At 53.6% G+C, this 69,854-nt stretch overlaps 3 protein-coding genes and 1 long non-coding RNA gene across 4 annotated transcripts in view; 3 read left to right on the top strand and 1 right to left on the bottom strand.

Annotated features, from left to right (window-relative positions):
• The window catches only part of LOC120695604 (circumsporozoite protein-like), a 12,253-nt gene extending 9,603 nt beyond the window's left edge, over positions 1 to 2,650 (bottom strand). The window contains exons 1-2 of the mRNA XM_039978808.1: positions 1,914 to 2,650; positions 1,352 to 1,832 (exon numbers count right to left, since the gene is read on the bottom strand). Coding sequence (XP_039834742.1) covers positions 1,352 to 1,832; positions 1,914 to 2,440 — 1,008 coding nt within the window. The 5' untranslated portion in view covers positions 2,441 to 2,650. The remainder of the gene's footprint in view (positions 1 to 1,351; positions 1,833 to 1,913) is intronic.
• Positions 2,651 to 19,813: 17,163 nt separating this feature from the next.
• LOC120696251 lies at positions 19,814 to 20,525 on the top strand. The gene is made up of 2 exons (XR_005684046.1): positions 19,814 to 20,072; positions 20,180 to 20,525. It is a non-coding gene; the product is annotated as an uncharacterized LOC120696251 (long non-coding RNA).
• Positions 20,526 to 41,075: 20,550 nt separating this feature from the next.
• LOC120694712 (BTB/POZ and MATH domain-containing protein 1-like) lies at positions 41,076 to 45,403 on the top strand. Its single transcript, XM_039977921.1, has 4 exons — positions 41,076 to 41,775; positions 42,667 to 43,015; positions 43,665 to 43,941; positions 44,746 to 45,403. The coding sequence occupies exons 1-4, from the start codon at positions 41,300 to 41,302 to the stop codon at positions 44,919 to 44,921; spliced, it is 1,278 nt and encodes a 425-aa protein (XP_039833855.1). The 5' UTR covers positions 41,076 to 41,299; the 3' UTR covers positions 44,922 to 45,403.
• Positions 45,404 to 45,671: 268 nt separating this feature from the next.
• Positions 45,672 to 49,490, top strand: LOC120694711 (rhomboid-like protein 19). Its single transcript, XM_039977920.1, has 8 exons — positions 45,672 to 46,000; positions 46,302 to 46,426; positions 46,869 to 46,929; positions 47,630 to 47,796; positions 47,889 to 48,000; positions 48,088 to 48,290; positions 48,375 to 48,503; positions 49,216 to 49,490. The coding sequence occupies exons 1-8, from the start codon at positions 45,956 to 45,958 to the stop codon at positions 49,313 to 49,315; spliced, it is 942 nt and encodes a 313-aa protein (XP_039833854.1). The 5' UTR covers positions 45,672 to 45,955; the 3' UTR covers positions 49,316 to 49,490.
• Positions 49,491 to 69,854: the final 20,364 nt, after the last annotated feature.

The following is a 69,854-nucleotide window of genomic DNA, read 5'->3' as shown; positions in this document are numbered from 1 at the left end:
CATGAGGTAATGCGTCGAGGCCACGGCGAGAGCCCGCAGGACACCGAGGCGGAAGGTGCTCTTGGCATGTTCGGCAATCCGGCCGCCTAGCGCGCGCAGGCGGCTGATCACCGAACTGCCCGAGACGGCACCCTCCCCCTCGAGCTCTTGACACACGCTCACGGCGGTCTGCTCCAGCTCAGCAAACTCCATTTGTGCCGCCGTGAGCGCGGTATGGACCGCTTCCTTCGCCGTGGTCTCGTCCGCCACCTTCTGCCTCAGCTCTGAGCAAAGGAAATCAACGTCAGTTACGAAAAGTAACAAATCAACGGAAAATCAAAGGTACTCACCCGCTATGTTCTTCTGCGCCTCCTCCCTCTGGGTACGGGCGGCCTCTTCGAGCGAGGACAAGAAGGCTTCTTTTTCCTTAAGACTAGCCCCCATGTTCTGGAGGGCCACCTCCCTCTCTTCGAGGGCCACACCCTGTTCCTGGAGGGTCCCGGCGAGCGCAACCATGGCCACCTCTTTGTGGAGGAGCTCGGCCTTCTGTTGCTCGAGCGTGGCACTGAGGCGCTGCAGCTCAGCGCTCTGCCCCTCCGCCTCACGAGCCCTATCCTCAAGCGCCGTCCGAAGGCGCTGCAGCTCGGCAGCTTGTGCCTCGGCCTCTTGGGCCTTCTCCTCCACTGCCGCCCTCTGGACGTCCCGCTCACCAGCCACCCGAGCCAGCTCCTCCTCCAGCGCCCGCTGACGCGCTCCCAGATCGGCCATTTTTGTGTTGGCATCGATGTTTTTGAGCACCAGCTCGGCGTTGTGTTGCCCGAGCTGGCCTATCTGGGAGTACAGCCGGTTCATCTCGGCGCTCTTCTCGCGCGAGAATTCCCTCAGCTGCTGCAAAGGGGGACGGCGTGGGTGAAGACGCGCGAAAATTTAAAACCAATCCGAAGCAATTTCCGAGGGAAATACTTACCTGGCTGACCTGGTAATCTGCATTCTGATGAAGCTAATAGGCGCGGTCGAGGGCCTGCAAGATCTCGCGCCCGACGCCCATCTGCTTGTTCCAGGCCTCCTCCTCCTCCTGCTCCTTGCGAAGGAACTCTGAGGGGACACCGGACGGGACGATCACCCCGAGGTGGCTCCCCTCAGACGCCCCCGCTTCGAACACGCCCGCACTGGCCGACGCGAACTCGACGATGTGGGCGGCGGCGCTCGCCGCAGCAGCGGGGTCGATATCCATTGAATCCCTGTACTCCCCGCTGCTGTCCGGCAGCTCCACCACCGCCGTCGCGCCCTCCTGCGCCGTTGGCACGGGCACTATTGCGACGGTACCCTCGTCCCGGGCCTCGGTGGGCTCCGAGATGGGGGCTCCTTCTACCCCTGGTGCCTCTTGCGCCATGTCCTCCGTGAGGCCCTCGTCCTCGGCCCTCGAGGGCTCGAAGACGAGGGTCTCCTCGGCTGCTTGACCGGCAGGGCGCTCCTGCGCGCCCCCGCCAGTTTCTCCTTCTGTAGCCGGGCGGGCAGCGCTGTCCGCGTCGCCCTGACCGGCTTCAAGTCCAATAGCCGTTTGGGCGGCGCCACCGGCACCGCCCGGGCCTGTCTCCTTAGCGTCGGCCGCCGGAGCGGCCGCCCCAGCACCACGCTGGCCGGCGTCGCTCTGACCGGCGTTACCCTCCTCCTCCCGGGCTTGCAGAGCCGCCTGAGCCCCTCGGGCCACGGCCTCCCGTAGCCTAGCGGCCGCCGCCTCGAGATCCACGATGGGCGGGGGCTGCGGCGCCGTGTGTGGAGTACTGCGAGGCCCGGTCTTGAGTGCCTTGACCGGGGCAAGCCGCACTGCATCCTTGGGAACGGCCCCGGAGCTGGAAATCAAGAGACGCAAGTTAAGCAGGATCGAGAAGTCTACCAAATGCATAACAAAAAACGAAATCTAAAATGCTTACCCAGATCGAGCACTCATACTCCGCTTCCTCGTGGCGGTCTTCCGGACTCGGGGCATCGAGCTGTCCCTCGAAGGCTGCCCCGAAGCCGCCCCCCTCGTGTCAGCCCGGTCCCTCGAGGCTGCCAGCGCGGACGACTCCTCTCCCGCCGCAGCCTCGTGGCCATGGATTAGCACTTGGGGCGCAGGCGACTCCTCGCCGGCCGCCGGCAAGGATGACTCCCGCGCCACACCCTCAAGGGAGAGGTTCGCCAACGACCCCCCTGCGGCCCTCGGCTCCTCTGGCGCCACGGTCGCTTCCTCTTCTTTGTCCCACAGGTAGAACGGTGGGGGGCTCGCGCCCTCCCCGTCCCCCCTCGGAACGTGGTCCTCGGCGTCCGAGGCCTCCTCCTCATCCTCCTCCGAGGACTCGGGTGTGGCGGGCTGTGCCTTCCCCTCCGCGCGAGCAAGCTTGCACGCCTTGTCGTGCCCCGCCTTTCTCTTCCTTTTCCTTTCGACCTTCGCCTCCGCCGTGTCCTTCCGCTTCTTCATCTTCTCTGCGTGGAGGCGATTGATCAGGCGCTGCTCTGGGACCGGGGGCCTCGAGGCGCCGCACCTCAAACCCTGTAAAACACACCCGAAGAGGGGGTCAGGAAAAAGGGAACTACACGACGCACGACGAGTTCGAAGCCAAAACTTACCAAGGAAATATACCCCGGCTCGGGGCGCATCTTGATCCTCCAAAGATCCGCGGGATCTTGGGGAAACTCTGCCACCGCGTACTTAGCCCTCCGGGCGGCGTTGGTGTGGGAGAGAAGCTTGCTCGACGTCCTTGAGCCTTCGACCTTGCTCCCGGGGGTGAGCTCGTAAATCGGCAGGGCCCTCTCCACGAGGGGGATCACCCTCTGCCGGTGAAAATTCGCGATGACGGCCGCCGCTGTCAGCCCCTTCCTCGCCAAGCACGCCAGCGCGTCGGTAAGGACCTCGAGCCTGGCTTGTTGCGCTGGAGGCGACACCCCCCAGTCCCACTTCGGCGGTCGCTCCCGGAGAACTTTGTTGGTGAACTCCGGAAGCGCGCCCTTGTGGTTCCGGAGGTAGAACCACCCTCGGCTCCACCCGGAGTTGTTCGTCGTCATCTTGCTTGTGATATAAAAGTTCCTCCGGGTCGGGCGGATGTGGAACGTCAGGCCGCCGGCGCGCGCGTACCGCCTCGGCTGGTTCCGCGCGTTCTCGACGAAGTGCTCGCCGCGGAACAGATGAATCCAGAGGTCCCAGTGGACCTCGATGCTGAGGTACCCCTCGCAGACGGCGACGAAGACCGCCGCCTGCGAGATGGCATTCGGGCTGAAATTATGCAGCTCCACCTCGTAGTAGTCGCATAAGGCCCACATGAACCTGCTGGCGGGAACGCCGAAGCCTCGCTCGTGGAGGCGCACGAAGCTCACGACATAGCCTTGCAGGGGCTTCGGCTCGGTCTCGTCCGGGCGCGGGGAAATCCACGCCGGCGCCCCCAAGTCCGGGTTCCGTGGCAACAGCCTGTCGGCGACCAGCTGCTCCAACACGGCCACGGTGGCGGAGGACTTCCCCCATGGCAAGGGCTCCTGGATGTCCGACATCTCCGAAAGTCAAGGGGGATGGGAAAAGGAAGGCTCCGAAGTGGCTAAGTCTCTCTCTCTCTCTCTCTTTCTCCTTTCTCCTTCTCGCTCTTGGCTACGGGTTCAGGAAGCAACGGAGGCGGAAAAGGCGAAGGCGAAGGCGAAGCTGGATGGAGGCAAATGGACAGGTGAACCCAAAACGCCCCCTTTCTCTTCATATTTATTTACCACGGGGGGCGCACCCACCGCCACGGCCTAAATCTACCGCATTCAGTGCGGTAGATTTTGCTATCACTGACGGGTGGGCCCCACGGCCGCGGAGTCTCCCACGCGCGCACGCAGCAATAAATGCGGCACGGTAACCGGCGGGCGCGGCGTGACTGTTGCGCTATCCCATCCGTCAGCCGCCGCCTACGCCGCTTCGTCTGCCCGAGGCTGTCGCCTGAAAGGGCGCGCCCACACCGTGCCGCACAAATCGGGCCACGCCGCCCGCTACCGGCGGAAAACCCGCGCACACGCGTGGCTCAGGACTCTGCGACGTTTTCAGATCACGACGGAATATTCCTCCATGAGGTCTCTTTACCCTCGAAGGAATCGCATTTCGAGGCCTTACTGATCAGGGGGTCGAAGCCTGGCCCTTCAGGGGGTTCGACAGGCGCCCCAGATCACCAGAGTCAGGGACTGCTGGGATGTGCCGTACAAGCTACCCTCAAACACGGAGTTCGAGACATCCTACACAGTGTTCAAGGCCAGTCGAGGGTGCCTAGAAGGGGGATCTCATTGAGGGAGAGCATCGAGCCCTCGAACCCTACCGAATGGGTTCGAGCCCCGCCTAGCGAACCCTCGCGAGCGCTTTATGAGACGTGTCTACGGACCACGAGCCGACCCCTATCGAACGGGGCACGGACGTCCGCTTGAACAACCCGCTAATAGCTCACTGAAGCAGCCATAGCTCGCGGCCCGGGCATGGGTAGCATGGTGCGCTTCACCCCTCCTCCCTGCGAAAGGGCGACGAGGGTCGTAATTAAAGTCGAGGGTTCCCCCGAACGCCTTCACACGGGCCCGGGCTCGGGGGCTCCTCGCACACCATGGTTCAAAACCACACCCTCGAATAAATCGACAACCATCACTTATGAAGCTCCACGCGTAAACCGAACCCACCGCTATTAGCGTACGTCCCCCTAACAGCTAAAGCTGAACGCCAAATCGCCGTACCAGCACTAAGAGTGCCGGGGCCGGCTGAAAAAGTGCCGATGACGGCTGAAAAAGACGCTGGACGGCCATCCCAGTAGAGCTACCCAGCGGGACAACATTTATAGCCCTTGGACGAGCACAAACTCTCCTCCAAGGCCTCGGGGGCTACACCCGCGGGTGCGCTGACGCGCCCCCGCGAAGGTGACTTCACACATATTCGAGGGTCAGTGACTCTCTATACACCCCTATACCCTCGGTAATCCTCCCCGCAGAGGAGAAAGGGAACTTTATTGTTCAAATGCAAGTAAAGATTACAAAGGGTCACCGGCGCGAAGCCATCGAAAGATACAAACACCTTGCCACCTATGTGGCAATTTTCCCTGTCTTGGGGAGGAGCGAGCGACGAAGAAAGGCACCAAGCCCCTAGTTGACGCAGCGGCGAGGCTGCTAGGGATGCGAGAAACGGCCCCCAGACCTCACGGGTCCAGCGGGACGCTCTCCTCGCAAGCCTTCTTCTAGCGTCTCCTCCACCGAAGACCACGCGGGGGGTCAAGCCGGCGAACAGCGCCCTCCGCACCGTCTCCCCGAGAGCAACCTTGTCACCGGGGGGGACGATGCGAAAAACAGCCGCCGGACCTGGCGCCAGCGCCCCGGTCAGGCGTCTCCATCCCCCTTCAGGCTAGGGGACATTGCAGGAGCAGGACCCCACGGGCCCAATGCTCTTCCGCTGATCCCACTGAAGCTGAGGGATGGTGCGCACGCCCACTCCGGTCTTCCCCAACCGCTCGCAAGCATTCTTCTAGCACCAAAAGCCTAAAAAAGCCAGGCCACCCCATCTGGGGGGCGGTCACAAAAAGGCAAAGGAAACATTACAAGAATTGGGCAATGCTGGAAGAAAGGGCTGGGAGGTTGGAGAGGAAAGGGAACCCCACGATCCCTATTTATAGCTGCGCCGGGCGTAAAGCTTCAAGCCTGTCGAAGAGCGGTGGCTTGTATCGCCCGTGACGACACAACGCACCACGAGCAAAAGATATCCTCGGTCCCTGCACCGAGACACGACCGAACGAAATAAAGTGGAGCTGAGCCCCCGGATGCTAAGCGGTGCAGCATCGGCCTTGGCCGGATGCCCTCGAACGGCGCGCCGTAAAGCAACCAGGAACGCTGGGGCCAAGGCCCTACGTACGGGACAGCACGACGGAAGCACCAGCTGCCAAGCAGCGGGTGCCACCGTCGCCCTGGCCCCCTCAGTGCGTGGACACGTTTCGTCCTTCAAACAAACAAACAAAAGGGCACGCGCCTCGAGCACCCTGCCCGCAGGCGCACTACCCAGTCTGACGAGTTGTCACATCCGCGGGGCCGGCGCCCAGGCGCGCCTGGCGGGGGCACGGCAGTCTCTGATCACATCGAAGGAGAAATCGCCGAAATACCCTTTGGCCGAATCCCTTGACTCGACCAAAGCCTCGGGGGCTACTGTTGGGTGCCACAATTAGGGACACCCTAATTGAGGTACTAAAACCACTTTCAAAAACACAAACATATGTTAAGGCAACTGGGCCCACGAAGGCCCACGGCCTATTTCTCCCTCAGAGGAAAGGAAAGGACTCAAAGAAGTCCAGCATGTGGCCCAGCCACATCCCCCTCGGGCAGGTGGCCAATCTCCGCCTCGCTCGAGGGCCCCTCTCAGGCCCACCAAACAAACTCCGCCCCGCTCGAGGGTAGCAGATCTACCCTCAGGCGGGTCACTCATCTCCGCCTCGCTCGAGGGCTCCCCTCGGGACCCTCGACCGCGCAATCGCATTTCCGCCTCGCTCGAGGGCAGCGGACCTGCCCTCGAGCGGGTGGCCAATCTCCGCCTCGCTCGAGGACAGCGGACCTGCCCTCGAGCGGGTGGCCAATCTCCGCCTCGCTCGAGGACAGCGGACCTGCCCTCGAGCGGGTGGCCAATCTCCGCCTCGCTCGAGGACAGCGGACCTGCCCTCGAGCGGGTGGCCAATCTCCGCCTCGCTCGGGGCCATCTCTCGGCACAAGAGACAAATGGCCCCGCCGCCCAACCGACCGCCGTACGAAGGCATTAAAAGCCAGCCACTCCACCACGGCTCAAAGGGCAGGCGGCGTCAGACTGCCACTCCCGCAGTGGATGTGACCGGCGTCCCGTCCACCGACCCCGGTCACCGCTCTGCCACCCCAGTCGCTGTAGCAGTACTGTGGGCATTCAATGCGGCACGAGGCAAGTTGGCGCCGCCCCCGTTACTGTTCCGCCGACATCCATCGCCGGACCCATCTCCCGCTGGGGAAGGGGTCCGACGATGTCACGTGTCCTACCAAGAGGGGCACTCAGCACGCACGGGCGCGACCCCGGACCTCCCCCTCGTGGGGTCCGGGACTTCTACGCGCTCCCGGACCTTCTAATGTGCACACCCGCACTCCGGCCAGGGGGTCCGGGACCGTCCCACGCCATTACTACCACTGGTACACTACAGGACGGCCGCCGCCATCTCCACGGGACCAAGGACGAAAATCCAGGACGACAGCGACACGCGCCGCCTTCCCACAGTACACTTTCTACAGTGTTCGACCACTGTACCCCGCGATTCAAGGGAGAACGACGACTTCCGCGCCCCTACACTCATGTACACCACCTCTCCTTACAACTATAAAAGGAGAGGATGGGCTTCCTTTTGTAAGGGGGGGGGAGGGATCTCTCCAATCGAAGGGTGGAAGCAGGCTCCCTGAACTTCCCCTTTCAGAACTTTCAGGACGATTGAGTACTCATCTCAACTAACTCCACTTCTAGCAGAGACTAGGGAGCTTTCCTCCCACTCTCGCCCCGCTTGTATCCCCTACTGCAAGCACCCCGGGTGCAAGATAATACAGTGCCCTCGCACACCCCCTCTGCTGGACGTACGGCCCCACGGCCGGAACCAGGATAAACTGTGCGTTATTGTGATTGCCTCTTGCACCATCATCTGGGACGAGGAAACACACAGCATTTACTAGTTGGGATCCAGGCCCCCGGGTCGGGACACTGACACTTGGGTAAGCAAAGATGAGGACTTCTCGCGTTTCTGGTTCACTTATGTTGGTTTATGTGGCTCTGCTTAGTTGTAAGATATATGCAGGATGCAAGATTGTGTGTTCTGAGATATATGGCATATGTCTAGTTGTGATCTGTTCTTAGAAATAAAAATTTTCTATAGTGTTGCTAGATTATTTTGTTAGTTCTGTTGATGTATATGTTGATTGGTCGAATTTGCTCAATTATAAATAAATACTTGTCATGTTAGTTTTGATCTGTTGCAACTTGCAAGATTGTGTGTTTAGATAAAAATTATTTTAGTGCTGCTAGCTTATTTTGTCATTCATAAATTAATATTCAGATTTGGTCTAGTTTTGATCTGCTAGCTTATTTTTGATTTAGCTAATTTCTTAATGTGCTTCTACAGACTGAACAAGATGTCTACAGCTAGTGGTAGTGATGGGAGCAGCAACCCGCAATGCGGCTCAGAAGCATCATAAGTGCAATCAGATTCCGTTCCAATCTCCAGATCACCTCAACTTGAATCGGCCAATGATTCATTGCCAATTGAGATAGATGATGATGAAGAAGAGGAAGAAATCAAGGCTGGTTCTAAGAGAAAGCTCAAATCACCGGTTTGGAATGAGTTCACGAAAGTGAAGGTTGGAAACAATGAATATGCAAAATGTAACTACTGCTCGAAGAAGCTTTCTGGGTTGTCAAAGAATGGTACTAACCATTTGAAGTGCCATTTGAAGACTTGGGTGCTGAAGAAGATCAAGCTTAATGGGCAGACAATGGTGCAATCTAGTTTGAGATTTAACAGGACAGATGCAGGCACAGTTTCAGTGGAGAACTACACCTTTGACCAAGATATAGCTAGGGCAGAACTTAGTGCCATGATAGTTCTTCATGAATACCCTTTAAGCATGGTTGATCATGTTGGCTTCCGAAGATTTGTCAGTGCACTTCAACCCTTATTCAAAATGGGAACAAGGAACACAATAAGGTATAAGATCTATGCGTCCATATCCTTTCTGCAATTTTGTATGAGCCAATAAATTTTGTAATAAATTTCTGTTTAATTTCAGATATGATATTATGGGACAATATGAGCTGGAGAAGAAAAAATCCATTGAATATATGGCTAGAATTCAGTCGAGAGTGGCCATCACTACTGATATGTGGACATCTGACAACCAAAAGAGAGGTTACATGGCCATCACTACACATTTTATTGATGAATCTTGGAATCTTAGAAATATTCTCATGACTCATGAGGTACTAACTTTTTTCTTAGATCTGGTTGCATATCATGTTGTTCAACTACAGTTGTATATCATGTCTCTTATTTTGTTTGTAACTATTGAATGACATATTTGCTTATGTCCCTGCTCCTCACACTGCTGAAATCATTAGTGACAAATTATATGACAGCTTGGTTCAGTGGAATCTAGATGAGAAGATATCAGCAATTACTCTTGACAACTACACTACCAATGATGCAGTAATCCCTTTGCTTGTGAGAAATATTGGACGACATAAGCTCTTGAATGATGGTAAGCTGTTGCATATGCGCTATTCTGCTCATATTCTCAATCTGATAGTTAAGGATGGGTTAGAGTTGTTGAAAGATGCAATAGAAAACATTCATGACAGTGTAGCATATTGGACGGCTACACCAAAAAGGGTTGAAAAGTTTGAGGAGATAGCTCAGTTTGTTAAAGTGGAAGCCACAACTAAGCTAATTCTTGACTGCAAGACTAGGTGGAACTCAACTTTTACCATGCTTAGTCATGCATTGCCATACAAGTCTGCTTTCATTAGGGCAAACCGTGTAGATATGCTGTACACTTGCTTGCCATCTGAGGATGAGTGGAAATTTGCTGAGGATGTTGTAGAGAGGCTTAAATTGTTCAATGACATCACTAAAATGTTTTCAGGGACAGATTATATAACAGCTAACATATATTTCACTAGAATTGCTAGGATTAGAAAGGAAATTAGGGAGTGGTCAACTTGTGGAAACCCTTTAGTGCAAACCATGTCAGCCAATATAATAGCCAAGTTTGACAAATATTGGCTTGATATTCAAGGGTTCATGGACATTGCAACTATTCTTGATCCTCGATTTAAAACCACAGTGCTGCTGATTTGTTTTGAGGATTTACTTGGTACAACTGGTAGAGAGTGTGAGGATAGGGTTCTTGAGGTGAAGAATTTGTTGGCTGATTTGATGCTTGAGTACCGTGGGGAAGAGGATGTGGGAAACAGTGTTCCAGCAGCATCTGCCACAGGACACAGTGATGATTTCTTATCTTCCATGTTGGCTCGTGTTGCTAGTAGAAGGCCAACAACAATGGGCTTCAAGACTGAGTTAGATCGCTATTTGGATGAAGAGCTATTGGACATGCATACTAAGAATTTCAAAGTTTTAGATTGGTGGAAGGTGGCTGGAACTCGGTTCCCAACTTTGAGAAAGATTGCTAGGGACATATTTACCATTCTTGTTACAACAGTTGCTTCAGAATCAGCATTTAGCACTGGTGGTAGGGTTTTAAGTGAGCATCGCAGCAGGCTCACTTGCAAGATGTTGGAGGCCCTAATGTGCTCTCAAGATTGGTTGAGAAACAAGTATAAAGGTATATTTATCACTGCTCCTTTGGATATTAGCTTGCTGTTAATTTCTGCAAATATTAATTGTTATTCATGCAAACCAACTCGTTAGCTCACTTATGTTTTGTTGTCGATGAGAAAATCAAACAGCCTGCAACCTTTTGGTCATGTCTTCAGGACATTCAAGAGGGGCTTCAGGTGATTTACCATTGTTCAAATGTGTTTATTTTCAGCTACTTTGTGAAGTATGATAATAGATAACTAATCTGAAATGTTTATCATAATGTAGGAACTTACAATCTGAGGACACATGAAGTGGTTGTCAGCTGGCCTCATGGCGCCCTTTTGGTCACAAGAACAAGTCAACTGATGCAAGAATTGGTGAAGTGCATGTGCATGTGCATGGCAGCATGGACTTCCTTTTGATGTCTTATCTGTTAATTGCATTTGTGAACTTGTAACCTGTGTGGTCTCTCTTTAATTCATGGTGGATCAGTGAAACCATGTGAACTTGTAAAATGGTGGATCAGTGAAACCATGTGAACTTGTAAAATGGTGGATCAGTGAAACCATGTGAACTTGTAAAATTTTATGGTGGTCTGTGAACTTGTAATGCTAATGGACAACGTACTTAGGAATTTAGGAGGTAACTATGCGGCAGCTCGAACTTGTCAATTGCTAATGCTTGTTGCAATGATGCTTGGATGAATTGCTAATGCTTGTTACAATTAAGCTTGGAATGATTTACTTTTCATGTGAATGTCTCATATTTATATGTCATTGTCGGATATACTTTCGGGTACGGGTTACCCGTCGGGTATAAATTACCAGTCGGGTACGGGTATGGAAATATTTTCTTACCCGCGTGCGGGTACGGGTAACCCGACGGGTAAAATTTAGGCTTGGCGGGTACGGGTATGGGTGGTTACTACCCATCGGGTACGTACCTGTTGCCATCTTGATCCATGAGGACGTCGCTGCTGGAGCGTCCCGCGGGCGGACCAAGTTCCCGGAGCCGCGGCACCCTGTGTTTAGAAGCATCCGGCACCTGGGCAATGCCTCCGGGCAGTGGGCACTGGGCGCGTGCAAGGTGCGTGTACCGGGAGGCGCTGTTGCAAGCTCTAGGTTGGACACCGCCGGGGCTACGCATGACGCCGACATCATTGCCATCGTCGGTGCAGGCGGATACCTCAACTTTTAAGACTCCTCGTTCGGCGTGGCTGCTTGCGTTCATCGATGGCAAATATCTTATCTTCTCTTCGAGATTTAAGGCCAAAATGCAGGTAGCTGCTAGTGGTGGCCATCGCCCGCTGGCACCGTAGCTCAGGATCCTCGCCACCCACGACCTCCCTCTTCAACACGACCCGTTGTTGCCTCCGGCATCGCGCACTTTGGGTGTTGCACGTCGCACCGGCTTAGGCAGCCGCCGCGCCGCGCGGCATCCTCCGATTTTTCGGCCGATTTTACTACACGTTAGAGGAGCTTTCAGAGTGCTCGGACTAGTGTGGCCATTCCATAGAGCTTGATTTTAGTCGCACGTGTTGCGACAAATCATCATCTACAGCGCAAACTCTGCATGTTGCAGTGCAGAAATCCAAAGTGCCTCTGTCTGCTGCACCCGAACACAGCAAATTTGAGAATTTGGAATGAAATAGACAGCCCAGCGAAAGAATAGATCCTAATTTGGGCCCAATTCAGGGATCGAAATCGGCCCTCACGGTTTTCTCCCCCCTCTCTCATCTTAACAAACTCCACCGCAGCCGTGCCTGGTGCCTAATCGCCGCGGACTTCACATCGGCGAAGCTGCTCCTCCTTGCACTGTTTTCCACAGAATCCTTCTTCCGTCTGGAGGCATTGGAGTTGAATTGCACAACCACCCATAGTTTACGATCAAGTTCTTTTTTTGTGCGGGGATAATAGACAATTGGGGAATCAATCCCTTCTTGTATGCGGCCCGAGAAGAATTCCTCTCTTTCGATGCTCGGGGGCGAATTATCAGATCTGCGTCTCCCAACAATCGTAAGTCTTGTAGGTGCCAGCCGCTTCGTGCTACTTGGACTCCACTATCAGGACGGGAGCACATCCCTCTGTTCCTCCGAGGCTCTAAAGAACACTGTTTAGACAAGACCGCCGCTCTTCGCATGGTCCAGTGTATTAGACTGGGAGATTGGATTGTTGGATTGGATTCTCTATTTCAGGGTGCAAAGTGAGCCGAGGCGACAGGTTGCGACTCAGACTGCTAACAAATCAGTTTGTGTTGTAGTGTATGATTTGATTTTGGGGTACTTGAGGGAAACGTTGGTTTATCTAGTTCGAATCGAGATAACTGATGGTCTGCTTTGTATTTGGAGGAATCTACTCCCGCCTATGTAAATAACACAAGCATGCACAATATTTCAGCGCAACACCATAGGCTTACAATCACACTAAAGATTGGTTCGATTTGTATTTGGAGGGAGCTACTTTAGCTCCACACCTACATACACAAGCGTTGAGAATTATTCCATTACCGGCAGCTTCACAGGCTTTCAAGCTTTGTTAGTCTTGATGGCGCCTGATATCGGACATACCCATGTAAGTTCTTCCTGCCGAAGCACATGTTTTATTTTGCCAAATTTATCTTCTTGTGCCTTTCGAAATAAAAAAATTATCTTGTCGTTCTTTTTGTGCTAATCTTATAATAATCTAAATCAAATTGTATGTTCAAGTATACAAGAAAATTTCTTTACAATGTTACTTATTACAATTGAACATGAATGTATCTTGTGGCATGTTGGATCCTATACCACAATTCTCCCTATAGCACAGAAAATGGAGGAAGCCTTTTACACATGAATTAAAATAAGTCTGAAAAACACCACTTTCACTACAGTTTGTGTTTAACAAAAAGTCCTTGTTAGTTGTGAAGATCTCAGGTATGCCAATATATCAAGAGCTCATGTTATTTTGCCTTCGTACAAGGAAGCCTCTAGAGGAAAGACAACTAGAAGAGTGAAGAAGAAAGAAAAGATGATTGGATGCATCAGTTTGGGGATGACCTCCAACTAAAGGCTAATATGAGCCAAAAGAAGATCGGATCATGTCGCCCGGACAAGGGAAGAAGAAGGCTTGGAATGGCAGAGAACAAAAGATGCAAGGGCGGGCAGTGGTCCGGTCACCCGAGACAAGTATGCATTGAGGGAGAGTGTTTGTGGCAGAACCGCCTAAATTATCCCGGCTCAAGTGCGCAGGCCATCACCATAAAGGCAACATTAGCTTAAACGCACTTCAAACGGAACAATTTTTGGTCTGTCGGGTAACGTCCCGATACAACCACCGATTCTCGGATCGAACAAGCATACCCCGCACGAAGGCGAGTCCAGAGATATTACAACCACAATTTTTACATCACAGGCATAGTAGTTATTACAAACGGGTTCTAAAACATTAATACAAGACCAAACGTAGCAAAGCAGTTATACAAGCCATAACTATAAGTTCAGAGTTTAAAACAGCGGAAGATAAAACACGACGGCTACAACACGTCGCAAAAGGATACCAGACTAGCCCAAGCCGGGTATCACTCGTCATAGTCATTGCCGGTCGCAGACGTATCCCACTCTACGGACCAGCCAGGAGGCAACGAGCAAGGGTAGGTCAAGCTAGCGATCTGATCCTCAAAACTCGAACCTGAAAAAGAGTTCAACAGCAAGGCTGAGTATTCTAATACTCAGCAAGACTTAACCGCCATCGGGTATAAGTAGCCCACCTTAGCTAGACTATGCAAGGCTTTGTGAGGCTCTGGTTTTCTTTTGCTGAAAAGCAATAAAGAGTATGTCCTTACTTTCAAGTTTTAGCTTTCAAGGTTCTAGTTGATTAACCGTTCTATGTAAGCAGCTACTATCCAAACATGGTAGAAAATTAAGCAAACATCAAGATTGATTAAAGTATTGTTGCTCTTCTTACTCTGTGTGGCAAAGAGATCAAGCAGTCTCATTTCATCGTGAGAGGCGGACGATTCTGAATCGAAATTCAACCTTGCAAGGATAAACCTAACACACACGTCTGGAACACCGTCGGGTCATTCCCAAACAACCGTTGACCTTTCTTTCCGGCTTGTGGATAGGGTCACTCTCCCCGACTACAGGGCTCCAAGGCCGAACCTTGTCCCTAGAAGTCGTAGTGTTGCGCAACATAAGAATAAAACCTATCCCTACTGAGAGAGTGAAAGGTATATCCACTCCCCGGTCCAATCGGCTACTAGGCTTGCCGCGTACCATATTGACGGCATGTGGCTAGTACTTTCAAAGACTTAACCAACGCTACCACACACCGCGACCTTAGCAAGTTCATTAACACAGACGGGGTCTCTCATGAAGCTATGATATCGATCACAACCCCGTCCGTCGTCCTTATATTGTTAACAGAAAGTAAACATGCAATTCCTATAAAGCTCGCGAGTGACAGGCAATCACTCGACTTTTACCAGTCCTAAAAGCTTAGCAAGTAGTCGAACTCAAATCTAGTATTCAGTACATGGGTTCCTAGGATCATGCATCTAGGATTTCAATTCAAAACCTAAGAACTGTAAATGCACAAGTAGGTAACAACAGTAAATGATAATAATTTGAAATATAGGTTATGTCCGGGGCTTGCCTTCTCGGTAGTTGCTAACTATTTCAGCCCTAGGCTCTTCCGAACTATGGTCCGGGGCTTCAGTTAGTTCCGCAGTGTTTACTTGAGCTTCGAGATCACCTCCGTCAGATTCCGGGATCAGCTCGTACGTCCCGTCCGATAAGGCAGTCGTGTCTATATGTAATGCAAGAACAACATTATAAGCACACATGGGCAATCGTTTATAGAGTAGTTAAATAACAAAACTAACTACACAAGGCATCATGATCAACAGCACAAAAGAAGTTGACTAACTTCATAAACAAGTGGGGGTGGTTTTCTTATAACAAACAAAACATAGTTTGCTAACCAATCAACTACTCATAGTACAAATAGTAATAAAATCTGCCAAAATTACACTAAACAGAACATGAACAAAGCAATCTACCCTGTAAAAATCATGCCAAGACTTGTAGTCAAATAAACACAACAAATCATTCATGCAGGCAGCACATAGAACAAACTTGAATTATACAGGTCAAACTAAAGCAAAACAGAAGCTCAAAATTTAACAGGAGCTTGATACAGATAAGAAATAACTACAGTGAATTTTTCATGATTTTATCTATACAGAAATAAATATGAGAAAATAAACAAAACAGACAATAGATTAGCAAGATTTATTTTTAGCCCTTGACCTAGCCATAAACTGCAGCTCAAACTTCCTGGACAAGCTAAGATACTCCAGATGTACACTCAGGAATAAATTGAGGATTTATCAAGAACAGAAACTATTTATCATAAATAAAGTCTATTAAACAAGGATTAAATCAAATAAATAGATACACAAGAGAACTGACCACGAAATTTTTATAGCAAAGCTAGTGTTACATGAGTAAACTACTACCAAAATTTCATAGCAATACCAGCTTTCAAGCATCAGATAAGAAAAAGATTAAATAACTAGTATTTATAAACCTAGTAACACAAATCAAAATCTACAGCAAAAACTTGCAACTAAAGCCTAACATATTATGGTTCTACTGCATAGAGCTCTTCAAGAGGATTCCAAAACATCAAGATTTGCTATTTTACGAATTTTCTATGAATTGATATTGAATTTCAAAGTTCACTGAAAAACATTGCAAACCAGTCCCTAAGGCACTATTGCAATGAGTCACTGACTACGCAGATAACCCCCTGGGGTTTTTCAAATTCAAACCCCGACGTCCCTGGCCGGGTCAGAGAGGGGAGGCGGGGTTTGACCGGCCGTTTCCCGGCGAGGGGGTCGCCGGCGGCGAGGGTAGAGAGGTGTGGGAGCTTCACGGGTTCAAGGCGCACCTCTGGGTGGTCGGAGATGGGGTGTCGACGGCGAGCGGCGGCTTGCGGGCTCGGAGCACGGCGGCGGGGTGACTCCGGTGGGGTTCGGGTGAGGGGAAGGGGCCTGGGAGTTGCGCGAGGGCGAGGTGTGGCTAACGGTGGGGGCTGTAGGGGTGGAGCGGGTCTGGGGTGGCGGCTCCGCGGCGGGGTGAGCTCGCCGGCGTTCCAGCGGGGCGGCGGCGGTGTTCTGCAGTGTGGGAGCGAGGAGAGAGCAAAGGAGCTAGTGAAATCGACTCCTGGGGTTCTTGTAGTGCTCAGGCGCGCGAAAGATCGAGAGCTGGGCCTCTGGTTCGGGCTCTCCACGGCGGCGTCGCGGTGGCGGCCGCCGGGGTGGTTCTGGAAGCGGCAGGGGTGTGTGGCACGGCCGAGGAGCTCCAGCGCGAGGCAACAGGAGGGGGAGGAGGTCGTCCGCGACGCGTGGGTGACAGCGCACGGCGAAGTAATGGCCGGGAAAGCCGGGAAGGCGCCGGCGGGCGGCGCTGTCGGTGGACGGCGGCGAGAAGCAGAGCAGGGAGGGGGAAGAAGGGGATAAGGGCGATTTTGCAATTTCCAAAAGTTCCAGGGACTAAACTGTAAACCAGCGATAACTTTTAAACCAAAGCTCAAAAGGAAAAGTGCCCAACATGAAAGTTGTTCAATTTTTCAAGATATACAACTTTGATGTTGTGCAAAAATTTATTTGACCAAAGATACAGGAGCTAAAAATAAAAACATAGAAAGGAATTTGAATCCTAGGAAATTTGTCTTTTTCAAAGCAATTTCACATCAAATGTAGACTTACAAGCAAAAATGGCTACCATGCATTAAATGCACTGAAATTTTACAAAAACACCCTCCACAAAAGCTATATTCATAAATAACTATATAAAGGACCTTGCATAAAATCATAATTACATGTATAACCTTTCATAATTACAAAAAGATCCTTTTTTAAGCATTTCAAGCACATGATGCATAGCAATCATACATAATTACTGTGCAGACACCTATTTAATTACTGTGCAGACACTCGGGGTGTTATAGTGTTGAAAATAGCAATGCATACTTATGAGAAGCTTCTAAAATATTAGAGAGTATGCATGAACCATGGTTGCCAAGCTTCATAGTAAAATGTGGAATACTCTAGAAACTAGATATTTGTATAGTTAGATAAGTATGAGGAAAATTCTACAGTTAGATATTTTTTAGGAAGTATGTAGAAGATGGACACATAACAAAACCATATAAACCATCGAGTCCTATACATAGAGGTTTTCTCGTCCCCCCTTGCCATACCATGGCATAAAGGGTCACAAGTAGAAGATGAAAATGTTGCCATGCAATATATAGGTGTCATAGTAGGATAGCCTCATAAAGAGTGTAAGTGGCCTCTCGTGCTGTGTCAAGTCGAGTAGTGAATAAATGTTTGAGTTTCCTTGTAGAAAGTTGGTCTCGCATATTAGTATTGGTGCGAAGGTATCTACAAATAAAGTAGTGTGGATAAGGGTCCATATAAAGAGTCGGTGTCAAGGTTAAGAGTGCCGATTTCTCAACAATGCCCAATATATCACTACAGAGACAAAGTAATCACACAGTAATGCTACTATCAAGTGTGTGAGATTTCATCATACATAGCACATATTTAATGATGTTACATTAGCTTCATGCAATGCAAGTCATAAGCACATCAGCGTAGGTCATCTCACCCAGTCACTTCATGCAAAAAGGGTTGAGCAATTAATAATCTATAATGGAATTGAAAAAATACATGCCATGTATTTTGAAAACAAAGAATCATAACCGAGTGGTTTAAGACTATATGCTAAGTAGAACACGATCAAGCAATGGTAGTAGAATAAATTTGGACAAAATAGGACAAAGATAAAATGATTTTGTAATGAGATCAACACTCTTTCTCCATAACTTGAGCATGACATAACGTCACTAGGTAAGAAATTCCAGGCAAATCGTGATATGATTCATCACTTCAGGCAAACAATTTAAGCCCTCCAAGTATTGCACTAGTACCACACAGTGATTCTATCCTTCCAGATAACAAAAGGAAAATGCTTATCAACCGAATAACGACATAAACTACCAAACAGTAGAAGCCACTGCTAGTGCGGATGCAAGAGAGAATAGGAAGCATGGAATGTAAGGTTCTGCTTGTTGAAGTCTGAGTGATAAGGGTCGCTTTACGATGTCACACTTCTAGTGGGACTCCTCTATACCCAGTGGAGTCGTCGCCGGACCCGCCCTTCTCTCCCACTGCGTCGGCAGTGGAGTCCTCGCCCACCTTGGTGGTGGTGGCGGCGGCGAAGGCCTTGTCAGTGGCTGCCTCTGCAGCATATTTGGCAAGCTCGGTGGCGAACTCTGCCTTCGCCGAGGCCCGTAGCAGCCTCCATCATGCACCGCTCTTCATCCTCGCGTAGGTAATTCAAGTACAAAAATATCACCACCTTCTCTGCATTCTTGGCTTCCGCGCACGGATCGACCCCTTTGACTATCATATTGTGCTTGGCGTGGAAGCTATCGCCCTTACGCCCTTGGCGGCCGATCTGAACGTAGGGCTCTTCCAGATGTCGCGGTGGGGTGCCCCATGGTACAAGGCGGTTGCGGGTTGCTTGAAAGGGACGACGCGGGGTGGGCATGGCCGCACGGGAGCATTGGTATATATTTGCAAGAAGTGTGGTGCGGATGCGGCAAAACTTGGTTTGAAATTCTAAAAATTTGGAATAAAATCATAAAAAGTAAATTGCGTTCACGTTACAATAATTTGTATGGTATCACTTTAGTCTAACAAGTAACAAACGTGCAAACAAATACATAAACTTGTCAAATGTGTGCATATACAGACACATATACTCTATGTAGATGTATTTTGACAACGTGGCAAGTGATGTGTGATGTGGATGTTTTTATGCGCACTACCCCGGCCCCTATCTTTTCTCTCTTTCCATCAAAATCTTAACTATGTGTGCAACCTTCTTATATTAAAAAAGTTCTCCACGTATAGACAGGACTACATGGAAGGGCCAGGGCAAAAAAGATATGGGAGGCCCCAATTAAGCACAAATTAAACTATTTATAAATTAGTTGCATTGCTAATTAGTTTGCTATAAAAGATTCTCACCACTATTAGTGTGAAGGGAATTGGATGTGAAATTTATAAAAAGAAGTTGCTAAAAACTAGTGCACACATACAAAACAATTGAAATATAAGTGGTTTTCATTATACACCGTACCTAAGCTTTGAAGCATCCATCTCCACCACGGCTATTTGCTTAACGTTGGTTTATGTCATTTATTTCATATTAGCACTTATATGCACTTGGATTTGATCCGTAGCAACCTAGCAAGACTTTCTATTTTCCTAGTATACTGAGTGTACGTACTTGTAGATGCATACTGATCACGAACCATCAGGATTTCGTTGGCCTAGATGCCATCACTATGGGCCTGTTTGGTTGGATGTATATCCCCTAGCTAGACTTCTCTAATACAAGATGAGCTTGTTTGGTTGCCTGGTCAGTCCGGTTAGCCAGGCTAGACTTATGCAAAGTACCGCCACTAGCCAGGCTTGCTGGAAACGCTCCGCCGAGCGTACTAGCTAAGTCAGGCTTGCACAAGCCATTGGCCTTAAATCTCCTCACCTCCCACTGCCTTACCTCCTGTTGGTGCTGCCGCCGCCGCCACCTTCTACACCACCTAAGTCTGCTGCTGTCGTCAAAATCGTCCGGTGAGGGAGGTCGGAGAGGCGCTGCTCCGGCGAGCTCGCCTCCTCGGAGGTGCAGAGTTCTTTAAGATGGAGGTGCGGAGTCAGCGCGCGTTCCAATCCTACGGTGTTCCCAATGAGATGGAGGTGCTTCTTCTTGATTCGCTCGCTCTGACATGTTGCTCATCGTCCTCGAATTGAAGGCGGACGCATCCGGTGCAGATGATAGCCAGCCCTGCTAGATCTGACACGGGACGCTGCTTCCCACGAATTGAAGGCGCGGTGTTGCTTGGATTTGGCGTGCCTGTGTAATTATTCTTCTTGTTCTTGTGTTGGATTTGAGTAGCACAGGGATTGAACAGCGTTTTGATTGGGCGTCGTCTGGCTGGAATGCAAAAAAAAAAAACATCACCACCAAGGAAGGAGTCCGCCAGTTGAACCTACCCAATTTGTTGGATGACGAGTAATTCGTCTTTTATTCTTGTTTGATTTGATTGGTGGGTCATTCGCCTCTTTTGGAATTTGGAGTTTGGATGATGCTGTTGGTAATTCTGTCTTTTACGCTTGTCTTGGTTTTTCTAGCTTCTATCCAGTATCCACTTTAGCAATTTGATCGAATAATTGCCCTTTTTTTTAATTGATGGGGGTTTAGATGTTTTCACCATTGATAGCGAACGAAGAGAGACAGAAGGGAGAGAGATAACTGAAGTGGTAACTTCACCTTCGACGCATTCAAGGTTATTCTACCGCATTATGCAGGTAGCCAAATAAAATATTACTCGAGCCAAGCTTATCCAATGAAGCCAACCAAGCATATCCTATTGCACAAGATTATCCTGGCTTGAGCTAGCCTAGCTTAGAATCCTAGCCAGGCTACACTTAGTCTAACAACCAAACACACGCCAAAGGATGTCGGATCAGTTGGTCACGGCAGTCCGGCGGCACCCCGCAGGTTGTGGGTTCGATCTCTGATCGGGACGAATTTCCGCCTGCGGGTAAAAAAAACCCCTCGCCTGCCTCATGTCCAAAGCACTGTGTAGCTCGGCCTAACTCACAAGGCGACGGGCCCCGTGTACGGGTGGGGCAGGGATTCGGGGATTTTCTTGGGCTGCTGTGAGAAGGTCATTCTACCTCTCAAACAATGCCGTGGGGGCGGTCTTACCCCCGCAGGTCAAGTTTTTTCTAACAACCAAAGGCACCCTGCAGGATCATGCCCTAGTCAAACCGAATATGTATTATTGCTGCTCATTTATATGCCATATTTTCTAATTCAACAAATAAAGGAAGTTCAACAATGTATCTCCACATTGAAATCATGCATTGAACCAACCTAACACATATACATGTCAAAACTTTTGGTAACAATTATTACTTAAGGAAAAATTAGGTCTATAGCACCTAAAGAACATGTTTTTGTAAAATACCATTGAAAAACCTCCGTTCTGTATAATAGTTACTCTGAACTACCATTCTGTCACGTCCTCCGATTACTTGTCTGTCACGAGATTATTCTTCCTCTGCTGCGCGAGAGGTCAGCTCCCACACCCACCCCACCACCGTGCGCCTCAACACGCGGTCGCACTCCCCAACCCCATCCCTGCGTGGGTGCCAGTGGGTGGCCTGTGGCCACGCCATTCGCCAATACCGCCGCTCACGGCACCATCGCACGCCGGCAGGCAATGGAGAAGTTGTTCGAGGAAATAGGCACATGCAACCCCCGCGCCACGGTGGGCTCCAATTCCTCCGGTGCCCCCGCAGCCACTTCGAAGCGGGCTGGCCGCGTCAACCGCCATGGGGGCGACGAGGATTTGCTAACCATAGGGACACCTACCCACCTTCACTGCCGTCGGGCCTGCCGTCGCCCACCGGCTGTCCCACCCTGCTCGGCCGGGGGCGCGATATCGCCCCCCTCCCCACGTGTCGGCGTTCCGACCCGTGGGGCCTGAATCCCGACTAGTAAATGCTGCGTGTTTCCTTGTCCCAGATGATGATGCAAGAGGCAATCACAGTAACGCACGGTTTTATCCTGGTTCCGGCCGCGGGGCCGTACGTCCAGCAAAGGGGGTGTGCGAGGGCACTGTATTATCTTGCACCCGAAGTGCTCGTAGTAGGGGATACAAGCGAGGCGAGAGAGGGAGAGAAGCTCCCAAGTCTCTGCTAGAGGTGGAGTTGGTTGAGATGAGTGCTCAGTCGTGCTGAGAGTCCTCTGAGGGGGAGTTCAGAGAACTTACTTCCAACCTTTGATTGGAGAGAGTCGATCAGCCTCTCCAAAAGGAAGCCCACCCTCTCCTTTTATAGTTGTAAGGAGGGGCGGCGTACATGAGTGTAGGGGCGCAGAAGTCGTCGTTTTCCCCTGAATCGCGGGTACAGTGGTCGAGCACTGTAGGAAGTGTACTGTGGGACGGCGACGCACGTCGCCGTCATCCTGGGCTCCGTCCTTGGTCTCGTGGAGATGGCGGCGGCCGTCCTGCAGAGTCCCAGCGGTAGTAATGGCGTGGGACGGTCCCGGACCCCCTGGTCGGGGTGCGAGCGTGCGCACTAGAAGGTCCGGGGGGCGCGTGGAAGTCCCGGACCCCACAAGAGGGAGGTCCGGGACCGTCCGCGCATGCGGAGTGCCCCTCCCGGAAGGGCACGTGACATCGCCAGACCCCTTCCCCAGGGGGAGGTGTGTTCGGATGGTTGATGTCGGCGTGACAGTAACGGGGGCGGCGCCAACTTGTCTTGTACCGCGTTGAATGCTCCACAGTGCTGCTATAGCGGCTGGGGTGGCAGAGCGGTGACCGGGGTCAGTGGACGGGACGCCGGTCACATCCACTGCGGGAGTGGCAGTATGACGCCGCCCGTCCTTTGAGCCGTGGCGGAGTAGCTGGCCTTTAATGCCTTTGTACGGCGGTCGGTTGGGCGGCGGGGCCAATTGTCCCTTGTGCCGAGAGATGGCCTCGAGCGAGGCGGAGATTAGCCACCCGCTCGAGGGCAGGTCCGCTGTCCTCGAGCGAGGCGGAGACTGGCCACCCGCTCGAGGGCAGGTCCGCTGTCCTTGAGCGAGGCGGAAATGCGATTGCGCGGTCAAGGGTCCGAGGGGAGCCCTCGAGCGAGGCGGAGATGAGTGACCCGCCCGAGGGTAGATTCGCTACCCTCGAGCGGGGCGGAGATTGTTCGGTGGGCCTGAGAGGGGTGCGAATGGGCCACATGCTGGGCTTCTTTGAGTCCTTTCCTCTCTTCCAGATTTGGAAGGAGGCCGGGGGCCTTTGTGGGCCCAGTTGCCTTAACATGTGTTTGTGTTTTCGAAAGTGGTTTTAGTACTCCAATTAGGGTGTCCCTAATTGTGGCACCCGACAGTAGCCCCCGAGGCTTTGGTCGAGTCATGGGATTCGTCCAAAGGGTAATTCGGCGGTTTCTCTCTCGACGTGTTTAGTCAAAGTCGCGCACCTGCTGGGCGCGCCTGAGCGCGGGCCCGGCGGGTGCGACAACACGCCGGTCGGGATAGTACACCCGTGGGGGTGTACTTCGAGGCGCGCGCCTCTTTGTTTGTTTGTTTGAAGGACAAGACGTGTCCGCGCACTGAGGGGGGCCAGGGCAACGGTGGCACCCGCCGCTTGGCAGCTGGTGCTCCCATCGTGCTGTCCCGTACGTAGGGCCTTGGCCCCAGCGTTCCTGGTTGCTTTACGGCGCGCCGTTCGAGGGCATCCGGCCAGGGCCGATGCTGCACCGCTTAGCATCCGGGGGCTCAGCTCCGCTTTATTTCGTTCGGTCGTGTCTCGGCGCAGGGACCGAGGACATCCTTTGCTCGTGGAGCGCCGCTTTGTCACGGGCGATACAAGCCTCCGCTCTTTGGAAAGCTCGAAGCTTTGTGCCCGGCACAGCTATAAATAGGGGTCGTGGGATTTCCCTTCTTCTCCAGCCTTCCGACTCTTTCTTCCAGCATTGCCTAAATCTTGTAATGTTTCCATTGCCTTTTTGCGACCGGCCCCCAGATGGGGTGGCCTGGCTTTTTTAAGCTTTTGGCGCTAGAAGAATGCTTGCGAGCGGTTGGGGAAGACCGGAGTGGGCGTGCGCACCATCCCTCAGCTTCAGTGGGATCAGCGGAAGAGCATTGGGCCCGTGGGGTCCTGCTCCTGCGATGTCCCATAGCCTGAAGGGGGATGGAGACGCCTGACCGGGGCGCTGGCGCCAGGTCCGGCGGCTGTTTTTCGCATCGTCCCCCCCGGCGACAAGGTTGCTCTCGGGGAGACGGTGCGGAGGGCGCTGTCCGCCAGCTTGACCCCCCACGCGGTCTTCGGTGGAGGAGATGCTAGAAGAAGGCTTGCGAGGAGAGCGTCCCGCTGGACCCGTGAGGTCTGGGGGCCGCTTCTCGCATCCCTAGCAGCCCCGCCGCTGCGTCAGCTAGGGGCTTGGTGCCTTTCTTCGTCGCTCGCTCCTCCCCAAGACAGGGAAAATTGCCACATAGGTGGCAATGTGTTTGTATCTTTCGATGGCTTCGCGCCGGTGATCCTTTGTAATCTTTACTTGCATTTGAGCAATAAAGTTCCCTTTCTCCTCTGCGGGGAGGATTACCGAGGGTATAGGGGTGTATAGAGAGTCACGACCCTCGAATATGTGTGAAGTCACCTTCGCGGGGGCGCGTCAGCGCACCCGCGGGTGTAGCCCCCGAGGCCTTGGAGGAGAGTTTGTGCTCGTCCAAGGGCTATAAACGTTGTCCCGCTGGGTAGCTCTACTGGGATGGCCGTCCAGCGTCTTTTTCAGCCGGCATCGGCACTTTTTCAGCCGGCCTCGGCACTCTTAGTGCTGGTACGGCGATCTGGCGTTCAGCTTTAGCCATTAGGGGGACGTACGCTAATAGCGGTGGTTTCGGTTTACGCATGGAGCTTCATAAGTGATGGTTGTCGATTTATTCGAGGGTGTGGTTTTGAATCGTGGTGTGCGAGGAGCCCCCGAGCCTAGGCCCGTGTGAAGGCGTTCAGGGGAAACCCTCGACTTTAATTACGACCCTCGTCGCCCTTCCGCAGGGAGGAGGGGTGAAGCGCACCATGCTACCCATGCCCGGGCCGCGAGCTATGGCTGCTTCAGTGAGCTATTAGCGGGTTGTTCAAGTGGACGTCCGTGCCCCGTTCGATAGGGGTCGGCTCATGGTCCATAGACACGTCTCATAAAGCGCTTGCGAGGGTTCACTAGGCGGGGCTCGGACCCATTCGATAGGGTCCGAGGGCTCGACGCTCTCCCTCGATGGGATCCCCCTTCTAGGCACCCTCGACTGGCCTTGAACACTGCGTAGGATGTCTCGAACTCCGCATTCGAGGGTAGCTTGTATGGCACATCCCTGCAGTCCCTGACTCCGGTGATCTGGGGCGCCTGTCGAACCCCCTGAAGGGCCAGGCTTCGATCCCTTGATCAGTAAGGCCTCGAAATGCGATTCCTTCGAGGGTAAAGAGACCCCTGAAGGAATATTCCGTCTTGGTTTGAAACGATGCAGACTCGCAAGTCGTGCGCGCGGGTCTTCCGCTGGTGGTGGGCGAACGTGGCCTGATTCGTGCGGTGCGGCGTGGGCGCGCCTTTTCAGGCGTCGGCCTCGGGCAGACGGAGCGGCGTGGGCGGCGGCTGACGGATGGGATAACACAACAGTTGCATCGCGCCCGCCGGTTACCGTGCCGCATTTATCGCCGCGTGCGCGCGTGGGGAACTCCGCGGTCGTGGGGCCCACCCGTCAGTGATAGCAAAATCTACCGCATTGAATGCGGTAGATTTGGGCCGTGGCTGTGGGTGCGCCCCCCGTGGTACATAAATATGGAGAAGAAGGGGATGTTTTGGGTTCACCTGGCCATTTGCCTTCATCCTGTTTCGCCTTCTCCGCCTCCGTCGCCTCCTGAACCCATAGCCTAGAGCGAGGAGAAAAGGAGAAAGAGAAAGAGAGAGGAAGAGACTTAGCCATTTCGGAGCCTTCCTTTTTCCATCCCCCCTCGACTCTCGGAGATGTCGGATATCCAGGAGCCCTTGCCATGGGGGAAGTCCTCCGCCACCGTCGCGGTGCTGGAGCAGCTGGTCGCCGATCGGCTGCTGCCGCGGAACCCCGACGCGGGGGCGCCGGCGTGGATTTCCCCGCGCCCGGACGAGTCTGAGCCGGAGCCCCCGCAGGGCTATGTTGTGAGCTTCGTGCGCCTCCACGAACGGGGCTTCGGCGTCCCCGCCAGCAAGTTTATGAGGGCGCTGTGCGAGTACTACGGAGTGGAGCTGCACAATTTCAGCCCCAACTCCATCTCGCAGGCGGCGGTCTTCGTCGCCGTCTGCGAGGGGTACCTCGGCATCGACGTCCACTGGGATCTCTGGATCCACCTGTTCCGCGGTGAGCTCTTCGTCGAGAACGCGCGGAACCAGCCAAGGCGGTTCGCGCGCGCCGGTGGCTTGACGCTCCACGTCCGCCCGAACCGGCGGAGCCTTTACATCACAAGCAAGATGACGACAAACAACTCCGGGTGGAGCCGAGGGTGGTTCTACCTTCGAAACTTCAGCGGCGCGCTCCCGGCGTTTACTAACAAGGTTCTTCGGGAGCGTCCGGCGAAGTGGGACTGGGGGGTGTCGCCCCCAGCCCAACAAGCCAGGCTCGAGGGCCTTACCGATGCGCTGGCGCGTTTGGCGAGGAAGGGATTGACAGCGGCGGACGTCATCGCGAACTTTCACCGGCAGAGGGTGATCCCTCTTGTGGAGAGGGCCCTGCCGATTTACCGGCTCATCCCCGGGAGCAAGGTCGAGGGCTCGAGGACGTCGAGCAAGCTTCTCTCCCACACCAACGCCGCCCGAAGGGCGAAGTATGCGGTGGCGGAGTTTCCCCAAGATCCCGCGGATCTTTGGAGGATCAAGATGCGTCCCGAGCCGGGGTATATTTCCCTGGTGAGTTTTGGCTTCGAACTCGTCGTGCATCGTGTAGTTCCCCTTTCCTGACCCCATCTGTGTGTATTGTACAGGGTTTGAGATGCGGCACCTCGAGGCCTCCGGTCTCAGAACAGCGCCTGATCAATCGCCTCCACGCGGAGAAGATGAAGAGGCGGAAGGACGCGGTGGAGGCCAAGGCCGAGAGGAAGAGGAAAAGGAAGGCGGCGCACGACAAGGCGCGCCAGCTCGCTCGGGCGGAGGGGAAGCCGCGACCCGCCACACCTGAGTCCTCGGAGGAGGACGAGGAGGAGGACTCGGAGGAGGCCTCGGATGCCGAAGACCGCGCGGCGAGGGGGGACGGGGAGGGCGCGAGCCCCCTACCGTTCTACCTGTGGGACGAGGAAGAGGGAGCAACCGTGGCGCCAGAGGAGCCGGGGGCCGTAGCGGGGTCATCGGCGAATCCCACCCTCAAGGGTGCGGTACGGGGGTCATCCTCGCCGGCGACCGGCGAGGGGTCGCCTGCGCCCCAGGTGCTGATCCGCGGCCACGAGGCCGCGGCGGGAGAGGAGTCGTCCGTGCTGGCAGCCTCGAGCCATCGGGCTGACACGAGGGGGGCGCCCTCGGGGCAGTCTTCGAGGGACAGCCCGATGCCCCAGGCTCGAAAGAGCGCCACGAGGAAGAGGAGCATGAGTGCTCGATCTGGGTAAGCATTTTGGATTTCGTTTTTTGTTATGTACTTGGTAAATTTCTCGATCCCGCTCAACTCGTGCCTCTTGACTTCCAGCCCCGGGGCCGTTCCCAAGGATGCAGTGCGGCTTGCCCCGGCCAAGGCTCTCAAGACCGGGGCTCGCAGCACTCCGCACACGGCGCCGCAGCCCCCGCCCGCCTTGGATCTCGAGGCGGCGGCCGCTAGGCTACGGGAGGCAGTGGCCCGAGGGGCCCAGGCGGCGCAGCAAGCCCGGGAGAAGGAGGGTGACGCTGGTCAGAGTGACGCCGGCCACCGTGGTGCCGAGGCGGCTGCTCAAGCGGCCGACGCCGAGGAGACCAGCCAGGGCGGTGCCGGTGGCGCCGCCCAAGCGGTCATTGATGTTGAGGCCGGTCAGGGTGACGCAGATATCGCCGCCCGGCCGGACATAGGAGGAGAAACTGGCGGGGGCGCGCAGGAGCACCCTGCCGGCCAAACTGCGGAGGAGACCCCCGTCTTCGAGCCTTCGAGGGCCGAGGGCGAGGGTCTCGCAGAAGAAATGGCGCAAGAGGCGCCAGCGGTAGAAGGAGCCCCCATCTCGGAGCCCACCGAGGCCCGAGACGAGGGTACCGCCGCGATAGTGCCCGTGCCCACGGCGCAGGGGGGCGCAACGGCGGTGGTGGAGCTGCCAGACAGCAGCGAGGAGTACGGGGACTCGATGGATATCGACCCCGCTGCTGCGGCGAGCGCCGCCGCACATATTGCCGAGTTCGCGTCGGCCAGCGCGGGCGTGCTCGAAGCGGGGGCGTCGGAGGGGAGCCACCTCGGGGTTATCGTCCCGTCCGGTGTCCCCTCAGACCGGTGTCCCCTCAGAGTTCCTTCGCAAGGAGCAGGAGGAGGAGGAGGCCTGGAACAAGCAGATGGGCGTTGGGCGCGAGATCTTGCAGGCCCTCGACCGCGCTTATCAGCTTCATCAGAACGCGGATTACCAGGTCAGCCAGGTAAATATTTCCCCCCGAAAATTGCTCGGATTCGGTTTTAGCTTTTACGCGTCCTCACCCATACCCTCCCCCTTTGCAGCAGCTGAGGGAAATCTCGCGCCAAAAGAGCATCGAGATGAACCGGCTGTACTCCCAGATGAGCCAGCTCGGGCAACACAACGCCGAGCTGGTGCTCAAAAACATCGACGCCAACACCAAAATGGCCGATCTGGGAGCGCGTCAGCGGGCGCTGGAGGAGGAGCTGGCGCGGGTTGCTGGTGAGCGGGACGTCCAGAGGGCGGCAGCGGAGGAGAAGGCCCAGGAGAGAGCTCGGGAGGCGGAGGCGCAGAGCGCCGAGCTGCAACGCCTCGGCGCCACTCTTGAGCAGCAGAAAGCCGAGCTCCTCCACAAAGAGGTGGCCGTGGTTGCGCTCGCCGGGACCCTCCAGGAACAGGGTGTGGCCCTCGAAGAGAGGGAGGTGGCCTTCCAGAATATGGGGGCTAGCCTTAAGGAAAAGGAAGCCTCCATTTCCTCGCTCGAGGAGGCCGCCCGTACCCAGAGGGAGGAGGCGCAAAAGAACATGGCGGGTGAGTACCTTCGATTTTCCGTCGTTTTGCTTTCTTTCGTGGCTAATGTTGATTTCCTTTGCTCAGAGCTGAGGCAAAAGGTGGCGGATGAGACCGCGGCGAAGGAAGCGGTCCACACCGCGCTCACGGCGGCACAGATGGAGTTTGCTGAGCTGGAGCAGACCGCCGTGAGCGTGTGTCAAGAGCTCGAGGGGGAGGGCGCCGTCTCGGGTAGTTCGGTGATCAGCCGCCTGCGCGCGCTAGGCGGCCGGATTGCCGAACACGCCAAGAGTACCTTCCGCCTCGGTGTCCTGCGGGCTCTCGCCGTGGCCTCGACGCATTACCTCATGGATCTCCAGAGGGTGTCGTCGGGGTACGTCGTTCCCGATGATGCGGATGCGGACGCCGCGTCGGTCATCATGGATGAAGCTGACGCAGCCGCAGAGGAATTTGCCACCGTCCTCGCCGAGAAGCTCGAGGCAGACATCCCTCCCATCGCTGAATTCGACGCCCCTGAAGACCCGCAGGGGAGGATGGATGCCTGTAGGAAAGTTGGGCCTCGAAGCCCATTGTAAATAGATTAGTGTTTATCATAGTCGCGCCTTGTAATCGCACTTTATGAATATAAGAGATTTGTTTTTGTAATTTGAATGTGTGGCCCGTCGAGGCCTTGTGTGTTCGAGCCTGTGTTTCTTTACTTTACTTCCGTGTTCTTCGTATGCGACTTAGATAAACATCTGCGAGGAAGTTCGCGTTCATAAGCAACGTAGGCGTAGGGTGGTGAGGGGGGTGCCGTATCCCGGAGGCGTAGGCGGCCCCACGACTCGGCCAGCCCCGTACCGTAGTTGCTTATGCCTCGCGTCCGTTTTTTCCAAGGATACGAGAAGCTTAGGGTCGAGACGGAGATATTTCGAAAAAACATTGGCGACTTTTTGGGGACGTTCGGGGGTTCCCCCCGTAGTAGCCCCCGAGGGAGGCTCAGTTTTGCCGAGGGTAAAGCCGAGCATACCTCGATGTTCGTGCGCGCCCGAGCCCTCGAGGGTCGGGAATGTTCCCAAAAAGCAATAAGTAAAGCGTACTTCCTTATTATTTCGGGAAATTGAAAATGCGAGTACGAACAATATACAAATAGCTTGAAATGCTAAGGATAAAAGCGACGTAGCTGTTGTATATTCCAAGCGTTGGTGAGGACTTCGCCTTTTTCGTTGGCCAGCTTGTACGTGCCGGGCTTGAGCACCTTGGCGATTATGTACGGTCCTTCCCATGGAGGTGAGAGCTTGTGGCGGCCCCTGTTGTCTTGTCGAAGCCTTAGCACCAAGTCCCCTTCGTTGAGGTCTCGGCGCCGGACCCTCTGCGCTTGATACCTTCGCAAGGACTGCTGGTAGCGCGCAGAGTGGAGGAGCGCCATGTCTCGAGCCTCGTCCACTTGGTCCAGCGAGTCTTCGCGAGCTCGCTGGTTTCGTTGCTCTTGATATGCCTTGAGCCTCGGCGATCCGTACTCCAAGTCAGTGGGGAGGATAGCCTCGGCACCATGGACCAGGAAGAATGGAGAAAAGCCCGTGGCCCTGCTCGGGGTCGTCCTCAGGCTCCAAATGACCGAGGGTAGCTCCGTGAGCCACCTCCGGCCGAACTTGTTCAGCTTGTTGAAGATTCTTGGCTTTAGTCCTTGGAGGATCATGCCGTTGGCACGCTCCACTTGCCCGTTCGTCTGTGGGTGTGCCACAGCCGACCAGTCCACACGTATGTGGAAGCTGTCACAGAACGCCAAGAACTTCTTTCCTGTGAACTGGGTGCCGTTGTCGGTGATGATCGAGTTCGGGACCCCGAACCTGAAGACGATGTCGGTGAAGAATTGGACTGCTTGCTCGGATTTGATCTTGCCGATGGGTCGAGCCTCGATCCATTTGGAGAACTTGTCGACCGCCACCAGCAAGTGGGTGAAGCCCCCGGGCGCCTTCTTCAGCGGACCGACAAGGTCCAGCCCCCACACGGCGAACGGCCACGTGATGGGGATGGTCTGCAGAGCATGGGCCGGAAGATGTGTTTTTCGAGCATAGAACTGGCAACCCTCGCAGGTCTGCACGACGTCGGTGGCGTCGGCGACCGCGGTGGGCCAGTAAAATCCTTGCCGAAACGCGTTGCCCACGAGGGTACGCGGCGCGGCGTGATGGCCGCAGATGCCAGCGTGGATGTCGCGGATCAGCTCCTTGCCCTCGGGGAGGGGGATGCATCGCTGCAAGACGCCCAAGGGACTGCGCTTGTGTAGCTCATTGTCGATTAGAGCGAAGGACTTGGCCCTCCTGGCGAGGCGCCGTGCCTGAGCACGGTTCGAGGGTAAGATCCCTCGAATCATCCAGTCAAGGTACTGGACGCGCCAGTCTCGCGAGGTGGGGGCCTCGTCGACTTCCATTGCTTCGGCCTCGTCCGCGGAGGTGGTCCCAAAGTCAATGTCCATGGGCTCGACCCCGTCCGCCGGGGGGTTCCCGCCGGGGGACCCGGTGGACCAGGGGCCCGGCTCCGGCGGGTCCTTGAATTCGGCGGAGGGCTTGGCGATGTCGCGAGCGAAGATATTCGGGGGGACAGTGGTCCGCCCCGAGGCTATCTTGGCCAGTTCGTCGGCATCCTCGTTGTACTTGCGCGGGACATGATTGAGCTCGAGACCGTCGAATTTGTCTTCGAGGCGGCGCACCGCGTTGCAGTATGCCTCCATCTTCGGGTCGTGACAGCTGGACTCTTTCATTACTTGGTCGACGACAAGCTGAGAGTCACCGCGCACGTCGAGGCGTTTGACGCCGAGCTCGATGGCGATGCGGAGGCCACCGAGGAGGGCCTCATACTCCGCCATATTGTTCGAAGCAGGGAAATGCAAGCGGATCACGTACCGTATGTGTTCTCCGAGGGGTGAGATGAATAGGAGGCCGGCACCGGCGCCAGTTTTCATCACCGACCCGTCGAAGTACATAATCCAGCATTCGCCCTGGATTTGTGCTGGGGGTAGCTGAGTGTTCGTCCACTCAGCCATGAAGTCAGCCAAGATTTGGGACTTGATCGCTCTGCGGGGGGCGTAGGCGAGGGTCTCTCCCATCAGCTCCACAGACCATTTGGCAATTCTACCCTCGACTTCCCGGTTGCGAGCTATCTCTCCCAAGGGGAAAGACGAGACAACGGTGACGGGGTGAGCCTCGAAGTAGTGGCGCAACTTGCGTCGAGCTAGCACTACTGTGTAGAGCAGCTTCTGAATCTGCGGATAGCGTGTCTTGGTTTCGGACAACACCTCGCTGATATAGTACACCGGCCGCTGGACGGGCAGAGCCTGACCCTCCTCTTGTCTTTCAACCACGATCACCGCGCTGACCACTTGGGTCGTCGCAGCTACGTACAGATAGAGGGGCTCGCCGTCCGTAGGTGGCGTAAGAATGGGAGCATGAGTGAGCGATGCCTTCAGCCTTTCGAGGGCTTCTTGAGCTTCGGGGGTCCACGTGAAGTGTTCGGTTTTCCTCAAGAGTCGATACAGGGGTAAGCCTTTCTCGCCGAGACGCGAGATGAAACGGCTAAGGGACGCTAGGCATCCCATGACCCTCTGTACCCCCTTCAAGTCTTGGATCGGTCCCATCCGAGTGATGGCCGAGACTTTGTCAAGGTTGGGTTCGATGCCCCGCTGGGAGACAATGAAACCCAAGAGCATGCCTCGAGGCACCCCGAATACGCACTTCTCGGGGTTAAGTTTTACCCCTTTGGCCCGTAGGCAATCGAATGCGATCCTGAGATCGGCAACCAGGTCGTCCGCCTTCCTGGATTTTACAACGATGTCATCGACATATGCCTCTACGCTCCGGCCGAGATGGTCTCCGAAAACGTGGAGCATACACCGTTGATAGGTAGCTCCGGCGTTTCTGAGGCCAAAGAGCATCGTAACGTAGCAGTACATGCCAAAAGGTGTGATAAAAGAAGTCGCGAGCTGGTCGGACTCTTTCATCTTGATTTGGTGGTAACCGGAGTAAGCATCAAGAAAGGATAAGAGCTCACATCCCGCAGTAGTATCTACAATCTGATCAATTCGTGGCAAGGGAAAGGGAACCTTCGGACATGTCTTATTTAGACTAGTGTAGTCCACACACATCCTCCAGTTTCCACTCTTTTTCTTCACTAATACCGGATTAGCTAGCCACTCGGGATGGAATACCTCTTTGATGAATCCGGCCGCCAGAAGTTTCTGCAACTCCTCGCCGATCGCCCGGCGCTTGAGCTCGTCGAAGCGTCTTAGGCGCTGCTTCACCGGCTTGGAGTTGGGTCGGACATCAAGAGAGTGCTCGGCGACCTCCCTCGGTATGCCAGGCATGTCCGAGGGAGGTCCACGCAAAGATATCTGCGTTGGCGCGGAGGAAATCGACGAGCACCACTTCCTATTTGTCGTCGAGGGTGGCGCTGATCTGCAACACCTTGTCGTCGGAGTGGCTTGGGTCGAGGGGTACTTTCTTGATACCCTCGGCGGGCTCGAAGCTCCCGGCGTGTCGGTGCGTGGAGTCTAAGGCCTCGCTCGCCATTTTGTCGAGGGTGGCTGTGAGGGCCTCGTCCTCCGCTTGAGCTTCCGCACGCTCAACGCACTCGACGTCGCACTCGTAGGCGTGCTTGAACGAAGAGCCGATGGTGATGACGCCCTTCGGACCCGGCATTTTGAGCTTGAGGTAGGTGTAGTTGGGGACAGCCATAAACTTGGCGTAGCAAGGACGACCAAGGATGGCATGATAGGACCCTCGAAATCCCACCACCTCGAAAGTAAGAACCTCCTTTCGGAAGTTGGCGGCTGTGCCGAAGCATACAGGCAGATCGATCTGGCCGAGGGGTTGGACTCGCTTCCCCGGCGCAACGCCATGGAATGGCGACTTGCTGGGGCGAAGCTTGTCCAGTCCGATCCCCATGAGCTCCAAGGTAGGGGCATACATGATGTTGAGGCTGCTGCCTCCGTCCATGAGCACCTTGGAGAAGCGAGTGTTGCCGATGATGGGATCGACAACGAGCGGATACCGTCCCGGATGCGGGACGTAGTCGGGGTGGTCCTCGCGGCCAAAGGCGATGGTATCCTTCGACCAGTCGAGGTAGGATGGCGTGGCTTTGGTAACGGAAAAGACTTCGCGGCGCTCACGCTTGCGCTGCCGAGAAGTCATATTCGTCGTTGTTCCTCCAAAGATGAAGAAGGCGTTCTCCACTGGGGGGAACTCGTCATCTCCACCTTTGTCACCAGCATCCTTCTTCTTGTCCTCGTCGCGATGCGCGACGCGGTTGTAGTATTTCTTGAGCATCTCGCACTGCTCGAGGGTATGGTTGACCGGGCCCTTGTGGTAAGGACACGACTTCTTAAGCATGTCGTCGAACTGGCCACCACCGCCTCGGGGGGGGCCTCGAGGTCCCTTGCGGTATGGGGCAGCTGCAAAGGCCTCCTCGGAGTCCCCTGCCTGTCTTGACCTGCGCTGGCTTGGTGGGACCGGCTTCTTTCCCTTCTTCCCCCGCTTCAGTTTCTTGGCGGGGGCATTGGGTTTGACGCTGCCGCCCTCCGCGGGCGCATCGTCTTTGCGCTTGCTCGATTTGTCATCGAAGATGGCACCAACCGCTTCCTCGCCGGCGGCGTAGTTGGTGGCAGCGTCGAACAACTCATTGGTGTTAACGGGTCGGCTTCTCGCAAGCTCATGCACCAAGTTCCTGCACGTCGTACCCTCGAGGAAAGCGTTAATGACCTCGACGTGGGTGACGTTGGGGAGCTCGGTGCACTGCTTGGAGAAGCGTCGCACGTAGTCACGCAGGGACTCGCGGGGCTTTTGGCGACACCCTTTGAGGTCCCAAGAGTTCCCAGGGCGAACATACGTGCCCTGGAAATTGCCCACGAAGATGTGGACCAAATCGACCCAGTTGTGGATCTGATCCGCAGGCAGGTGCTCAAGCCACGTTCGTGTGGCGTCAGCAAGATGGAGAGGAAGGTTGCGGATGATGGCCGCGTCCTCCGTCGCGCCACCTAGCTGGCATGCTAGGCGGTAGTCGTTACGCCAGACTGCAGGATCAGTCTCGCCCGAGTATTTGACGAGGGTGTTGGGTTGTCGGAAGCGCGGGGGAAAAGGCGCGGTTCGAATCTCCCGGCTGAACACCCGGGTGCCCGGAGGCTCTGGTGACTCACCCCTGTCGTGCTCGGGGTCGAAGCGTCCACCCCGTCGAGGGGTGTACCTCCTGCCGTCGATGACGTTGCGGGCGTCGCCGTCGCCAGCGTGCCCGCGAGTGTCACGGATTCGCTCCCTTACGGGAACTCTCCCGATGCGCTCGTGCACCGAGGGTGTCCTCGCGCCGGGCGCTACGGCTGCTTTGCCCTTCGCCGCTGGGGGTGTGTGCACGGAGACCTCACGGTCCTGGTGCGCAGTCCCATCACACTGCTACGGGGCCTTCGAGCGCATGCGAGACGCAGAACTCTCGGCCTGCTGCACGGCAGCTTGCTCGATGAGCTCCTGTGCCTCGCGGCGCAGGTTGCGGCCCGAAGGTGTCGATGGCTCGGGCATAGCTTGGAGTAGGTAAGCCGCAGCGACGAGCTTCTCGCCCGCCGTCTTCAGTTCCGGAGATTTGTCGACGTTGTCGTCGGCCAGGATGCGCTCCCGGGCAACACGTCCCGCCGCCTGGGCGTGTGCACCAGGCACGGCACGCTGCTGCTCGAGTGTGGCGCGTAGCTCCTGGGTTTGTTGACGCTGCTCGTCGAGCTTGGCTTGAAGCTCTTTGAGCTGCGCCAGCTGGGCCTGTCGCGCCGCCGAGCTTGACGAGGAAGGCGCTGCAGGCGGGTTCGCTGATTGCTTTGCCCGCGCGTCCGCCCCGGCTTCCCCGTCGTTGCCTGGGGCGTTGTCATTTTGCTCGTCCGCAAGGTCCACCATGAAGCACTCCCGGGAAGGATCGAAATCCCCCTCGCTGGAGTCTTCGGAGCAGGTGAGGCAGTAGGCCGTCGCCAGCTGGAACGCGCGGAGAGCGTCGGGGTCGCGGGCCCCGGAGTAGTCCTCGGCCTCCTCGGCTACGAAGTTGGTCATGAAGAAGTCGATGTCGTCGGCGATCGAGCTCGCCATCTCGGGGTAGGATTCGTCAGGAGATGACGCGATGGGGCTGCGAATCGACCGAAGATGATAACCCGGCAGATCCCCATGCTCGATCAAGTCAGCGACGGTTGACGAGGCGTGGGCGGCAGCGTTGCGCATCCCGAAGGGGAAGGGCGACGCCGAAGTCGAGTCCCCCCTGGGAGGCACTAGTGTTGCCGCAGGCGATGGTGCCGGCGCAGATGACGCCGAGGCACGCGATGGCGAAATGGTTGCCCCATTGGTCGTGATGCTGAGTTGCGACACGCCAGCCTCGACCCACGTGGGGGAGCTGTGGCGTGCCGCACGACGCCGCTCCGCGCGTACTTGTCGCGAACGCTGACCCGAGCGCCTGTTGCGCCGGGCTGGCGAAGTCGGAGTGATGAGGTTGCGTTCGGAGGAGAGGAGCTGCATGAGGTAACCGTTGCCGGTTGTCCTGAACTCGAGACTCCCGAACGAGATCGCGCGTCCCGCTGGAAACGGATCCGAAACACCCATAGGGTATGGGTTCGATCTGCTCGCCATTCCTGGAGATCAAGTGGGAAAAAGAGAGAAAAAGTCACGCAACGCCCCTACCTGGCGCGCCAACTGTCGGCGTTCCGACCCGTGGGGCCTGAATCCCGACTAGTAAATGCTGCGTGTTTCCTCGTCCCAGATGATGATGCAAGAGGCAATCACAGTAACGCACGGTTTTATCCTGGTTCCGGCCGCGGGGCCGTACGTCCAGCAAAGGGGGTGTGCGAGGGCACTGTATTATCTTGCACCCGAAGTGCTCGTAGTAGGGGATACAAGCGAGGCGAGAGAGGGAGAGAAGCTCCCAAGTCTCTGCTAGAGGTGGAGTTGGTTGAGATGAGTGCTCAGTCGTGCTGAGAGTCCTCTGAGGGGGAGTTCAGAGAACTTACTTCCAACCTTTGATTGGAGAGAGTCGATCAGCCTCTCCAAAAGGAAGCCCACCCTCTCCTTTTATAGTTGTAAGGAGGGGCGGCGTACATGAGTGTAGGGGCGCGGAAGTCGTCGTTTTCCCCTAAATCGCGGGTACAGTGGTCGAGCACTGTAGGAAGTGTACTGTGGGAAGGCGACGCACGTCGCCGTCATCCTGGGCTCCGTCCTTGGTCTCGTGGAGATGGCGGCGGCCGTCCTGCAGAGTCCCAGCGGTAGTAATGGCGTGGGACGGTCCCGGACCCCCTGGTCGGGGTGCGAGCGTGCGCACTAGAAGGTCCGGGGGCGCGTGGAAGTCCCGGACCCCACAAGAGGGAGGTCCGGGACCGTCCGCGCATGCGGAGTGCCCCTCCCGGAAGGGCACGTGACATCGCCAGACCCCTTCCCCAGGGGGAGGTGTGTTCGGATGGTTGATGTCGGCGTGACAGTAACGGGGGCGGCGCCAACTTGTCTTGTACCGCGTTGAATGCTCCACAGTGCTGCTATAGCGGCTGGGGTGGCAGAGCGGTGACCGGGGTCAGTGGACGGGACGCCGGTCACATCCACTGCGGGAGTGGCAGTCTGACGCCGCCCGTCCTTTGAGCCGTGGCGGAGTAGCTGGCCTTTAATGCCTTTGTACGGCGGTCGGTTGGGCGGCGGGGCCACTTGTCCCTTGTGCCGAGAGATGGCCTCGAGCGAGGCGGAGATTGGCCACCCGCTCGAGGGCAGGTCCGCTGTCCTCGAGCGAGGCGGAGACTGGCCACCCGCTCGAGGGCAGGTCCGCTGTCCTTGAGCGAGGCGGAAATGCGATTGCGCGGTCGAGGGTCCGAGGGGAGCCCTCGAGCGAGGCGGAGATGAGTGACCCGCCCGAGGGTAGATTCGCTACCCTCGAGCGGGGCGGAGATTGTTCGGTGGGCCTGAGAGGGGTGCGAATGGGCCACATGCTGGGCTTCTTTGAGTCCTTTCCTCTCTTCCAGATTTGGAAGGAGGTCGGGGGCCTTTGTGGGCCCAGTTGCCTTAACATGTGTTTGTGTTTTCGAAAGTGGTTTTAGTACTCCAATTAGGGTGTCCCTAATTGTGGCACCCGACACCACGCCACCGGTCGAACCGCCGCCGCCGCCACTACCACTTTTTCCTCTAAACCTGGCGGGCCATGGGTCCCCTGAAACTCAAAATCCCTAAGCCATGCTGCCTCCCTCCACCACTCCAGCCGTCAGCGACCTCGCCGGCGACCACACACCTACCAACCACCATTGGAAGGCGACGGCAGCAAACGGTGGCGGTGGCTGGCCCGGCGGCAGGTGAGGATGGGTAGGTACTCCATAGGCCAGCAGATCATTAGCACCACGAGGGGCTACCCATGCCTCCCGACACCCAGGCGAACCGCTGCTGCTCAGCCTGGCGTCCTACCGCTGTCGGGTCTGGCGCCTCTCGTCGGAACTCCGGTCATCGGTGCCGGAGTCGGTCGGATCCGCGCGGGCGTCCAAACCGCTCCGCTACCGCTCGCTCGACTTGGTACTGTCGATCTCAACGGCAACGACGTACAGCCGCAAGGGGCAAAGGCAGCCAAGCTGAAGAAGGTGGCGATTGAGGGGGGCAAGAAGGTCCTAGGGAAGTAAGAGAACGTGCAGTAGCTATGGCTGCTGGACGATCGTAATCTTTTTGCTCGACGGTGGCCGAAGATTGAAGCTGACAGTGATGTGGCGATGGCGGTGAGGGGTTTGCCTCAAAACGGCTCAAATGGATTGGTTTATTAGGCTCTGTGATGGTGCATGCATGAGGAATTGGGCGGATTTCAAGCGGAGGCGCGACAAATTTTGATCGAGAAAGTAGCTGTGGCCGAGAGGAGGACGGTCTGCAAGAGGAGGATGACCTGTCCCTGCTGGGCACGTTTTATCTGCATCAGACCGACCTCCCACTCCTCCACCTCCTGCTTGCCTCCTTGCTCGTGTGCTAAAAAAAGAAGGGAAAATTCGATTCATGCCACCACAACTCCGTGAAATTGGGTGTCATGTTGAAAATCACGCCACTCAATGGCGTGATTTTCAACATGAGATCCAATTTCAAGAAATTGGAGTGGCATGGATCCAACTGACCCAAAAAAGAACACATGGATACTTCTAATTTGGGCGCGAATTCGATCGGCAGTGCCCGGGGAATCACATTGGGGAAGAAGATAAGAACACGTAGGCGATAGAGGAGGTGACAGACAAGTTAGCGAAAAATGACGGAATGTTACTTTGCGTAACATTCATTCTTTCGTTGCTATTTTACTGAATGGAGGTTTTTCAGTGGTATTTTATGAAAATGATGTTCTTTCGGTGCTATAGAACCAATTTTTTTCCTCCTTTAATGGAATGAAAATTCCCTCAAGAGAAAAACAACGCGACGGCCGGACAATCTCCGAGCACCCGAGTTGCATAGTCCTGCTTGAATTATTTTCAATTTCCAACTGCAAGACGACAAAGTAAACTCGAACCAAACAAAACCAAAACCAAAATATCTCACCATTCTTCCATCATGATGCAGTGCTTGTAGAGGTGAATCAATTTACGATGAAGCAACACGTCTAGACCTTTTTTAGAGTCTAGAAGACCATGGCGGTTCCTCGAAGATAAAGAATGAAAAGAATAGCATGTTGTAATAAAATCATTATTTTAATAAAAATTCCTGATTTTCTAGATCTTGAACAAAACACATCAACTTGGTCTTTCATAATAAAGAGGTAGAAGAACTACTATGATAAGGTTTCTTTTTAACCTTTTCAATAGCAATATTTAGTCACTGATTTACACAATTAACTATCTCCATATCGACACAGCCAATGGCATGTCCTGATGCACCCGATTTGTCAGGTGCACCCGCACACCCCAGTCAATTGCATCAGTTGGATTTACCATGGAGGGTAGATGCACTACACTGACCATGATGCACATTTTGCATCTTAGCCTCTATCTCCTCCATATTTTGAGTGCAAAAGTAACACACAGTAGCTTCATCTAGACAGCACAAGATGCATCTAATGGGTGCAACTGCCCCGGTGCACGGGAGCACCGTAAGGCCTGGAGATTAGGACCTCGTTTGTTTCGGCTTTCGACCGATTTTGAAGTTTTGATTTTAAAATATTAAAAATCAGATGATACTTAGAATTCTGAATTTTGAAAGTTATCTAACTTTCGGATTATCAAAATTGAACATTCAAAATCGGTGAAACAAATATGACCGAGAGAGCATTGGGTGCTCGCAGCCTTCCCCTACACGACTCAAAATTTCCCTTGTAGCCGGCGAGGCTGTGACCGACCCCACAAGGCGGCAGCTCCATCCTGCAAGGTTGGTAGTCGGCATGGCGGCACACGCCCGTTGCCTGGGGTGAGTCGAGGGTCCCAACTCGCAATGCAAATACCGCGACGACCCTTTAATTACCCAACCAAAGGAGAGCATATCCAATGTTACCGGCCCTTAGGATGTTATTGTGTTACTAATTTTAATTATAACTTATTTGTACATAAAAAATTATCCAAAAATATGGATGAATAGAGCATATAAACATATACCATCATGTAAAGTTTGAGCATTAACAAAAATATGTGTAAAAAGAAACTTTGTATGATAGTAGATGTTTATGTGCTCTATCCGGTCATAGTTTTAGATAAATTTTTTATGCACAAATTAAATTATAATTAAAATTAGTAACATGATAACACGCAAAGATCTGGTAACACCGAAAGTGTTCTCCCACCCAAAGACCAAACAAAACACAAACACACCCGCTTCCTCCGCCATCTCGTCGTCGGAGTATCCTGAACGGCACGAGTCTTGATGCAGCGGCAGCGCCTGCATGGCTGCATGTTTGCGCTTGCGCCAGGTCGGCGCGGCGTCTTCCCCGGGCCGAGTCGGCAAGTCTCACAAGGCAGCGGCCCCCGGCCCCCGGCCCCCGCGACCCACCGCGAGCCGCTTTAATTACCCACTAACCCACCCAGAGTCCCAAACCCAACCCGGACCAAACAAAACCAAACACCACCTCCTCTTCCTCCTCCGTCGCGTCGTCGCCATCATTTCCTCCCCGCCCCAAATTCCCCCAAATCGATCTCCCTCCGCACCCCGAATCCCCACGCCATCGCGCCGGAATCCGGCGCGCCCCGCCCCGATCCGTCCGATCCGTGCCGAATCGCCGCCGCTCGGGGCGGAACCCTTGCCTGATCTTGAACCCCCGCCGATGGGCGCCGGCCGTGTCTGCCGCGGCGGCCCGTCCTCCTCCCCCGCCGGGGCCACCGCGGGGCGGCCGTTCCCGCCGCTCGCCGCATCCTCCTCCTCCGCCTCCCCTTCGTCGGCCCCCTCCGAGACGGCGTCCACGTCGGTCACCAAGACCGTCAACGGGTCGCACCACTTCAAGATTGCCGGCTACTCCCTCTCCAAGGGGATCGGGGTCGGGAAGTACATCGCCTCCGAGTCCTTCTCCGTGGGGGGATTCGACTGGGCGATCTACTTCTACCCCGACGGGAAGAGCGCGGAGGACGGCGCCGCCTACGTCTCGCTCTTCATAGCCCTCGCCAGCGAGGGCACGGATGTGCGCGCGCTCTTCGAGCTCACGCTCGTCGATCAGAGCGGCAAGGGGCAAGACAAGGTGCACACCCACTTTGGGAGGTCGCTCGAGAGCGGCCCTTACACCCTCAAGTACCGCGGAAGCATGTGGTGAGTCTTCCGAAGCCTGTGCGTTTGTTAGATGGGTTTGCTAATTCTCTTCAGTAGGAACTGCTATATGCGCTGTAAGATACATGATATGTTGGTGAAACTTAGTTCTATGTTGGGAATTCTAGAGATGCTGATGTACGTGGTAGGCTGGTAACCCTTCTAAGTTTATCAGTTAATTTGTGTTTATAGGTACTAGTGTCTGGTAGACCTTCTAGGTACTAGGTTTATCACTCAATTTGTATTTAATGCATGTCCTTGGGTGAATTCTTATTCTTAATGCCTCATAGTTCAATTTGAAATCTAACTGGTCCAGATTCTAGGAGTTCTGTCACCATATGCATGATTTTTCTCTGCAAATTTGGAAATTGTGTGTTATATTACCATAGTCTGATGGGTTTATATCTGTCATGAAGGGGTTGCTTTACTATCATGTTGTAACTATTAACATGAAATTTTGATGTTACTTGTGCTAATGTGCACTTATTGTAATTTCTTTATCAGAATATGAGGGCTGCTGTGTGAACATTTTGTTGGATGAGATGGTTTTGCGTTTTTAGTTATGCAGTTCCATGTTTCTTAGATTGCTTGCCCCTACTGTCCTTATATCTGGCACTCGGAGTTGTAATATTACTTTATTGATGAGTTGTAAGTTAGTGCTAGTGTGCTACATATATTGGGCGATGATCAATTGAGACAGCACAGTAAGCATTGCTTTTATTTTCAGTTTTTGATGTATGTGTTGATCATTGGTCTCATGGTGATTCTCGGATTGCTCATTATTTCATCCGTTATCCTATTGAACTGGCTGTGTGGTTGTTTTGTGTCTTCTTTCCTGGATTATTCTTTCTGTTCACTAGTTATTGGTAGTAACTTGTCTTTCTGTGCATGCAGGGGCTACAAACGTTTCTTCAAACGGTCTGCCCTAGAAACATCAGACTATCTTAAAGATGATTGCCTTTTAGTGAACTGCACTGTTGGTGTTGTGCAATCACATACTGAAGGACCAAAGATATACACAATACCTGTACCGCCATCCAACATGTCTCAACATATTGGTCAGCTACTGACAGGTGGAAAGAGAACCGACATTACATTTGAAGTTGATGGCGAGATGTTTCCTGCCCACAAGGTTGTTCTTTCGGCTCGGTCTCCAGTTTTTAGGGCACAACTTTTTGGTCCTATGAAGGATAAGAATATGAAGTGCATTAAGATTGAAGACATGGAGGCTCCAGTATTCAAGGTACCCCTCTGGCTCCCTGTTTCACTTTGTTACATCTTTTTTGTGCCACCCATTTTCTTCTATTTTATTGCATTATATTTGGTTAAAAAAATGCATGCACATTGTTAACAGCATATATAATATAAACAACAAGAACATAGACATGGTTTAACTATTCCCAACTTGTAAAATTCTTAAATCAGTACTCAAGCAAACAAAGGTTACTTACTGTTACTGATGCTCTGTTTGATAGTTACTTACTGATGTTGCCTGGTGTGCGCCATGTTTAGGATATTTCAGTGATGCAATATATGCTACTCCCTCCGCCCCAAATTATTAGTCGTTTTGGCTTTTCAAGATACATAAATTTTGCTATACACCTAGACAACATATATCTAGATGCATCTCAAAAACTATGCGCCTATAAAAATCGAAACGACTAATAATTTGGGATGGAGGGATTACTAGCAAGCAGTTTCACTTAATAGCTACAGCGAAGGGGTCAAGTTCAACTAGTGTTACAGGTTCCATTGTATGATATTGTTTATAGGTCCGTTGTATGTCCACTTAGCTTAACAGTCCTTTGTTCCGCAGAAGTATGTTGTACTTTTTTTTTCTTGCCTGTCATCATCTGCCGACTTACTTGATCTAAACACATTAAATATTGCAGGCTTTGCTCCATTTCATGTACTGGGATGAGTTGCCGGATATTGAAGAACTTACTGGTGTAAATACAACTTGGGTATCCACCTTGATGGCTCAGCATTTGCTTGCTGCTGCGGACCGTTATGCATTGGAGAGATTAAAGTTGCTCTGTGAACTTAAGCTGTGTGAAGATGTTGCAATAAACACAGTTGCAAACACTTTGGCGCTGGCTGAACAGCACCACTGTTATCAGCTAAAAACTGTTTGCTTGAAATTCGTAGCTCTGCCTGAGAATTTGAAAGGCAAGTAACAAATTTTTAAATCTTGGCTTGATTCTGTATTGATTTCTCATGGAAGCTGTTAGCTCTAGAAGATGAAAATAGATGAGCTAGCTGTCTTGCATGCTAAAAAGTTTCATGAGTGTATGAATAGTAATCCTTACTCTAGATCACATTCATATGATCAGCTGGAAAACTAAAAATTAGCTATAGATTGCTGGCCCTGTTCGGCTGCCTTAGCTGCAGCGCTGCTGCAGCTTCTAAGCCATGTGCCACTGAAATTGGGCCCTAGGGTAGCATGTTGTAGACTTGTGTAGCTATTTGCAGCTGGATAGTTACTGCTTATATCAGTTGTCACATGTGATGCTTGCTGCAAAATAAATGGAGAGGGCTCTCCATTTAGTCTTAAACAGAAAACCCTCAAAGCTTTCCTAGAATGACATCTGATCCCACCATATTTCTAAAGGAAAGTTTGTTTATTTGCAATCCTATATTAAGAAAATTAACTTTGTACCTCACAGAAGTTAGAGAAAAAGTAACTTTGCAGACCATGAATAATAGAAAATGTAACTTTGTGATCCATGCCTGTATTAAGAAAATTATCCCTGTACTCCGTGAAAGTTAGTAAACAGTAACGTCGTAGTCCTTGAATGTTAGAAAAATTTAACAATAATTAGAACTGTAGTGCACTTTGTTGCTGTGAAGTGTGAACACAGTGAGTGATGGCATCATGGACTGTTTACTGGCATATCACTTCTATGGTGACCATTAATAGGTACTCGATTTCATATATCAACATCTGATTAACCATGTTTTTTTTTGTTGCAGCTGTCATGCAAACCGATGGGTTTGATTATTTGCAGCAAAGCTGCCCGTCCCTTCTGACCGAGCTTCTTGAGTATGTGGCCAAGGTAGGAGAGCACTCTGTCACTCCCTGCTTGTATTCAACTGAAGTCCTTGATGGTGGCGATGCCAATGGAAGACGTGTGAAACCAAGAATCTAACGGCTGCCCAGATGAGCCTAGAAGAGATCCTTGTGTCTTTTTTCATTGTAAAATGTTTTCCTATATCAGGTGCTTTTGTGGTGCCATATCATGAATGTTGTAGCGTGTTTGTGTGTTTTGCGACTTCCACCCTTTCTTCCTAGCCCTATTGCTGCAACTGTGGAGCGAGTTATGGCTAATATATATCCTACTGACTAGTGTACTCCAATTGTATTGCTGCGAAGCATGGTTGCGTCGCAGCCTGTGGTCATAAGTGCAAACAGGTGGCACGGCAAAGGTGCTTTTGCGCAAGGTTTGATCAAGTGGGGATGACGGCAAAGGTTTGATCAAGTGGGGATGACAGCGCAGAATGTTCATTTTACCAAGTTTTCACCTTGTGCTAGGCCAGATTTGTCGATTCGTAGTCATCTGTATTTGACTGTATTCAATTGAAATGATGAAATGCAATGAAATATGTATCTGTGGTCATTCTTGGACTTTCACTTGCATACTCTGATCTTTTTGTCCTTTCACCTGTGCTAGTCCGATGTCTCATATTCATGTGATCTGTGAGGAAATTAGATGATGAATCAACATGTAGCAAAAACACTGGCATCCCTGGCTCGTTACTTCGTTGCAGCTGAACACTTTCGTGGTTTTCTGTCGTTAAGCTTGTCATTTTTTTCTAGTAAAAGTTAACCTCTAGGTTTTTTTTTGTTACCAAACGCAATGCAATTAAGCTAGGGGTGGGGGGGTGGGGCGGATGGGGATGCAATCCATGCATTTGGTCAGGCCGGCAGGATCTGCCGTTCACATTGGGAAGCATCGATCTGAAACAATTCTTGAATTCTGAACGTTTCCGAACCCAACCCAACCACACATGCTTTGCTTGCTCGGCACTCAGGCCACCGCCAATTCTCGACTGTAGAGTCTTCCACTGCGATCCCGAGCGAGAAATCCAGCAGGCAGCTAGTCTCCCGAGTCGCCGGGGCGGCAAATCGCAGCAGCGGGTGCAGGAGCGGCGTTCCTGATCTCGTCGGGCAACGGCCGCCACCATGATGAGCGGCAGCTCCCCTCCGGCGCCCTCGCTTCCGGCTGGGGTACCTCAACCTCCCTCCCTCTCCCATGCCATCTCTCTTCTCTCTCTCTAGATCCGGTGACATGCCCATCTGTTTCGGGCGCTTCGAGCCGGGCGCCCTGTCTGATCTGATAATATTCTGTCGTATAAGATCAATTCGATTCAAATTTCCAAGCGTGTTGGCGTGCTCTCCTCTACAGTTCAATAGATTTGTTGTTTGCTACATGATGGACACTTGGACAGCGACGGAATTGTATGGTAAAAAATCACGGGATGTCTCTGCGTTTGTCACTGATTAGATGCGGCCTGATTCACAAATGCAGAGTGGGAGCTTCTTCAGAGGATACACGAAGCTGTGCAAGGGCCTCGCCGTCATATTGCTCCTTGTGCACCTTGTAGTCCAGCTCTTCCCGTCGGCTGTAACCTACCTCGCGCTTATTCCCGCAAGGTAGAAGCTCAGTACCCATCAAGATCCTCTACAGTTCTACTAGTTGCTTGGCTCCTAGTTTTCCCTCGAGCTGTTTCGACCATATAGAGTTTCCACTGGATGTCAAGTTGTTTCACAGTAACTCGGTAAAATCTTCTACAGATACTGACTGCTGAGGACATCTACTAATATTGGTAACCAGCACATCCATTTAGAATGTTGGTTTAAAATGCTGAGTTGTTGCAATGATAATAATTAGTCAGTGTCTTAGATAAAAAAAATACATGTTGGTTGGTCTCGCCACTAGATTTTATTCAGCACTGCATCTGGTGCACATAGAAAGATGTTTTAACGTATGAAGTGAAATACCAGATATATTCTCTAAAGAGAGAATCACTAAACCAAATGTGAACATTGATTTTCAGAAGTTTCATTTTCAGAACTATCTGGTTTTTGTCTGCAGGACGATCCCTTTTGCCTGGAACCTGATAACTGCTGGCTATGTGGAGCAAACAATTCCGGGGGTAATTTTTCATCCTACCATTTATTCAGGGGCTAGAGAACCAAATTCTGATTATTTATACCTCATAACCATCCTTACGCTATGTCCTTTTATTTTTATCTAAAGATGACTAATGGGGCTAAATTACCTGAAATGTCATTGTTTCCATGTCCATATTTCACTTTCATGTGAAAGGGGAGTACATCCAAATCACATAGATGGGCTAAGAACGCTTTCAGCTATCAGCAGAAGCAGCTAGCCCTAAACTCTTGATGATCTGGTTGCAATTCATGCAGGGGTTAAACTATAGTACAGATTTCCGGTTTCTGCTTGTTTGGATGTAACCTTATACCATTAAATCAGTTGCACTAAAACTAGGAGAAACACTGTCTTAATTTGCTTCCAGCTTTCTCTTGTTATGATTGTGGGCATATAGCATGGTTCTTGTTAGTTGTTACTGATAATTCTTTTAGATGTGCGTTGTAAACTTGAATGTCATCTTAGGTTATTAGGGGATGGAAATACTGCTGTCTGTTTTATAACTGTTTTGCTTTGGAGTGTTTCTTCTGTCATTGCTGTTTATGTGCTAATTAAAGTATCATGACATTTGTGGATTCAACGACTGGTCACAGTTTTCAAATATTATAGACTTTTTGACAATACCATTTTTGTCAAGAACATATCATAGCTCCCTCAAACTCACATGAGCAATACTCTTCCAGGTGATTGTCAGCACCATTGGTCTTCTTTTATTCGGGAAGTTGTTAGAGCCTTTATGGGGTTCAAAAGAATTATCAAAGTTCATATTTATTGTGAACTTTTCAACTTCTGCATGTGTCTTCATAACTGCTATTGTGCTGTACTATATAACTCAGCAAGAGATCTACCTGTAAGTAACTGTTTCTCTAGAAGCTTATGAGCATGGTGTTTGATATTTCTTATCGAGTCCTACGTTGGTGTTCTTACTGTCTGATTTTTCAGCTATACTCCTCTTTCTGGATTCTATGGAGTTCTTTCAGGATTGTTGGTGGGCATTAAACAGCTTTTACCAGATCAAGAGCTTAATCTTTTTGTGCTAAAGATCAAAGCAAAGGCCTGTTTCTGCAATCCTCGATGTTAAATAACTCTAATTTTCATGCTATCATTATTGTTGGCTAACTTTTTTTTTTCTGGGTATCAGTGGATTCCATCTCTTGTTGCACTGATCTCAATTTTTGTAAGCTTCTTCGTAAAGGATTTGATGTCTTATCTCCCAGTTTTGCTGTTTGGCATTTATATGAGTTGGATTTACCTGCGTTACTTCCAAAAGAGACTCGAAACAGGCCTGAAAGGAGACCCAAGTGTGGAGTTCTCTTTCTCAAGCTTCTTCCCTGAATTTCTAAGGTAGTACATTTTCCCTCTATACAAGCTCTAAGATATTTTGCATTTCACTGAAGTATCTTCTGACAAATTTACCAAAACATGCAGACCAATTCTGGACCCAATAGCATCTATATTCCATAGGCTCCTTTGTGGAAGATTCGAAAGATCTGACGCCAGGGGACAAACTTTAGATCCATTGCCTGGTTCAGATTCGATTGAGGCAAACAGGAGGAGGTTAGCTTTTGTGGCCCTCTTCAGTTTTATCAGTGCAATACTTTTTTACCTCTCTCTCTCTCTCTCTCTCTCTCTCTCTAGTTTTATCAGTGTATAAGTTTATCCTTCCCGTATGATTTTGTCCATACACAATCCTTCGGTACAAACAACACCATCATATTGCTTCCATTCCCTGATTTTTTTCACTAACTAGCATTTCTGGACTATGTTAATATCACTCACATCTGGTTCATGTCATGATACTGCATTCTACCTCATTGATTCTGTACACTACATACTACATAGTTGCAGCTGTCAAGTTTGGGAGCTACTCCCTCCGTTTGAAAGTATAGGCCGTTTGACTTTTTTACCCCAAGTTTGACTACTCGTCTTATTAAAAAATTTGTGCAAAATATCACTTCTTTTATTGTGGCTTGCTTTATCAATACAAGTCTTCAAGAATGACTTAAATTTGACTATGTTTGCATAATTGTTTTGAATAAGACGAGTGGTCAAACTTGAGGTTAAAAGAGTCAAACGAGATATAATTTGGAATGGAAGTGGAGTCACCATTTGTTCCTGCTGACTGTCATGTTTTTAGTTTTAGTTCTATTGCTGCACCAGCTTGTAGCACCAATTGGTGGTTTAATATGATACAACTCTGTTACCAGTTGCTTGTTTCGCGTATCGTGCTTCTATTCGGTCTGGCTAAATATTGTTTATCTCTTTGCAGAGAGAGGGGTCAACGTGCGCTGGAGCAAAGATTAGCTGAGAAGCTGGCTGCAGTCAGAAGTTCGGAGGGCACATCGCTGGATGCCGCTGATAAAGTTTGAGTCTTCTATGCAACGAGCTATGCTGTTTGCGAGTCCCTGGGACTTGCGTGCCCTTGTGATTTCCTGAAGGACAGAAAGAACGAAGAACATGTATTTACCTTCAGCAGCCCATGCCTCACCTTGGTTTTTATCGTCAGTAATTGAGAATACTGAAGCATTGCGCTCCATTTTTGCCCCCAAGATTTCTCTGTAATCGACAAATGAAGCACTAAGAGCGTCCGCAGTGTTGGTTTCCTAGTTGGTTGATGCATTAAATTCAGTTATAGAACTGGGTACGAGACACTGTGAGCTTGCTTCTATAGAGAAACAAGTCCCATGGAAAGAATCAAGCATTATGCATTAAAAAAGAATATAACACTGACACAGGTGACATAGCTCCAACGGCTCCAACCGCCGAGCATTCAGATTTCAGATTTTCAACGGTCATGTGAAATGCACTGAGAAGTGAAATGCAGGTCACTTGACCGTTGCCTTAAAAAAATGTTCCTTGTTGCTTCCTACAGCACGACGCTTCTAAAAAGGAGCCCCAGCTTGCTTCCTTCCTCCCAACAATCCTTTGCTGCCTCTTTGTTCCCAGCGGCCTCCTCCTCTGCTCCTAGCAATTTTTCTCTACCTCATTGCTCCCAGCAGGCTACACAAAAATAGAGAAGCAAAATCAAAACAACTCAATACTCATATTTCTTAGTTCACATGGAGCCCCACATAGGGAAGTTTTGGTAGGTTATTTGGCACTGATCCTAGAAATCCAAGAGCTAACACAAACTACCAGCATATGTTAAATTTCACACCCAACACTTTCAACTAGACTCAGGTCCCCACCCAACCACCTTTCAATTACTCCCATTAACATAGTCAACCTACTCATGCCATGCACAATATGAATCTCTATGGTGGTGTAGGCAACCTCCAACAGTATGGCCAGTTTTCACCAAGTTTTCAAGGTTTTCAACCAGTACCCAACTTTGGCTTCCCAGGTGGAATGTTTGCAGGTGCTGTTGGTGGTGCATCTTCACATGGGTCAGATTCCGCAACCCCGCAGTCACAAATAAGAGAGCCGGAGCAAGATGAAGAGAAGGCAGATTCAAGCGACAGCAGCCCGAATGAAGGAAAGAGGGCTACGAGAATTAATTACTCTGATGGTGACGAGAATTAACCTGGCCTGCCACCTCGTACCTGGCATGCACGGGTCGGCCGGTTTCTGCTCCAATGGTGACGACGGCGGCGACGTGCCCTTGGACGCTCCGCCGTTGGGGCTCTCCTGCGCCGACTTGGGCAGCCCGCAGCGGATGGGGAAGCGCAGGGGCCGCAGCGGATGGGGAAGCGTAGGGGTGCGGCGGATTGGGAAGTGCAGCGGCGGATTTGGCGAGGCAGCTGCCGGATTTGGCGAGGTAGCAGCCGGATCGACGAGCTCGGACGGGAGCCGCAGGGGAAGAAGAATGGGAAAGAAGACCGACGAAGATATTGCGGGAAGGAATGCTCCGTCTCTTCCCTTGTCTGGCTGTGGGTCCTCTTACATCCATTTCTATACACAGTGAGATCGGTACTACGACCCGTCATTTCATTTGTGGACCCCATTATCGAACCATACTCGGTGCGACGCACTGCGGACGCTCTAAACAGTGTAACGAGCATGGCCATGGTGACTCGAGAATGTGATGTTCCGTAGGACAAGAACGCTTCTATGTTCCTTAGTTTGCTGTTTGTTGAAACATTGAGGTAATCTTTCAAAAAAAAACATTGAGGTCGATAGTATTAGTTCACAGGAACAAAATTATGTACGGGTGTTTTCAAAGATTTGGATCCCACTTCTAATATCTTGTTTGTTTCGGAGGACTTTATTAAGTCCCTGTCATATCAAAAGAAATCTTACTATTTTGCTGTACCAAATAAAATATGTTTATAATTTTTTTTAATAGCTAAGTGTTAATTCGCGAGACAAATCTAATGAGTCTAATTAATTCATAATTTGCTACAGTGGTACTACATTAACCATCCATTAATTATGAATTAATATATTTCATTAGATTCGTCTTGTAGTTTAGCTTCAGGGTTATGCAGTTAGTTTTATAATTAACTTTTATTTAATACTTTAAATATTAAAATTCTCTTTGATATGATATGGACTAAAATTTAGCTTATGAAACCAAACAACCCCTGAGCAGAAAACTTTAGGGGCACCGTGCTCGTGCAGGCTTGTCCATTGAGCATTTGGGCTTATCCGCTTGTGTTGGTGTAAGAGCAACTTCAAGAGAATAGTTATCATCTAGCTATGTTTGGAGTTTTTTTTTACTTTATAAAAGAAATAGAGAGCTTTCGAAGGATGGGTAAACCAAAAGACTCTAAATTTACTCTCTAAACTTTTCCTCTCCTATGCGCCGGTGCCGGATGCCGTCGTCCGAGCCTCTCCGACGGCGACAGCAGCGGGGAGAGGTATGCTGTCCTGGTCAGCCGCCCGCCGCAGCATGCCGGCGCCCTCCCGGTCGAGCTCGCTGGCGTCCGTCTTGGACGCGCACAGGCGCACGGCGCCCGCGCCACGTCGCCGCGGAAGAGCTTGAGGCCGTGCACTCGCCGCCACCGCCGTCGCCGACCTTAGTGATGTCGAACTAACCTGACGGCGGGGGCCTTGGTCTCGAGGGTCCCCACGAACGCGCCGTCTGGAGCGAAGCTGCCCGCGCCGGAGTACGACGCGGCGGGCGCGTCCGTCGCCGAGGAAGAGGAGGATCCGGTGCTCAGGTCCTGCTCAGTGCCCAATTTGTAGAGGCCGGTTCGACATCGTAGACTACAGCCAGATGCAGGGCGCCGGCGCCAACAACGTCCTCAGCTCCGGCACCTCAAGCTAGTGGACCGCGCTACCGGGCTGCCACGCTTGCGCCAAAGCACGGAGCCGGTGGCGTTCAACGCGAGCAGGGCCAGGAAGCGCGTTCATGGCGAAGGGGCGAGCTCGCGGCGTCGCCGTACCTCCGCGGCAACAGCCTCACCATCGAGTGCGTCCTTGACGTCGTGTAGGGGACGCGGCTCTCGCTGACCGCGGCGTCTCTGGAGACCGTCGAGCTGCTGCGGGCACAGGTGGGGGCGGACGTAGTCTTCATCCCTCTCTCTTTCTTCTACCTCCGTACTCAAGTAACATACAAGGCAGACCACTCTCCTCGATCCAAAATCCGGCCATCAAATCTCCATGGATTTCAAATCCGTCGCACTGGGAGCTCAACTGTTGGGAATAAACCCATCGCCGTGACATGATCATGGCGACGGGGTGTGCGTGTGTTCGTGCCTGGCAGCGTGTGCGCGCGACAGGGCGTGGTGTGTGTGCGCCGAGCGCGTGGATTGTGCGCGCCAGGGCGTGGTGTGTGTCCAGTGCGTGTGCGTGCGCGTGCGTCGAGCACGGAGGGCTGTGCACGAGCCAGTCCGTGGCGCGCGTGTGATCGCGAGTGAGCGCGTGTGTGCGCGTGAACCGTGGTGGAGCTGATCGTTAGGCGATCGGGCGGCGGCGTGATCGGGAGCCGATCACGTGGATCGTTGAAGACCAGGTCGTGCGGGCGATCAGGATGGTGGAAGATGGCGGCCGTTGAAGACCCGCATTGGGCGCGGCATCTCCTGTTCGTCGGCGTGCGCGTTGGAGCGCGTCGGACGCGGTCATGGCGGAGCCAGTGCGCCCGTACCGGTGTTCTAGGCTAGGTGGTGGGTCATGGGTGCGTCCATTGGGCTATAATGCCCGTTGTACTCCGGTGATGAAGCTTGCGAATTGAATTGGAGAGCGGTGTGCGGCACCGTGCGTTAGAGCGCAAAATTCCTCTCGCGTCACTGTTCATCTTCTTCCTCCCGCCACTCAAATTCTGTCGCGTCCGTGCGTTGTTTCGTGGAGTGCGTTGTGCAGTGAGCTTGAGGGTGGGGAGGTGTACCTGGTGCGCGCCAAGTTCGCGGGTGAAAGCAGCCGGAGGGGTGACTTCACCGTCGACCCCCCTCGGCGGCGCTCTGTTCGGGCAGAGCGGTGGCGATCGGAGCTCTGGCGGAGCTCCAACATCAACAACCTCCCTAGCTCCCTTAGCAACCCCTCCAACCACATCCCCAACCTCCACCTAGCCGGGAATCAGTGATTCCTCGGCCGTCGGCCATTAGTGCCATCCGAGATCCACCTCCACGTCGCCGGCTCCCATCGGCCTCCCTCCGCTCGAGCTAGGTATAGAAACCGTTTCCCCTTTCCCCCACGATGCTCATCCTCTCCCTACTTCCTCGTGTTCGCAGGCCAATCGCCCGGAACGCCGCCACGCCCCAGCTCCGGGTCACCTGTGCCACTACGAGCGGCCTCTGCGCCGTGCCACCGCGCGCCGCAGCATGCTGAGGGGCCACTGGCCATGGTGCTGAGCTGCAGACGGGCCCGTCGCAACAGCTCCGGAGACCTGCGAGGCGGTGGCCGTCGACGGCATCGAGGCCGCGGCGGTGACGGCCCCCCGCTGCGCGCCTTCCGCTTCCACCTGTGCCGGCGACGGCCCTCCAGCCACGAAGGGCTCGGTGGCGGCGGGATCCCGGCCACTAGCCCAACCTTCTGCTCTCCCACGACGGCGTCGCAGCGGCGACGAGCTACCTGCTGCTCGCGGAGGCTTGGCTCCCGTGAGCGAGAAAGAGGTGGCGGAAGGTGCGGGAGCGCGCGGGACCCACGAGAGCAGGGGATGGCGAGAGCGACGGGCTGGGCAAAGAAACTGAGTGGAGGCTCGCGGGTTGCGAGCCAGATAGCGACGAGAGGTCAATGGAGAGGCTGTTGGATCCGGATTTCAGCCTAGTTTTGTTATTTTTAACTATCCAACTCCTTTTACATAGTTTGTTGGAGTTGCTCTAAGACGCAATGGAATGTAATTCGTTGTCCCTTTGGTTTAGGGCTTGGACAACAAATTGACTAGGATTACTGTTCAAAAAATGAATTTGTCGGCGTCCTGACCCGACGGCCTGGACCCAACTTGTGATGATCTGCGTGTTCCTCGTCCCAGATGGTTGATGCAAGAGGCAACACAGTCACGCACGAGTTTATCCTCGTTCCGGCCACGGTGCCGTACGTCCAGCAAAGGAGTGTGCGAGAGCACTGTACTGTCTTGCACCGGGGGTGCTTGTAGTAGGGGGTACAAGCGAGGCGAGAGAGAGAGAGAGGGAAGCTCCCAGGTCTCTGCTAGAGGAGGATTTGATTGAGGCGAGTGCCAATATCGGGCCTCAGAAGAGCGTATGTGCTCTGTGAGTGGTGCTAAGTGTTCTGTGCCGCTAGGCTCGATCCCCCCAAGATAAAGCCCGCCTCCTCCCTTTATAGACACAAGGAGAAGCGGTGTACATGCTCAGGAGGTCGTGGAAGTCATCGTCTTCTCCCCGAATCGCGGGGGTGCAGTGGTCGAGCACTGTAGAAAGTACACTGTGGGCTTGGCGTCTAGCATGGCAGTCGTCCTGGGCGTCATCCTTGGTCTTGCAGAGATCGCGCCGATGTCCTAGTAGCTCCAGCGGGCGGCGTGGTCGTTGCTGTTGGGGGCACCGTCCTCCAGGCGTGGCGTGGTGACGTTCCGAGGGTCCTGCAGGCTAGGGTCTTGTCCTGATCAAGGCCGAAGCCGCTCCCGAGGGTCGTGCCCATGCCGTTCGTGGGCTCCGCGGAGGGGAAAGCATGAAGGAGGAATGGGGAGTTGGCAGTACAGTGGTTGGAGCAGCGCTGAGCACGTCTTGCACTGCGTCGCAGGTTCCCACAGTGTCTCCATAGTATTCGGGATGGCAGAGCAGTGATCGGAGTTGGCGGACGGGACTCCGGTCACTGCCACTGCGCGGAGTGGCTGCTTGACGCCATCTGACCCGGGCGCTGTGGAGGAGTGGTTGGCTCTTAATGCCTCCATACGGCGGGCGGGTGAGGGGAAGGGCCGTTTGTCCTTTCCGTCGAGGGGTGGCCTCGAGCAAGGCGGAGATGATCCACTCCGCCGAGGGTAGGCTCGCTACCCTCGAGTGAGGCGGAGATGATCTGCTCCCCCGAGGGTAGGCTCGCTACCCTCGAGCGAGGCGGAGACGCGGGGTGCGGTCGAGGGTCTCGGCGGGGAGCCCTCGAGCGAGGCGGAGATCGCCCCGCGGGTTCGAGGGGGTGCGGATGGGGCGCACTGTGTACGTGGACCGCGTATTGGGCTTCTTTGAGTCCTTTCCTTTCTCCCAGATTGGAAGGAGGTTGTGGGCCCGGATGCCCAGCATGTGTTTTGCGTTTTAGGGCGATTTTAGTCCCCTGGTTAGGGTGCCCCTAATCATGGTACCCGACAGTAGCCCCCGAGTCTTTGGTCGAGTCAGGGGATTCGGCCAAAGAGTATTTTGGCAATTTTACCCCTTGATGTGACCGATCGGCGTTGCCTTCCCGCCAGGCGCATCCAGGTGCTTGCCTGGTGGACATGACAACTCGTCGGTCGGGGTAGTGCGCCTGCAGAAAAAAGTACTCCGAGGCGCGCGCCCTTCTTGTTTGTTTTGGTGACGAGACACGTCAGCGTGCTGAGCAGGCCAGGGTCTTGATGGCGCCTGCTGCTCTGCAGCCGGTGCTAATGCCGCACTGTCCTGCGTGCAGGGTTTCAGCCCTGCTTTTCCTGGTTGCCTTGCAACGAGCCGTTCGAGGACAGTCGGCCAGCGCCGATGCTACGCTGCTCAGCGTCCAGGGGCTCGGCTTTGCCTTGTCCGGTTACGACTCGGCATGGTAACTGAGGGCATCTTTCGCTCGTGGGGTGTCGCGCCGTCACGGGCGGTCCAAGCCTTCCCGCTGCGACAGGCTTAAAGCTTGGCACCCGACGCAGCTATAAAGAGGGGTCGTGGGACTCCTTTTCCTCTCCAACTTCCCTGCTCTTACTTCTAGCTCCGCCTAAGTCTATTAATGGTTCCTTTTGCCTTTCATGGTCGCCCCCCAGACGGAGTGGCCTGACTTCTTTAGGCTTTGAGGCTAGAAGAATGCTTGCGAGCGGCGGGGGAAAGCTGGAGAAGGGCGTGCTCACCGTCCCTCAGCTTCAGTGGGATTAGCAGAAGAGCATTGGGCCTGCGGGGTCCTTCTTCTGCGATGTCCCTCAGCATGAAGGGGCGTTGAGATGCCTGACCATGCCGTCAGTGCCAGGTTTGGTGGCCGTTCTTCGCATCGTCCCTCTTGGCGACAAAGTTGTTCTCGGGGAGGTGGCGTAGAGGGTGCTGTCCGCCAGCTTGCCCCCCCCCCCCCCCCGCAAAGTCTTCGGTGGAGGAGAAGCTAGAAGAAAGCTTGCGAGAAGGGCATCCTGCCGGACCCGTGCGGTCTAGGGGCTGCTCCTTGCAATCCCGAGCAGCCTGGCCGTAATGTCGGCCAAGGACTCGGTGCTCTTCATCGGCCAAGACAGGGAAAATTGCCACGCAGGTGGCAACGCGTTAAGAGTGGGGGTTTTGGCTAAACACGCGGAACTTCACAATGGACGTTTGTCGATCCACTCGAGGGTGCGGCCTGAGCCGCGGTGTGCGAGGAGCCCTCGAGCCTTGGCCTGCGTGAAGGCGTTCAGGGGACCCTCGACTTTCATTACGACCCTCATCGCCCTTCCCGCAGGGAGGAGGGGTGAAGCGCACCACGCTACCCATGCCCGGGCCGTGAGCTATGGCTGCTTCGGTGAGCTGTTATCGGGTGGTTCAAGTGGACGTCCGTGCCCCGTTCGATAAGGGTCGGCTGACACGTCGCATAAAGCGCTTGCAAGGGTTCGCTAGGCGGGGCTCGGACCCATTCGATAGGGTCCGAGGGCTCGATGCTCTCCCTCGATGGGATCCCCCTGCTAGGCACCCTCGACTGGCCTTGAACACTGCGTAGGATGTCTCGAACTCCGTGTTCGAGGGTAGCTTGTACGACACATCCATGCAGTCCCTGACTCTGGTGATCTGGGGCACCTGTCGAACCCTCGACGGGCCAGGCTTCGAACCCCTGATCAGTAAGGCCTCGAAATCAATTTCCTTCGACGGTAAGGAATCCCTAGGGGGAATATTCCGTAACGGTCTGCTAAATGGTGCGAAGTCGCCGGTTGCGTGTGCCAGTCTCCCACTAGTCGTGGGCTACGTGGCCCAGTACACGCAGCGCGGTGCAGGGCACGCCTTTTCAGGCGGCTGCCTCGGGTAGGCGAAGAGGCGTGGGCGGCGGCTGACGGATAGAACAATGCTACAGTAGTGCCTCGCCCGCCGGTTGCCGCGCCGTAATTATTGCCAAGTGCGCGCGTGGGGGACTCCGCGATCGTAGGGTCCAGCTGTCGGTGATAGCAAAATCTACCGCATTCAATGCGGTGGATTCGGGCTGCGGCGGCGAATCCACCCATCTTGATAGATAAAAGCAAGGAAAGGGGGGATTGTTTGAGCTCACCTGGCCACTTTGCCTTCGTCTCCCCTGCCTTCTCTGCCTCCCCTGCATCCCGAGCCCAGAGCCGAGAGCGAGAGGAGGAAGAAGGAGGGAGCGAGAGCACACCTTAGCCCTCGTAGAGCTTGCTTCCTCGCGTTCCCCGGCAGTTCAAAGTGATGTTGGACGTCCAGGAGCCATTGTCATGGGGGAGGTCCACCGCCACTGCGGCGGTCTTGGAGCAGCTGGTCGCCGACAGGCTGCTGCCGATGAACATCAACTCAGAGCGCCCGGCGTGGATCTCCCCGCAGCCAGAGGAGACCAAGCCGAATCCCCCCGACGGCTACGTCGTGAGCCTCGTGCGGCTCCACGAGCGGGGATTCGGCGTCCCCGTTGGCAGATTCATGTGAGCGTTGTGCGCCTACTACGGAGTGGATTGGCACAACTTCGGCCCCAACTCCATCTCGCAGGCGGCGGTCTTTGTCCCCTCTGCGAGGGTTACCTGGGGATCGAGGTGCACTGGGATCTGTGGATCCATTTGTTCCACGGCGAGCTCTACATCGAGAACGTGCGGGGCTAGCCGAAGAGGTTCGCCCGCGCCGGCGGTCTGATGCTCCACTTGTGCCCAACCCGGAAGAATCTTTGCATCCCAAATAGGATGACGATGAACAACGTCGGGTGGACCCGAGGGTGGTTTTACCTGCGCAATTTCGGCAACCGGCTCCCGGTGTTCACCAACAAGGTGCTCTGGGAGAGGCCGGAGAAGTGGGACTGGGGGGTATCGCCCCCACCGCATCAGGCTAGGCTCGAGGTGCTCAACAACGCATTACGGCATCTGGTGAGGAAGCGGTTGATGGCGGCGGCCGTCATCGCAAACTTTCATCGGCAGAGGGTGATTCCTCTCACGGAGAGGAGCCTACCAATTTTCGACCTCACCCCTGAGGCCCCGTGCGCGGGCTCGAGGACATCGTACGTGTTGCTCCCCCGTGACGTCGCTGCCCGGAGGGCGAAGAATGCGGTGGCGGAGTTCCCCGACAACCCAGACGATCTCTGGGGGATCAAGATGCGCCCCGAGACGGGGTACCTTTCTGTGGTGAGTTCAAGTTTCAATTCATTGTCAATTTGTGCTACTCCTCTCCCCACTCCTTGATTCTGACTTGGTTGCGTTTGCAGGGGGTGAGCCGCAAGGGCTACACCTCGAAGCCCTCGGTCCCGGAGGAACGCGAAGTCAACCACCTGCACGGAGAGGCGATAAAGAAGCAGAAGGACGCGGCGGAGGCGGCCGCCGCCAGGAAGAGGAAGAGGAAGAGGAAGGAAAAACACGAGAAGGCGTGCAAGATTGCACACGTGGAGGTAAAACCACGGCCCGCCACATCCGAATCCACCGAGGAGGAGGACTCCTCGGACGCCGAGCTTAACTTCTCGAACGACGACGAGGCGGCGACAGGCGCGGGTTCCCCGCCGGTCTATCGAGGGGCTAGCGATGGGGATATGCCAGCGACGCTAGGTGAGGCGAGGTTCACATCAGGGTCGTTGGTGGATCCGCCCCTCGCGAGGACAGAGCGGAGGTCGCCCACGCCGGCGGCGGGACGAAGGTCGCCCACGCCGGAAGCGGGCAGGAGATCGTCCACACCTGTGACAGGACAGAGGTCGCCCCCGCCGGCGACGGGTAGGAGGACACCCACGCCCGCGGTGTCGACAGGCAGCGGCGGGTCCGCAGGGAGTGCGGAGACGCCCGCGCAGGTGGCCTCGAGGCACCAGACCGACCCGAGGGTGGCGCCCTCGGGCCAGTCATCGAGAGGCATCAGCGTGCCACTGTAGCAAAAATGGCCTCTCATGCCATATTTCAATATAATGTTTTGGCGATTGATGACACACACAATACTTGGACTAATATGATTGTTAAGATGACCATTCTAAGCCTTTTAGGTTCAAGTGATGACAAAGAGAAGTTAGGCGTAGCTAGACCATGAAGAAACCAAGTCAAAACAATCAAGACAGAGATATTTTAGTATCACTGGTTGAACCGACGCTAAGAAAATTACATACGTCGGTGCATTGACTTGGAGCACGTTTGGGGGTTTTGGTAACACCGGTTGAACCGACGCCAGGAAAGTTGAATACGTCGGTGCAATGAACTCAGCAGCTGAAGCAAAATCTATACACCGGATGAACCGACGCTATATATTGGTGAACGTCGGTGCAGTTGTCCAGAGAGATAGTTTTTCAACAACTACACTCACCGGTTAAACCGACGCTGCATCGGTTGATTACGTCGGTTGATTGAGGTAGCCATTGAAGTATAACGGCTAGTTCGAAAATGCACTCACCGGTTAAACCAGTGATGACAAAAACGGGAGCATCGGTTTAACCGGTGATAGCGCTTTTTGTCAGCCTTTTTCCAACTTCTAGTTTGGGGTGTGTGGGCTATAAATATGCCACCCCACAGCTCATTTGAAAGTGCTGGAGACCAAGGAAGTATACAAGAGTAAAAGATCATCTCCAACCACCTTAGAGTTTCATTGTACATCATATAGGCTTAAGCACACTTGTGAGAGTGCTTAGTGCTTGTAATAGGGATTAGTTCTTGCGAGAGCTCCCTTGAGAGAAGTCTTGCTGTGGCAAGCAATCCTTGTGATCCGTCGTATGACCCTCCGACTTGGTGTGGAGTGGCAACGACACTTTGTCCGGGGGAAGAGGAGACCCCCTCCTTGGTGGAGAAGCTCCGTAGTGGATTTCGGCAGGGTGACCGAGAGAGACGGTGGTGGTGCACGAGACTCGGTGTCTTGTGGGCACTCGCGTTTGCTTGCCGGCATCGCCTTGGTGGCGTAGTGCAAGACGGTGATCGGAAGAGCCTCGGTGTCCCGTGGACGTAGGCGTTTGTGCCGAACCACGTTACATGACCGTGTCTACTCGGGAGTTTGCATCCCTCTTGCACTTACCTCTTTACTTACCATATTACGTTTCCGCATTTACTTTATCTTGCATGCCTTTACTTTCCTAGTTAGTTTGTTTAGGATTGGTTATAAGTTGCAAGTATTTTGGGGTAAGTAGAGAGTAGCAAAGATAAACCTTAGTCATAACTAGCATGTATATGACGTGTTAGGTTTATCTTATGCAAGTAGTTTGAGCCCTAGGTTAAAAAGCGATTAGCGACCCTATTCACCTCCTCCCCCTCTAGGGTCGGACACCCCGGTGATCCTTACAGCCGCGAGCTCGGAGGAGCGGCTCGGGCAAGCGCAGCATGAGCACCCGGTCAGGGTAAGTGATCTTAATTTTATCCTTCGCATTCGTTTAATCGACCCTCCAATCCTGATGACTTCAACATTTCTTCCCCGACTACCCAGCTCCGGGGCCCTCATCAGGGATGCAGCCCAGCTTACGCCGACCAAGGCCCTTAAGACCAGGGCGCGCGCAATGCCGCACTCGGTGCCGCAGCCCCTGCCTATAGTGGACATAGTGGCGGAGGCCGCGAAGCTCCAAGAGGCGATGGCCCGAGGGGCTCAGAAGGCCCAACAAGCTCGGGCGCCGGAGAGTGGGGGTGACGCCGGCCAGAGCGGCGCTATAACAGCCGCTCAGGCTAACGCCGAGGGGGAGGTCGGCCAGGGCGGCGCAAATGACGCCACCCAGCCAAACGTCGGAATCGTGGCCAGTCGGGGCGACGCTGATAGCGCCGCCCAGTCGGTTGCAGTAGAAGAAACTGGTGGGGGCACGCAGGAGCGCCCCGCCAGTCAAAGAGAGGAGGAGACCCTTGTCCCCGAGCTCCCGAGGGCTGGGGTCGAGGGTGTCTCAGAGGAGGAGTCAGCGCCAAGGGCGCCGACAATGGAGGAAACCGGCGTCCCAGAGCCAGCAAGGGCCGGGGACGAGGGTGCTGTTGCAGCGGCGACGGCACAGATGGCACCGGAGAACGTGGTGCTAGTGGTGCAGCTGCTAGAGAGTAGCGAGGAGTTCGGGGATTCGAGAGACATCCATCCTGCTGCTGCGGCCAGCGTCGCCATCCGGATTGCCGAGTTCGCGTCGGCCTCCGAGGAGTTGCTTAGCGCGGGGACGTCCGAGGGGCCCGTCATGGGGCGATTATCCAATCCAGGGTCCCCTTGGAATTTCTCCGCAACGAGCAGGAGGAGGAAGCCGTCTGGAAGGTGCAGTTCGAGGTCGGCTCCCAGATTTAGGACCACCTCGACCGCGCCTTGGAGCTCCATAGAACGACGGATTTCCATATCAGCAACGTAAGCGCCTTTCCCCTAGAATTGCTCGTGTTTGGTTTTGTTTTTGTATACTTTACTCACGCTCTTCCACTTCCCCGAGCTGACCCGGTTGTACTCCCAAATGCGCTGGCTTGGGTAGTACAACGCCGATTTGGTGCTCTGGAATATCGACGCCAACACCCAGTTGACCAGTCTGGGAGCGCGCCAGCGCATGCTAGAGGAGGAGCTGGCACGGACTGTCAACGAGCACGACGCCTAGAGGGCCGCGGCGTTGCAAAAGGCCCAAGAAGCCGAGGCGCAGACTGCCGAGCTGTGACGAGCTAGGACGGCGCTCGAGCAGAAGGAGGCCGAGCTCCAAGGCAAGGAGGCTGAGCTCCAGCGCGAGAAGGCGACTGTCGCCATGCTGACCGGGACCCGCGAGGAGAAGGGCAGAACCCTCGAGGAGAAGGAAACAACAGTGTGTAACGCCGAGACCGCCCTCAAGGAGAAGGAGGACTCCCTGTCCGCGCACTAGGGCACAGCACGGATCCAGTAGGAAGAAGCGCAAAGGTCAATCATGGGTTAGTACTTGAGATTTTGTTGTTGTTTGATTCTAATTTATCGCAGCTTATCTTGGTTCCTCTGATCAGGGCTGAGGCAGAAAGTGGCGGATGAGGCTGCGGCGAAGGAGGCTGTCAACACCGCGCTCATGGCGGCGCAGGCTGAATACGCTGAACTGGAGCGGACCGCTGTGAGTGTGTGCCGGGAGCTCAAGGGGGACAGCGCCATGTCTGGTAGCTCGGTGATCAGCCGCCTGCGAGCGCTAGGTGGCCGGATCGCCGAGCATGCCAAGAACACCTTCCGCCTTGGTGTCCTGTGAGCCCTCGCCATAGTCTCGACGCACTACATTATGGACCTCCAAAGGGTGTCGTCGGGGTACGTGGTCCCAAACGATGCCAGCCCGGACACCGCGTCGGCCATCATGGACGACGCCGACGCCACCGTAGAGGGGTTTGCCACTGTTCTGGTCGGGAAGCTTGAAGCTGACATCCCCCCATAGCTGAGTTTGATGCCGTTGAAGACCCGCAAGGGGGGATGATAACCTGTAGGAAGTCTAGGCCTCGGAGCCTGTGTAATAAGTTAGTACTCGTCGTAATCGTACTTTTGGATGTAAGAAATTTGTTATTGTAAATCGACAGTGTGGCCCATCGAGGCTTTGTGCATTCGGGCCCTTGTTTTCTTTGCTCTATTTCCGTGTTCTCGTATGCGACTTAGGTAAACTTCTGCAAGGAATTTCGCATTCATAAGCGACTTAGGCGTAGGGCGGTGAGGGGGGTGCAGTATCCCGGAGGCATAGGCAGCCCCGCGACTCGGCCAGCCCCGTACCATGGTTGCTTATGCCTCGCGTTCATTTTTCTAAGTATACGAGAAACTTAGATACGAAAATTTTTCGAAAAAACATTGGCGATTTTTGGGGACGTTCGGTGGTTCCGCCCGTAGTAGCCCCCGAGGGAGGCTTGGCTTTGCCGAGGGTAAAAACAGGCATACCTCAGTGCTCGTGCGTATCCAAGCCCCCGAGGGACCAGAAAGTTCCCAAAAAATAAATAAATAAAGCGTACTCCTTTATTGTTTCGGGAAACCGTAAATTCGAGTACAAATGATGTACAAATAGCTTGGAATTCTAGGGATAGAAGCGACATAGCTGCTGTATATTTCAAGCATTGGTGAAGACTTCGCCGTTTTCATTCGCCAGCTTGTACGTGCCGGGCTTGAGCACCTCGGCGATAATATATGGGCCTTCCCATGGTGGTGAGACCTTGTGGCGTCCCCTATTGTCCTGTCGAAGCCTCAACACCAGGTCGCCCTTGTTGAGGTCTCGGCGTCGAACCCTCTGCGCTTGGTATCTTCGCAGAGACTGTTGATAACGCGCAGAGTGTAAGAGCGCCACGTCTCGAGCCTCATCCACTTAGTCCAGCGAGTCCTCGCGGGCTTACTGGTTCTGCTGTTCTTGATAGGCCATGAGCCTCGGTGACCCGTATCCCAAGTCCGTGGGGGAGCATGGCCTCAGCGCCATAGACGAGGAAGAACGTTTTAAAACCCGTGGCTCTGCTTGGGGTCGTCCTCAGGCTCCAGATAACCGAGGGCAGCTCCGTGAGCCACCTCCGGCCAAACTTGTTCAGCTTGTTGAAGATCCTTGGCTTGAGGCCTTGAAGGATCATGCCATTGGCATGTTCCACTTGCCCATTTGTCTGTGGGTGCGCCACAGCCAACCAGTCCACGCGTATGTGGTAGCTGTCACAGAACGCCAAGAACTTCTTGCCTGTGAATTGGGTGCCATTGTCGGTGATAATCGAATTCGGGACCCCGAACCTGAAGACAATGTCAGTAAAGAACAGAACAGCTTGCTCAGATCTAATCCTGCCGATGGGTCGAGTCTCGATCCACTTGGAGAATTTGTCGATTGCCACCAACAAGTGGGTGTAGCCCCCGAAAGCCTTCTGCAGTGGGCCAACGAGGTCCAGTCCCCACACTACAAACAGCCACGAGACGGGGATGGTCTGCAGAGCGTGGGCCGGGAGGTGCGCCTTCCGGGCGTAGAACTGGCAACCCTCGCAGGTCCGCACGACGTCGGTAGCGTCGGCGACCGCGGAGGGCCAGTAAAAGCCTTGACGAAACACATTACCCACGAGGGTGTGCGGCACGATGTGGTGACCGCAGATGCCGGCGTGGATGTCTCGGATCAGTTCCTTGCCCTCGGGGATCTGGATGCAGCGTTGCATGACACCCGAGGGACTGCGCTTGTACAACTCTCTGTCGATCACGACGAAAGACTTGGCTCGCCTGGCGATGCGTCGCGCCTGTGCGCGATCCGAGGGTAGCACCCCTCGGTTAATCCAGTCGAGGTACTGGTCATGCCAGTCTTGCGAAAGTGGAGCCTCATCGATCTCCATTGCTTCAGCCTCGTCCATGAAGGAGGTCTCGAAGTTAGTGTCCATGGGCTCGACCTCATCCGCCGAGGGGTTCCCTCCGAGGGGCTCGGTGTTCGAGGGCCCCGGTTCTGCCGGATCCTTGAAATTGACATAGGGCTTGGTGATGTCGCGAGCAAAGATGTTCGGGGGGATGGTGGTCCGCCCGGACGCGATCTTGGCTAATTCATCAGTATCCTCGTTGTACTTGCGCGGGACGTGGTTGATTTCTAGGCCGTCAAATTTGTCTTCGAGGTGGCGTACTGCGTTGCAGTAGGCCTCCATTTTCGAGTCATGACAGCTAGACTCCTTCATCACTTGGTCGATGATGATCTAAGAGTCACCGCGTACGTCGAGGCATTTGACGCCAAGCTCGATGGCGATGCGGAGGCCACTGAGGAAGGCCTCATACTCCGCCATGTTGTTGGACGCAGGGAAGTGTAGGTGAATTACGTAGCGCATGTGCTCTCCGTGGGGCGAGATGAAGAGGAGGCCGGCGCCGGTGCCGGTTTTTATCACCGACCCGTCGAAGTACGTGGTCCAGCATTCAGCTTGGATTTGCGGTGGGGGGAAGCTGAGTGTCCGTCCACTCAGCGACGAAGTCGGCTAAGATTTGGGACTTGATCGCCTTTGCGAGGGGCGTAAGTGAGAGTTTCTCCCATCAGCTCCATGGGCCACTTGGCAATTCTACCCTCGGCTTCCCTGTTGCGGACTATCTCTCCCAGAGGGAAAGACGAGACCACGGTGATGAGATGGGCCTCGAAGTAGTGGCGCAGCTTGTGCCGAGCCAAGACTACCGTGTATAGCAGCTTCTGGATCTGCGGATAGCGTGTCTTAGTTTCGGACAACACCTCGCTGATGTAGTACACCGGCCGTTGAACAGGCAGAGCATGGCCCTCTTCTTGTCTTTCGACAATGATCACCGCACTGACCACTTGGGTCGTCGCAGCTACGTATAGGTAGAGGGGCTCACCGTCTATGGGTGGTGTGAGAATGGGGGCATGGGTGAGCGATGCCTTCAGCCTGTTGAGGGCTTCTTGAGCCTCGGGGGTCCACGAGAAGCGTTCAGTTTTCCTCAGGAGTCGGTACAGAATCAAGCCTTTCTCACTGAGGCGCGAGATGAATCCGCTAAGGGACGCTAGGCATCCCATGACCCTCTGTACCCCCTTTAGGTCCCGGATCGGTCCCATCCGAGTGATGGCCGAGACTTTCTCAGGGTTGGGTTCAATGCCCCACTGAGAGACGATGAAGACCAAGAGCATGCCTTGAGGGACTCCGAACACGCACTTCTCGGGGTTGAGTTTTACTCCTTTGGCCCTTAGGCAATCGAACGTGATCCTGAGATTGGCTACCAGGTCGTCCGCCTTCCTGGATTTCACAACGATGTCATCGACATATGCTTCTAGGCTCCGCCCGATATGGTCCCCGAATACGTAGAGCATACACTGCTGGTATGTAGCTCCGGCATTTCTGAGGCCAAAAGGCATCGTGACATAGCAGTACATGCTGAATGGTGTGATAAAAGAGGTCGCGAGCTGGTCGGACTCTTTCATCTTGATTTGATGGTAACTAGAATAAACGTCAAGAAAGGATAAAAGTTTGCATCCCGCAATTGAATCAACGATTTGATCAATACGCGGCAAAGGAAAGGGAACCTTCGGACATACTTTGTTTAAACTAGTGTAGTCTACACACATCCTCCAATTTCCATTCTTTTTCTTTACTAATACAGGATTAGCTAGCCACTCGGGATAGAATACCTCCTTGATGAATCCGGCCGCCAGAAGTTTATGCAGCTCCTCGCCGATAGCCCGGTACTTAAGCTCGTCGAAGCGTCGCAGACGCTGCTTCACTGGCTTGGAGTTGGGTCGGATGTCAAGGGAGTGCTCGGCGACCTCTCTCGGTATGCCAGGCATGTCCGAGGGGCTCCACGCAAAGATGTCTGTGTTGGCACGGAGAAAGTTGATGAGCACCACTTTCTATTTGCCGTCGAGGGTGGCGCTGACCTGCAACGCCTTGCCGTCGGGGTGATTCGGGTTGAGGGGCACCTTTTTGATAACTTCGGCAGGTTCGAAGATGCCCACGTGCCGGTGCGTGGAGTCCAAGGCCTCGCTTGCCATTTTGTCAAGGGTGGCTGCGAGGGCCTTGTCCTCCGCTTGAGCCTCCGTGTGCTCGACGCACTCGACGTCGTACTCGTAAGCATGCTCGAACGAGGAGCCGACGGTGACGACACCCTTTGCACCCGGCATCTTTAGCTTGAGGTAGGTGTAGTTGGGAATGGCCATGAACTTGGCATAGGCCAAGGATGGCATGGTAAGCTCCCCCGAAACCCCACCACCTCGAAGGTGAGCACTTCCTTGCGGAAGTTGGCTGCCGTGCCGAAGCAGACGGGTAGGTCGATCTGGCCGAGGGGTTGGACTCGCTTCCCCGGCGCCACGCCATGGAATGGCAACTTGCTGGGGTGGAGCTTGTCCAGTCCGATCCCCATGAGCTCCAAGGTGTGGGCGTACATGATGTTGAGGCTGCTGCCTCCGTCCATGAGCACCTTGGAGAAGCGGTTGTTGCCGATGATGGGGTCGACAACAAGCGGGTAGCGTCCCGGGTGTGGGACGTAGTCGGGGTGGTCCTCGCGGCTGAAGGAAATGGTGTCCTCCAACCAGTCGAGGTAGGCGTGGCCTTAGTGACGGAGAAGACTTCCTGGCGCTCACGCTTGCGCTGCCGAGAGGTCATGTTCATTGTTGGTCCTCCGAAGATGAAGAAGGCGTTCTCCACCGGGGGGAACTCGTCGTCTCCACCTTTGTCGCTAGCGTCCTTCTTCTTGTCCTCGTCGAGATGCGCGATGCAGTTGAAGTACTTCCGAAGCATCTCGCACTGTTCGAGGGTGTGGTTGACCGAGCCCTTGTAGTAAGGGCACGACTTCTTGAGCATATCGTCGAACAGGCCGCCACCGCCTCGAGGGGGGTGTAAGCATCTAGGCCCTCTAGGTTTGTTTCGGTGATTAATGACAACCATTATTGTGACTAATGAGTTTGTGCAGCTTAATGAAACATTATCGCTCATTTGGTCATATGTTAAAGAGGCCCCTCAATTTCATTAATCAAAAAGGCGATCTCGGTATTCAATTCAAATATATAACAAGACTAAGGTTCTTTCTAGTCCTAAGTGTCGTAAGGTTGAGAAGGACACTTAGGTTAGTATAGGTTTTATAGTTTTGTAGTGATCGCACTATTAAGAGGGGTTAAGGTCAAGTAACTTGAGCATGGACATGATCAATCAAAAATGGATGCACACTATGGTCACTCAAGTTCTAAAGAAGTTCAAATAAGTCGTTTTCAACTTATATCTCAAGAATATTTGGATTTCATTCAAGACTCAAATCAGAAAATGCAAAATCAGAAAAAGTCTATACACCGGTTTAACCGACGACTCCATTTTTCTATATGTCGGTTAAACGCAGTTAGCAGAGTCTAGACAAGTTCATACACCGGTTAAACCGACGATATTTAAAATTAACGTCGATGCAGTTGTCCAGAAGGTTGGTTTTCCAGGGTGTTTCAAGGTTATATACACTGGTTAAACCGACGAGATTTTAAATTAACGTCGGTGCATTTGTCTAGTGAGTTGGTTTTCCCAGGGATTTCAGAAGTTATACTCACCGGTTAAACCGACGATGGATTTGAGTTAACGTCGGTGCAGTTGTCCAGAGAGTTGGTTTTTCAGTCGATCAGTGGACAACTACACTCACCGGTTAAACCGATGATACGTCGGTTAATCTGCCCGAGTTGTAACGGATAGTTTCCAAAAGGGGCAGTTTACATTCATCGGTTAAACCGACGCTGACAATTGGAGGATCGTCGGATTAACCGGCGTTGCGTACTTTTCTGGCAGCTTTTCTCCAATGGCTCTATTCATGTGAGCTGCCTATATATACCCCTCCAATGGGTCATTTTGAGCACTCTTGACACCAGGCAACATTCATACACTCATACTATTGTTGAGAGCCACCTTGAGCTTCATCTTTCACACACTTGTTCATTCAATCATTCAAGAAGCAAGACTAAGGACTTGAGTAGAGAGAAGCTTATGTGCATCCGTTCTTGGTGATCAGTTCTTGCTCAAGTGAAGGCCCTAGCTTGTTACTCTTGGTGATTGGCAGCACCTAGGCGATCTTGGTGATTGAAGGTGTTTCTTCCGGAGCTTGCCAAGGATTGTGGGAGCCCGAAGATGTTTGTACGTGGCTTGAGCTCCACCACGCCGGGATGGTGAACGGAGACTCTTAGTGAGCGCCCAAGTCTCGGTGACATGGGAGGTGACAAGACTCTTAGTGAGTGTCACAATGTGGATTAGGGGTGTGTGCCAACACATCGACACCATTAAAAAAATCTGGTTGTCTCTTGCCCACTCTTTCATTTCAAGCACTTACTTTCATGCAATTATTCATGTGCTTGACCTTAGAGATCATAACTTAGCTCTACCTTGCTTAGTTTCATATCTTGTTGTATCTTTGATAGCTTGTGTAGTTTGCTTAGTTAGCCGGTTGGTGAATTGAGCCTTACTAGCATTGCATAGGTTAAGGTTGCTTTAATTGTTTTAGAAATTTGAAAAAGGCCCAATTCACCCCCCCTCTTGGTCCATCGATCCTTACAGGGGGCCTTGAAGTCCTTTGTGGTCCGAGACAGCGACGAAGGCCTCGTCGGAGTCCTCCGCCTGTCCCGATCGGTGCTGGTTCGGTGGGGACGACTTCTTTCCTTTCTTCCCCCACTTTTGCTTCTTGGCGGGGGCGTTGGTCTTGGCGTTGCCGCCCTCTGCGGGTGCATCTTCCTTGCGCTTGTTCACCTTGTCGTTAAAAATGGCACCAACTACGCCGCCAACTGCTTCCTCGCCGGCGGCGTAGTTGGTGGCGGCATCGAACAGCTCATTGGTACTGGCAGGATGGCTTCGCGTAAGCTCGTGCACTAGGTTCCTACACGTCGTACATTCGAGGAAGGTGTTGATGACCTCGACATGGGTGACGCTGGGGAGCTCGGTGCATTGCTTGGAGAAGCGCCGCATGTAGTCGCGCAGGGACTGAT

This window comes from Panicum virgatum, chromosome 2K (assembly GCF_016808335.1).
Source record: "Panicum virgatum strain AP13 chromosome 2K, P.virgatum_v5, whole genome shotgun sequence".
Lineage (NCBI taxonomy): Eukaryota > Viridiplantae > Streptophyta > Magnoliopsida > Poales > Poaceae > Panicum > Panicum virgatum.
The sequence above is the reverse complement of the archived record's forward strand: the minus strand, read 5'-3'. Positions and strand labels throughout refer to the sequence as shown.

Bases quoted from the DNA above. Each gene is read 5' to 3' on its own strand.
- LOC120694712 (XM_039977921.1), top strand. From the start codon at position 41,300: ATGGGCGCCGGCCGTGTCTGCCGCGGCGGCCCGTCCTCCTCCCCCGCC. The intron at 43,016-43,664 runs GTACCCCTCTGG...TAAATATTGCAG, and splicing joins TGGAGGCTCCAGTATTCAAG to GCTTTGCTCCATTTCATGTA. The intron at 43,942-44,745 runs GCAAGTAACAAA...TTTTTGTTGCAG, and splicing joins TCTGCCTGAGAATTTGAAAG to CTGTCATGCAAACCGATGGG.
- LOC120694711 (XM_039977920.1), top strand. From the start codon at position 45,956: ATGATGAGCGGCAGCTCCCCTCCGGCGCCCTCGCTTCCGGCTGGG. The intron at 46,427-46,868 runs GTAGAAGCTCAG...TTTTGTCTGCAG, and splicing joins CTCGCGCTTATTCCCGCAAG to GACGATCCCTTTTGCCTGGA. The intron at 48,291-48,374 runs GTAGTACATTTT...CAAAACATGCAG, and splicing joins TTCTTCCCTGAATTTCTAAG to ACCAATTCTGGACCCAATAG.